The sequence below is a fragment of the Armigeres subalbatus genome, chromosome 1 (genome assembly GCF_024139115.2).
Source record: "Armigeres subalbatus isolate Guangzhou_Male chromosome 1, GZ_Asu_2, whole genome shotgun sequence".
NCBI classification, from domain to species: Eukaryota; Metazoa; Arthropoda; class Insecta; order Diptera; family Culicidae; genus Armigeres; species Armigeres subalbatus.
In genome coordinates, this window is record NC_085139.1 from 136,277,154 (window position 1) to 136,349,242 (window position 72,089).

At 40.7% G+C, this 72,089-nt stretch overlaps 2 protein-coding genes across 2 annotated transcripts; both read right to left on the minus strand.

Annotated features, from left to right (window-relative positions):
* Positions 1–16,171: 16,171 nt before the first annotated feature.
* LOC134206581 (uncharacterized) lies at positions 16,172–17,284 on the minus strand. The gene has a single exon (XM_062682306.1). It carries the CDS (start codon positions 17,282–17,284, stop codon positions 16,172–16,174), a length of 1,113 nt encoding a protein of 370 aa, XP_062538290.1.
* Positions 17,285–17,779: 495 nt separating this feature from the next.
* LOC134206582 (uncharacterized) lies at positions 17,780–21,448 on the minus strand. The gene has a single exon (XM_062682307.1). The coding sequence runs from the start codon at positions 21,446–21,448 to the stop codon at positions 17,780–17,782; it is 3,669 nt and encodes a 1,222-aa protein (XP_062538291.1).
* Positions 21,449–72,089: the final 50,641 nt, after the last annotated feature.

A 72,089-nucleotide genomic window follows, 5' to 3' on the forward strand; every position in this document is an offset into this window, starting at 1 on the left:
CCTGATGGAGCTTTTTAATAAATATCGAAAGGATTTAAAAATACCCGAAATCATATTTAGTAAAATGGACAATCGTATTCACTAGACCAAACACTTTTACTATTAAGATTTTGGTACAATTCCATCGAATTCCGCCTTTTGTTTAAAGTAGGTAGAGTATGAATTCTCAACTAAAGTTCCTAGCACCTCAAGCAATACCAAGCCCTTAAAGAGAACCACTTAACAAAAAGGTTGAGAACAGAATAGTTGCAACGATTAGCACCTTGTTCCCTTATTTTTAATTAGGTTAAGTTTAGTTTATATTACAAAAAATATAATTCCTGCATGGTTCAATTCAACCACAGATAAAAGCTGAACTGCCAGAGGCAACTGAAATGTCTAAATTAATAATTAAAAATGTATCATGGCAAATAAGGACGATAGTGTTCATCAAACACGGAACTCATTATCTGAGAGATAAATGAGTATATTAGATAGGTAATTAGCAAATCCAGAAAAAAAACTTGTTGTAAGCTACCAGAAAGCTTCGACTTTTCCATAAATGCTTTTTACATACATATCTCTTAGTTGGTGACAAACTATAGCAATGTTCAAACAGAGTCTTCCTCAACACATTGTTTTCCGCCCATCAATATCGGATTACCGGGATATCCGATCAGACGAGAACAAAGGTAACTACTACGAACGTAGGTCATCCATCAGAGACTGCTATTCACACCTTTGACACTGAACGCTTTATACTTGTAAGGTGCTTTCTTCTGCAGGATAACGAACGAGCAAGCGTATTTGCCCTGGGTTGTCGAGCAGTAGGACCTACCTCTACCTCACGAGCCATCCTTAAAACTAATGCAATAAACATTACGTGTGAATAGGCTTGTGGGTGGAGTTGAAGGTATTAATATAGACGCCAGCTGGATTACATTAGTTGGCAATGCATAATATCGTCTTTACTTGAGTATGACAGCATCTAGCATAGAAGATGAAGCACGATGATTCATTTAAAGCAATTGAACCGATTTTCCCACACCGAGAGAAAAGGAGTTGACACCTTATGTATGTGAGATTATTTCCCTTGCAGCCAACCATTGTACGTCTTCATATATTTATGTGTCAATTCCATAAATCCAATCTTTGTTATTCATACCGGTTTATATAGGTTTTAGGGTGTCTTAAAACTATCTCAGCCGTTATAATATTTTTTGTTGAACTGAAATTCGACTGTCGTGCATAAAGCGTTAATATTAAATTGGTACTGGAGTGAAGTTTACAATTAGAATTTTATTATGTGGGAGAGAATCCTAATTGTCAATTATAAAAGGCTAAATACTATATCATGCACTTGAGCTTGGCTCGTAGTCCTACGGCTTTACTTTCTTCCAGCCTGACCAGATATTTTTCGTCTTAGAAAATGCAAACGGCGCCGACTGAGATCAAGCCAAGACTCACTGGGGCGAGAGGCAGGCACTGGCGCCGTCAAACATTTCTACTGTTACACAAGCACATTTTCACCTTGGCTTTGATTGAAATCTATTTAAAAAAATCTTTTAATTCTAGGACACACTTTTAATGTTATTTAAAAAAGTATTCCTTGGGCTGAAAGTCTCGTTAATAAAGACAAAAAAACTAAGTATCAAAATGGTGCCAAGTCCGTTTTGATAAAGAATTATCAATCATGCGAAATTTAAAAATGCCTCTAAAAAAGATTTACTATGAAAACAAATCGAATGGTAAAAATGCATGATATATACCACTTTGCTCAGCATTCGGTAGAAAACACTTTCATTGCATCTGATGCTGTCTGTCTCTACTGTGTCCCTTCCGTACTTCAGTGTACCAGGTGTCTTCCAATCAAACTGATAATTCCCATGTCCTAAGGTCAAGTAAACAGCCCATGGGTTGCGATGTTGCATGCAAGCCAGCTCTATGTAGGGTTGTATACAATTGACTTCAAGTAAAACAGTGGCTTTATTAATTGAACGTCACCAAATAAAAACAGATTTTTGATAAGATTTGTACATCACTAGCTTTGTTAAGTTTATGTTTTGAACAGGTATATGTTAAAAAAAAATCATACAAGGTATGTTCATTTGGTAGCAAATTGTACATGAGCTTCCTGTTTTGAATTGGTCTCAACCAAATGCAAAAACAGTGACAACGTCAACGATGATGATGATGCTGATGGCGGGCTACTTGCGATCAGTCTTGCAAAATGTCGTGACCATCACCAGATGATCAGATATGAAAACAAAAACCACCACGCTTTTAAACGATGTTCTTTACTGACAATCACTGCAAGCGCATCGTGACATGTAGAAGCTGACACGTGAGTACCTTCGGTAAGCGTGACACCCAGATTGACAACCACAAGCTGAGAGCCATAAAGAGCATCAGGTCGGTCAGCTGTCAAAAGTGCAGGTGAGCACCAGGGATGCCAGATGATATTTTTAAATGTCTTCACAGTCGTTTAAAAATGTCTTCAAATGTCTTCAATATTAAAATTATGATTATCAGCGAGAATTTGTAAATTCAATCATCTCCTTGTTTTACTGGTGTGGAATAATGTTTATTTTTTACATTGAAATTGTTAAAATTCAAGAGAATATCCTGTAAAATTTTCACAAGACAGTGTATAACGAGTTTCCCCAGGATTTTCTACTGAGTCTTTGATCAAACTTCCACCGGATTTTTTGAACTGGATTTCCACGTGGAATTTTTCTAAATTTCTTTTTTGAAAAAAAAAGTTGGAGGGATTCAAAATTTATCGTGAAGTACTTGAAGAAAGATTCAGAAAAAAATCTGATGGAGCTTCCGGTTAAATTTCTGGAGCAGCTTCCGGATAAACTCCTGATGGAGCTTCTTATCACTCATACGAATTTCTTCTGGATGGAGCTTCTAATTACTTCTGGAAGACTGCTGAAGAAGTTTCGATCATCCAAAAGATTTATTGAAGGAACTTCCGGCGAAATTTCTGAAGGAACTTCAGAAGGAATTGCTGGAGGATTTTCAGGAGGAATTCTTGGAGGAACTTGAGAAGGAATTTCTGTAGGTACTACAGGATTAACTCCGGATAGATTTTCTGGAGGAATTCCTGAAGGATTTTCCTGATGAATTTTTTAAGGTTTAATTTCCGGTTGAACTCCTGAAAAAAAAAATCTGAAGAAACTTCAGGAGAAATCTTAAAGGAGCTTCTTAAGGTATTGCTGCAGGAATTTCCGAAAGAAATTCTGAAGGAAATACCAGAAAAAATTTCATAGTATGCTTCCGGAGGCATTCTTGGAGAATATTTTGACAACATTCTTGGAAAGTCTTCCAGAGGAATTCCTGAACAAACTTCCGAAGGATTTCACGGAGGAACTTCGGAAGGGATCCCTAGACGAGCTTCCGCAGGAATTCGAAGAATTTCTGTCAGAACTTGGGAGAACTGCTGGATGGATGCGTGAAGGAACTACCGGAAGAGTTCATGAGGACATCTGGAAGATCTTCCGAAGGAATTCATGGATGTACTATCGCAGGAATCTTTGGACGATTTTACGGAGGAGCTCCTAGAGGAAATTCCAAAGGATGTCCTGGAGATTTTTTGGGAGACATTCCTGAAACGTTCGGACAAATTCCTGGCGGAACTTCAGAAGGAATTTCAAAAAGAATCTCACCCATTTTTTTTTGTAGAAATTTATCATGGAAATTTTGAGAAATATCCATTTAACACAAGAACAATTTCAATTTCTTTCCGACATTCATAAGAATTTTCAATTAAGACAAGTTTTTGTGGAAATTAAAACGGGATTTATTGTGCGAGTTCAGTAGAACTTGTGGAAATTAAGATAAAATAGAGCCTGCTGACGTTTACTCATCCTTCTATTTCAAGGGCATGGATGGTATGGGATTTGTTTTCATCGAGAAACACTTCGGAAGCATTGCCCGATGAAAACAAAATTTATCCTTTCTGTGCGCGTGCCCACCAGCCCAATTAGCCCACCAGCGACGTGAGAAGCTCTTGTTTACAAAATCAGTTACGCCCTTTTGAAATGTTCGTGCCGAATTTCCCGTTTAAGTTTTGGAGGATTTCCTTTATTTCTTCTTTACGGAAATTATTATAAATTTCCACGATAATTTGTACTGAATTCTCTATTTCAATTATCTGATTTCCATCGGAAATTCTCCCTATTTTACACGAAAAAAATCATTTAATGTTCACTAAAAATTCTTTTAAAAATCCATGGGAAATTCAAAGAGTTTCCCGAATGATATTTAGAGGAATGTCACATAGAAATGCCGAAAAGATCAGATGAATTCAGAAGGAATTTGTTTCCAGTTCAAGGGTTGAATAGATTAAATCAAATCATAGAAGAATTCCGTCTGCCATAAATTAAATCGGTCATTCCATTCCGATATAATGATCGAAATACCTTTTACAGACACGTGAAAAACACCGCCACCGCCAAAGAAAGTTCAAACGAATGCTTCCATTTGGATTTTTTTTTTACCAGCGCACAACTCAAAGTTAAGTGCCTATGATGAATAAAATGCGTTGCAGTTAACAACCGGCTGGTGTGAATGTATTTTTATGTATGAGACTATCATAACTTTTGTTATATTTATATAATTTATATATAGAAGTCGTAGAACTTATAAGTAAGTAATAAAATTGTATTTTCTTGATTGTCTTCAAGTATCTTCAAATGGTTCTATACCAATCGCCCGAAAACCATTCGCCCGAAACCCATTCGCCCGAATGCCATTCACCCGAAAGCCATTCGCCCGAATGAGCCATTCGCCCGAATGAGCCAAACGCCCGAATGAGCCAATCGCCCGAATAAGCCAGTATGAACTGATTTTATTCTTAGTTTAAAACTATCAGAAAGAACAGCATGTGAAATTAAGAAGGGAAATATTGATTGAAAGCTATTAGCTTATGTAATTTGATTATTCTTTTTAAAGGTTCAATCGTTGACCAGCAAATCTGCCCAACGCCACATAATACATCGTCGGCGACGTCGTGATATGCCACCAGAGTCACTGGAATGTAATGATTTCGATCATATCGACGAACGCTATAAAGTAAATCTGGATGGAGAGCTCTTCTTGCAGTCTGTAGTTGATTGCGATGATGGTAAGATCCTCTTGTTTGTTTCGGCACAACACATAAAAGTGCTGTCGAAATCGGAAATTTGGATTATGGACGGAACTTTTATCACGGCTCCACAACACTTTTCTCAAATTTTCACGATACATGGAAGTGTAGGTGAAGAAAATCATAGACGCTTTGTTCCTTTGGTTTATATGTTGCTACCGAAGAAAAATGAAAGAACCTACGAATCAGCTTTCAGTGCGCTGGAAGAAATTGCGGAGAAATACCAATGCGAACTTGAGCCGGAGCATATTCTATTGGATTTCGAAATAGCAGAAATAGGGAGCGGGACCACTTGGGCAGCACCCCCTATTCCCGTCCGCAACGTTAATAACTCGACCGCGTTCCAACCAAATGGCTTGATTGTTTGTACATCTCAAGATATCGACAGAAACTAACCATGTACTAAACAACAAGTAATTCGGTTGTAATGCATTCGAGTAATGAACGTTGCTGACGGGAATAGGGGGTGCTGCCCAAATGGTTCTCTACCCTAAATGCTGTTAAAAGATTTTTCCCTGGAACCTATCTCCACGGTTGCTTTTTTTACCTAAACCAAAGTTTCTTCAGAAAACTAACACACCTTAAGCTGAAGTCGATTTATTCCAAAGATTTCACTATCCAACTTGCGTATAAGAAAGTTGTTGCTTTGGCATTCTTGCCGAGTCAAGAGATTCCAAATGCATTTCAAGAATTGCAAAAAACGATCCCAGAGCCTCTCTGTAATTTTTTAAACTATGTGAGTGAGTTTTACGTTAATGGTCGCCAAACAAAAAGCAAAAAAAAACAGTCGAGGTCCTCTATTTCCGCCTATGGTCAGTTCATGGAAGAATGACGCAAAATATTCCACGGACCTCCAACCACATTGAAGGATGGCATAACAAATGGGGTTCGCTGCTAGAACAGGGTAATCCTCCCTTCTACAGTGTTGTAAAGCAATTCCAGCTAGAAGAACGAATAGCTAGCACTGATATTTTACGATCGCTTCAGTCCCAGCCGATAGCAAAGCAGCATAAAAAAACATTGAGAAAAACATAAAGTTAGAAGGGCTCGTTGCGTCATACAAGCCAGGTGAGTGGTTGAGCTTTTTGACGGGGATCGCGCTTGTGTTAATTAGTTCCTAAGTTTCCTATCACCTAAGACTTATGTTGAAATGATTCTTTTAAATATGATAATATATACTATAAAAATATCAAACAGATTTTTTTTTCATTTCAAGGGCTCTCGGGCGTTTGGCTCATTCGGGCGTTTGGCCCATTCGGGCGAATGACCTATTCGTTAGAATGGCATTCGGGCGTTTGGCTCTTTCGGGCGTTTGGCATTCGGGCGAATGGGTTTCGGGCGAATGGTTTTCGGGCGATTGGTATAGAACCCTTCAAATAAGTAGAAAAGTCTTCAAATATTTTGAAAAGTCTTCAAAATGTCTTCACAAAATAAATGTCTTCACAGAGATTCAAAAGTCTTCAAATTGAAGACATGTCTTCAAATCTGGCATCTCTGGTGAGCACCGTTATTGATTGATTTTGTTGTCGTTTGATTGGACTGACGTCGTTTTTAATTGATAAATTGGATAAATCAATACAAGACAAAATTTTCAAAACGACTTATCTGCTTTTGTAAACAAAGATTCAAACGACAATTTGACGAATCTGATAGCTCTCCCACGCAAACCAACACCACCAATAGGTAGGTGAAGGTTTCCGCTACCTGTTGATGGTGTTGGTTTGCGTGGGAGAGTTATCAGATTCGTCAAATCGTCGTTTGAATCTTTGTTTACAAAAGCAGATAAGTCGTTTTGAAAATTTTGTCTTGAATAGTTAAATTAAGGGTTCATTCACAAATTACGTAACGCTAAAATGGACCTGGGGCTGAAAGCCCCCACCCACCCTCTCGTAGCGTATTTTGTATGGGAGGGTTCTGAAATTTGTATGGGCCGTATTTGTGAATGGCTCTAACTAAGTTTTTACCAATTTGATCCAGACTATCTTTTGAAAAAGGCCAAATTTTTTTATTGATTTTTTCAAATGGATACAATTAAAAAACGACGCATCCTACAAAAAAATGTTGTATGGGTGACTATCGCAAAATCAGTCAAAGTTTCTAATAAAGATATCGGAAACAATTCAAATTGAGCCCTACACTGAAAAAAATCAGTTTCAAAAATTAAAACTCGATTTGCGAAAAAACGCTTTTTTTGATTTGTATGAAATTGTGTCTCAAGATAGGTGATTATGTTCCCTACCAACCGTCCATACATCGCAAGCTGGGCACTTTGAAGGAAAAAAAGTTTTTCTAACAAAAACTTTTTCTTGTCGAAATTATTTTCAGTGTATTTTTATCCGTTGCGATTAGTTACGACCTAAATATTGTACTCTGCTTGACTGTACAGGAATATTTAAATATATGTATGTATATGTTAAATCCACTGGCACTCCTTGACACTGAGAAAAAAAATCAATTCCGACAAGAAAAATTTTTTGTTAGAAAAACTTTTTTCCCTTAGAAGTGTCAAGCTTGCGATGTATGAACGGTTGGTAGGAACATAATCACCTATCTTGAGACACAATTTCATACAAATCAAAAAAAGCGTTTTTCGCAAATCGAGTTTTAATTTTTCAAACTGATTTTTTTCACTGTAGGGCTCAATTTGAATTGTTTCCGATATCTTTATTAGAAACTTTGACTGATTTTGCGATAGTCACCCATACAACATTTTTTGAAGGATGCATCGTTTTTAATTGTATCCATTTGAAAAATCAATAAAAAAAATTTGGCCTTTTTCAAAAGATAGTCTGGATCAAATTTGGAAAAACTATGTATGTACTTTTCTTTTAATAGCACCTCTTAAAATATTGCACAAAAAGTCAATATAAACAATAAGAACACTTAAATGTTCCCAAAAATTCTATTTTGGCTTCATGCATTTTTATCACAGCAAAAATCCATTAATTCCGCTAAGTGGATTATTCCATTGCTGTCGAGCGTTGATTTCGAACCAAACACCGCATAGGTCAAGTGATCATCACGATAGTCAAGATGACATGGATATGACAACCACAACATCAGGAAAGTTTTCCTATCATTCATGCTGGTGATCACAGGCAGAAGAAGTGAAGACATGGTGAGTGACCAAGCGCTAGTTGCTAAAATGTCACTTTCATGGTGATCGTTACACCAAGCATGTGAGATCCACATTGAGCATCACAATTGAGTACTTGACACATGACCTGGATTTTGTTATTGTCACGCTTTGCGTGACTTGTACGGTGACACTTTGCAGCACTGCTTGCGATACACAAAATAGCTAGAACCCATAAATTCATCTTTATCGTTCATTTGTGTGCCACTGCCGGCTGCCGTTACCTGTGTAATCATATACATATTTAATGCAGATCTATAAATAATTTATTGCGACTGAGAGCAATTTCCATTTTTGCTGCTTCCTGCCGGAGCGCTTCGCTTCGTTTCGCATGTTTGTCTAGGATCATCGGGTGGCTCGGAGTGTGAACGAAATGGGTTTCATCCGGCTGGCTGGCTGGCGGGACAAACTTGGTGTTATTGTCGTCTACGGAGGTGAGTAGATAACCTGGCGATAACGACACACCATCATCAGCTCACCGACCCATGGTCGCAGAAACAATGGTGATAACTAATGATATTGGAGATAGTACTGTGATCATAGATTGGCGGATGTTCGGAATGATATTTACAACATTTACTACATACCGCATTGATTCCAATTCCAATCGAAGGTCCCTGCTATAGGATAAAAATGGTACAGCGATGTGAGTCAGAAGGATTTCGACTTTACCGAACGAAATGGACGAAAAAGCTAGAAGAATTGCAAATTATCAAATTGCTGTTGATATTATAGATTGTTCTGAATGTTCGTAGTATTCAAAGCGAAGCCATGTTTTTATCTGAATATGATCGATTTAGCACGTCACTGGATAATAATTCTGGACGAAACTGGAACACGAATGATTTTTGTCCCATATTTATTGTCCCTAGTATCTATCAGTATTGTGTAATTCAGTGTGTTGATCATGTAACGGATCTTGGAGTTTTTGGGTCGCTTTTCCTTTTGATAAAAAGTAATACAGTGGGTCCAAAAAGTATTCGTCTAGCTGCATATTTTTTAGTAAGATGTAAAACTTTTTTTTTTTCCTGTTCGGGTGTTCCACTGCGACCAGTTATTAGATCTATTGTAGCGTTACCCGTATCCTTAGTGTTTAAGTGCATGTCGAATTACTCCATTACTATTGATAAGCAATGCAGTATCGGTTCCGATACAGTTGTTGTTTTGTTTTCTCAAGTGCACCATGACAAGGTCCCGCTATTTAGACCCTTCACAGAGAGCAATCCCATTGAAGGCGCGCCCCTTATCAATAGGAAATCCATCCTGTCTTGAGAAAACAAAACAGTAATACTGTTTTTGGCCATGCATCGGAGCCCTAGCCACATCCTTGTCTTGCTTCTAGAATATCACCAGTAAAGCTACAAACCCGGGATTTAGCTCTGTCTACAAGACCATTTCAAGCAAGAAAATTTGTTCAGTAATAAGAACTTCCGTGTGTTCCTCTCACTACCATTGTTCACCAGTTCAAGAAGAGTTAGTACGTATTTAAACCCCTAACTCGATTTTTCCAGCAGTCAGTTCAGCCTAGGGATGGGTACCGAGGTTTTTAACTAATTGCTTGAAAAGTTGTTTCCGCTGCATACAGTTTAGCCTCAAACGAGAGGAATTCGAGTCTTTCCACTGTCTGCAAGGTAACATTAATTATGTTTTATTTCTGAGACTGCTGTTGGTAGCGGGGACTAAATACGATGAATCCTTAATTACCACAACTCATTGCCCTAGCTAGAAAATGGATTAAGCTAGGGCTCTGTTTGGTAGATCTTACACCGCAACACACTACGTCAAAGTGATCTACCGTGTTACGGGAAATGTAAAACTTAGGCGTGATAGAAGTGAAATCAAAAAACTTTCTTCTAAATTTGGTAGAAAACTTATCAACACATGATTATTATTCAAAAACAAATAGAAATTTCAATTACTTTTTCTTGTATGTAAAGAATATCTAAATTTCGTCAATTTCGCTTGCTCAAAAAGTATTCGTCTATTCAGAAAATAATCGAGCGAAACACGAATATAATAGTTTTATTCGCATGTAATTACAATAGCACACTCTAGTGCAGGGATGCCAGGGGATATTTTCAAATGTCTTCACAGTTGAGTAAAAATGTCTTCAAATGTCTTCAATATCAAAATTATGATTATCAGTGAAAAAATTTCAAAATTCCATAGATTTGTAATTTCAATCATCTCCTTGTTTTATGTATCGTTTATTTTTACACACTCAAATTGTTAGAATTCAAGAGAATATTCTTTTGAATCTTCATGAGTAAGGGAAATGACTTTCCCTTGGATTTTCTAATGAGTCTTTAAATATAATTCCAACGGATTTTTCTAACTGAATTTCCTTGTGGAATTCTTCTGAATTTATTTTTGAAGAATTGCCTGTAGGGATTCGGAAAAATTCACCGTGAAATGGCCAATACCGACTTCCATAATGACCTGAAAAAAACTTCCATAAGATTTTCTGAAGAAATTTCCGGAAGAATTTCTGGAGAAACTTCAGGATAAATTCCTGATGGATTTTTCGGAGACTTCCTAAAGGAATCCCTGAAGGAATTTCCGGAGGAATTGCTGTTGGAACATCCACAGGATTTTCTGAAGGGACTTTCAGATAAATTTCTGAAAGAACTTCCGGATGAAATGCTAATGGAACTTCCGGAGGAATTACAGGAGAAATTCCGGAGAGATTTTCTGGAAGAATTACTGAAGAATTCCAGGAGGATTTTCCTGAGGACTTCCTGAAGGATTTTCCTGAGCAATTACTGAAAGGGTTTCTGAAGAAATGTCTGAAGAAACTTCCGGAAGAACTTCTGGAGTTCTGGATAACTTTTTGGAGGAACTTCCTGAGGTATTGCTCAGGAATATTGCGCAGGAATTTCCGGAGGAAATATCAGAGAAATTCCAGAGTATAGTTCAAGAGGTATATTGGAGAATCTTTCGGCAACATTCTCGGAGCATCATCAAGAGGAATTCCTGGAGAAACCTCCGAAAGGATTCTTAGAAGAATTTCCGAACGAATGTCTGCAGGAGCTTCGAGAGCAATTCCTAAAAGTTCGTATGGAGGAAGTCGTGAAAGAAACAAACTGAGGAATTTCTGAAGGAGCGACTGGAGGAATTTCCGACGGAATTCTTGGAGGATCTAACGGAGAAATTTCTGGACGAACTTATGGAGGAGCTGCTAGAGGTACTTCCAAAGGAAACTCTGGAGAAATTGCTGGAGGAATTTCATGGGAAATTTCAGAAATAATTCCAGAGATGTATTTACTGGAGAAATTTTTAGAGGGATTCCCAGTTAAAATACTGGAAGAGTGCCCAAAAATATTTCTTGGAAAAATATCAAAGGAATTCAAGGAAGAATTCAACAAGGAACTGTAACGAGTTTACCCTGTACTTTCTACTGAGTCTTTAATAAAAACTCTGGCGTTTTTTTTAGGAAATTCCACTGATTTTTTTGTCAGAATTTTCTCCTGAACAAATATAAATAATTTACGGTAGCTATTCTGAGAAATATCCATTTAACTCCAGAACAATTTCAATTTCTTGTCGACATTCGTAAGAATTTTCTATGGAAACTAAAGAAAATTTTCTGAGAAAATGAAACGTTTAAATGTGGTACATTGAAAATCCTAAGAGACATCCCTTAACTTCCAAATACAAATGATACTCCGGATTTGTATTTGAAAGACAGAAAGACAGACAAATTTAGACAAATTTCTTCTGGAAATAAACATGAATTCTTTGTAGGAGTTCAGATGATTTTCCTGCAAGAACTTGAAAATAATTTTGTGGAAATAAAGATGAATTTCTCGTTTAAATTTTGGGGGAATTCCTTTACTGCCCATACTGAAATTATTATAAATTTCCAAGATAATTTGAAAAGAATTTCCAATTTCAATTCTCTTGAAATTTTATGAGAAATTCCTCGGACTATTAATGGGAAATTCTCTTTATTTTACACGATTTTTTGGGCCCCAAAATGAAGAATCGATATTCAATTTCTTTCAGAGAACGAGGAAGTTAATCATCCTGAACAGTTTTCCGTTTGACTCAAAAATCGAAAGGAACATTGTTTAATTAGAAATTTAAAAATAGATGAAAAATGCTTCCTCGACATTTTCGGTCTTGTTTGACGTACGGAATAATATGATTCAAACGCACTTGACTTGACAAACACACCGCAGGGCACTTGACTCAACCTTTGATAGTTAAAATATGGGCCTGACGTTTTGAGCTGATGGTTCAATCGTTCTGAAATGTTGCACAGCCCAAAATTTGCCTTAATATGTCTTAAATAAAAAATATTATTTTTACTGATTTAGACTTTCACCAGAATTTTTATAACTTCGGTTCAAGTATTCCTGACTATCGTTTGCAATCATAAACGAGGTAGAGCTTTGGGACCCAATTCTGCTTATTTTACACGAATTAATTTTTTAAAACGAATTTCATTTTTTTTTAAATCCACGGAAAAATCATCGAGTTCTTCAAAATTTATTCTTTTTCTCGACGGGTATTCTGGGAATATCGAAAAGATCAGATAAATTATAAATAAATTTAAAAAATGGTTCTAGCCCAACAACTCATAGTAAAATTCTGTCTTTTTTTGCCGTTTGAAATAAATTAGATTGGTCATTGCGTTCTGATACAATGATCGAAATACCTTTTTAGCAGACACGTCGAAAACGCCACCGCTACCAAGGAAAATTTAAACGAAGGTAAGTCTTCAAATATTTTAAAAAGTCTTCAAAATGTCTTCATGAAATAAATGTCTTCACAGAGATTCAAATGTCTTCAAATCGAAGACATGTCTTCAAATCTGGCATCCCTGCTCTAGTGATGTCTAGCAATATTTTGTCAATACCCAATGACAGATCAAATAATGTTTTTGTTTGTTTGTTTGAACTTGTAGCGGAAAACAGAAGCACCATGGGTGGGAAAAGTAAAAAGATGAGTCCAAATGAAAAAAAAACTTATTCTATGCCTGCATAATTAGTGCAAGTTGACTTATGACTTTGCATGAAATGTGGGTAGACCAAGGGTAGCAAGAATTCAACCATTTAATTGGGGATTGGTCGCATCAGCGCCACAAAAACCTATCAAAACAAATAACAGAGTGCTCATCAGCGATGGTAAACTGATATCGATGAGCGATTTATTGTGCGGAAAATAAAAAAACCTTAAAACGAGTTCACCCATATAGGCAAGTGAGTTGGAGAGAAGAAGTGCTCAGATATGAACCAATACGAACAGAAATACTTGTAAAAAGTATGGGTATAATGGGCGAGTATCACGGAAGAAAATTCAAGTGAGCCATCAAATTATCAAAAACAGCTCGATTTCAGCTAAAAATATCTTAGGAAGAAGGATGACTTTCGGAATCAAGTCATGTTATCTGACGAAAGCAAGTACAGCATATTTGGATCAAATGGCCGATGTATGGTATGGCGGAAAAGGAATATTGAGATACAGCCGCAGAATCTCTTTCGAGCAGTAAAGCATGGTGGGGGCTCCGTCATGGTCTCTGAGGTGCTTGAGCGCAACCGGTGTGGGAAAATTTCACATTATTGAAGGAATTATGTATCACAAAATGTTCATCCGCATTTTGAAAGAAAATTTGAACTCTATTGCTGAGAAATTAGGCTTAGGAAAATAAATCTTACGAGATGATAATTACCTTGAGTACACAGCCCAAAGTACTAAGCTGTAGCTACTCTATAATACCCCAATCAACTCAAAACGCCTCTTCAGAGCCAAGATATGAATCCAATTTAACTCCATTTGAAGGTTCTGGACGACAAACTTTTCGTGAAATTCGTGAAAGTCATATTTCCAAGAACAACGAATTGAAATTAGTGTTGAAAGAAGAATGGAAGAATATTTCGTCCCCCCTTACGGCTAATTTGGTCAGTTCCATGCCACAAGAACTACAGCCCGTCATAGATACACAGGGGAATCCAACGAAATATTGAATTCCATTCTACAACTCCTGTTTTCGTTTCAAAAGCGCGCTAAACCTGAATAGACGAATACTTTTTGAGCCCGTATTTAATGAATTGTTAGGTTTTGTTACCTTTGTTTTTGTTATTGTTTTATTTTTCTGTTTGATTTTTAACAATAAAGATGAATTGATTATTTTGTTACACAATGTAATCAATAGTTTTATTTTTTTGAGCTTACTAGATTCTATTTTTGACATTTTCTAGAAAATGCACAGCTAGACGAATACTTTTTGGACTCACTGTAGATTGCTCAAGCTTTTAGTTTGATTTTATTCGTAGCAAAACTTAATATCTTCATGATTGTCGGTGGAAAATTTTGACGTTGGTGACTGTTCTTATCTCAACAAGTTTACTTTGGAATAATCTCAAGATGTGAAGAAAAAAACATTTCATATAAAAATTCAACCGAGAAATCTTTACTGCCTAGCAAATAAAAGCTGGTATAGCAAAATTTTCAGGCAAAAGAAAATTTACACTTTTATTACTATAGGTTGTAGTGTAATACACTAATATTTTTGTCAATGTTTCACCAGCGGTATTCACTCTCGGGAATTCCCTCAATCATGAAACAATAGATTTATTTAATTCAAGAAATCGATTTCACTATTCATTGATCATGATTACAGATCCCGAAGCCATTATCCATTGAAAGTTGCAGTGCATTCTCATTCGTCGATTACACATATAATAACCCGTTAAACTTGCTTCATTCTGTTATTGAGAGGCAATGATGGTCATGAAGCAGCGTTTTAGGTTCGTATCCTTTGTTCAATACCCGTGTTGTCCTTGAATGAAATTTGGCTGTAATTCTGTAAAGCTGTAAAGACAAAGAAAACATGAATGGTGCAACGACAAGACGAGACTTGCGAAGATGCTGCCTCTTTTTCTTTGTTTTGACAATTCGGCACACGTTTCAAAAGGGCGAAACTGCTTTTGTAAACAAGAGCTTCTCACGTCGCTGATAAGCTAAGTTATTCCCATCTACGCAATCCAGCGCCATTGAACACGAAAGAAGAGGATTTACTGCTTTCATCAGTGGTGTTGGATTGTGTGGTTGGGTACTAATTAGTTCACCAGCGACCTGAGAAGCTCTTGTTTACAAAAGCAGTTTGGCCCTTTTGAAATGTGTGCCGAATTGTTCTTTTTAATTGGTCCTGACGAAAGCGTGAAATTAAAATGGGGCCGGATGATGCTTTTTTATTTCACTCGGCAAGGGATATATGACGTCATTTGCAAAATGATTGGTAATACGTTAAAACACATTTTAGCCGAAAATAGTTTGATTTTTCGGGTTAGAAGTTTAATTTACTTTTAGATTGGTCATACGAAAGTCTAATTATTTCTATTTAAAAAAACATGAGTTGATATGTAGCCTGTTGTGACCCTTCCGGTGTAGTGATCAGATCCCAAAATAAGACGCACAAGACACTTCCGTTTGTTCGAAACACTCCGTTTTATTCAATAACCACTTTATTGCTTATTCTGACTTTATTTAAAAACTACGGATACAGGTTAACAATTTAGTGGCTGACCGCGCTCGGAAAGGACCCAATTACGAATAACGAAATTATTTCAAAAATTGCGCGCGCTACATATTTCTGTTCGGGCTCTATTCAAACCGTTTCGGCTGATATTCGGACACCAATCGTGTGTCTCGGAAAAGCTTTTCATTCGAGCAATTTTGGGCATTGCAAACTACACTACCAAATGAATATTGTCTAAGCTACATGCTACATTCTCCCGTAGTAGCGTTTGTCGACTATAACATCTACATAGCCGGCCACCTAAATTTGACGTTCCAAATTTACAAGCAAAACAAGAAAACAGACATAGCTTCATCGTTGTACCACTAGGAATGACTTATTTTCTATAATTATACACTAATATTTGCTTATTTTTAGGACTTTAGCTGGCAGGTGTCGAGATCTCATCGGTGTTGTGTTGTTGGTCGCATGGTAATGGGTAGATACGCGAGATTGAACGTTTGTAGGTTCCACTCAAAGTTCGTAGTGTCGCAACGCGAACTACGCCATCATCTCCAGGGTGAATTTGCACAATTCGTGCCAGCGGCCATGATATAGACGGTTTTCCTTCATCTTGTACCAACACAATTTGCCCAACTTGAATGTTCGTCGCTGATCCAGCCTTCTTCCTTTGATGGTTCTGCTCGTAGAGGTACTCCTTACGCCATCGATCCCAGTGTTGTTGGACCAGCTTCTGCAGTTCGTGGTAATGTTGCAATCGGTTGCTAGGGATACTGGTGTAGTCTGGCTCCGGCAGACTTTGTAGCGACGTACCGACTAGGAAATGGCCAGGTGTGAGAACGTCTAGCTCCCCAGGATCACCTGACAATGATGTCAGCGGGCGACTATTCATGTTGGCTTCGATTTGGGTCAGGATGGTCGCAAAATCTTCATAGGACAGTTGAGTGCTTCCGAGTGTTTTCACCAAAGACGTTTTAGCTGTTTTGACGGCCGCCTCCCACAATCCGCCGAATGAAGGTGCTCGCGGTGGTATGAAATACCATTGAATTCGCTTCAGGCTGCATTCGTTGTTGATTGCTTCTCTCGTGCGCTTGTTCTCCAAAAGACGATGCAGTTCAACCAGGGTGTTATTTGCTCCTCTAAAATTTGTACCATTGTCGGAGTGTATTTCCGTTGGCATGCCGCGCCGGGCGATGAAGCGGCGTAGTGCGGCGATAAAGGCTTCTGTTGACAAATCGCATACCAGCTCCAGGTGTACGGCCTTTGATGCAAAGTATACACAACCCGCAATGAAGGCTTTTCGTGCCGCAGCTCGTCGGTGTACAGGCTTCAAGTAGACAGGGCCACAAAAATCCACTCCGGTCACAGCGAAAGCTCTATTTGGTGCGGTGCGTTGCTTCGGTAATTGGCCAACGGGTTGAACGATAGGGGTAGGGTTTTGACGAAAGCATTGCAAACACTTACGGAACACAGAGTTGGCGACTAGTTTGCCGTTTACAGGCCAAAATTCTTGGTGCATAGAGGCAAGTGTCATGCGAGGCCCAGAGTGCATACAGAGTTTGTGGTAGTATTCGGTGATTAGGTATGTGAGAGGGTGATGCTTTGGAAGGATGATAGGGTGCTTTGTTTGGTAATTTTCAGAAGAGTGATCCAGACGCCCACGCAGACGAATTAGGCTATTTTCGTCTAGGAATGGATGAAGCAGGCGCAGCGGTGAACGTTTAGAAACCGGTCGATTATTAGCCAAATCCTTGAACTCTTCCGTAAAAACCTCCTGTTGTGCAACCCTTGAAAGGACTTCCTTGGCCTGTTCCAATTCATGGACTGATACGAATGTATTAGGACTAGGAGCGAATTTTCGTTGACATTGGTTTTTGAAGCGAAGAAGTAGAGCTGTTATTCTAACCAGTCTTTGGAAGGAAGAGTATCGGTAGAACAGAAAATTATGGTCCGATCCTGTTTGTGCCACAAAAACCGATTTTCGTCGCTCCAGGAGATCTTCGGATGGAACTACGTTTGACTTCTTAGGCTAGTCGTTTTTTCCTCGTGATAGCCATGATGGTCCACTCCTCCAAATAGTGTTTCCGATCAATTCCTTGGGAAGCATTCCCCGCGAAACGTGGTCCGCTGGATTTTCGTTTCCGCTCACGTGGTTCCATGAATGGCCATGCGTTAGTTGCTGGATTTCTGCCGTACGGTTGCCGATGAAATTTTGCCATGAATTTGGTGTTGCTTGAATCCAGTGCAGAGTTACAGTCGAGTCTGTCCAAAACCAGCATCGAGTACCTTCCATGCGCAAAGCTTTCGATACTCGAGCGTACAACCTAGCCCCAAGTAAAGCAGCACAAAGTTCGAGTCGCGGTAAACTAATGCGTTTTAGTGGTGCAACTCTGGATTTGGCCGCAATTAGTTGAATCTTTGTGTTTCCTTCCTGGTCTTCCGAGCGTGCGTAGATACATGCACCATATCCTGCTTCTGATGCATCCGTGAACACGTGGAATTCAATCGATGATGATCCCAGCAAGAAAAGGTATCTCGGAACCTTGTATTCTTCCAGGCATTGTAATTGTGAAGAAAATTCCTCCCATTTCACCATAACGTCATTTGGTACTTGATCGTCCCATCCAGAATTCGCAATCCAAAGCTGCTGCATATGAATTTTTGCCCATGCCACGACTGGTGACACCAAACCAAGCGGGTCGTACAGCTTTGCAATCGTCGAGAAAATTTTGCGTTTCGTTAAATAGCCCTCGTGTGTAGGTGGTTGAACCTCGATGCAAAACTGGTCTGGTCCGGTCTCCCAACCTACTCCTAACGTTTTTATTTTTTGTAGATCGTCGAAGTGCAATGTTGCCTCTCCTCCCAACAGTTCCTTGGGAATCTTACGCAGAACTTCCACCTTGTTGGAGCACCATTTCCGCAACTCGAGACCTCCTTGCGACATCAGTGTTTGCACTTCTTCTTGAAGTTCGATAGCTTCGGGTACAGAATCAGCTCCGGATAAAAAGTCGTCCATGTAGAAATCTTCCTGCACCGCTGAAGTAGCAAGATCCCATTTGTTCTTCGAGTCCAAAGCCAGTTGCTTCAAAACTCGAGTGGCAAGGAATGAAGATGGAGTTAAACCATAGGTGATTGTTTGGAGCTCGTACACTTGAAGGGGTTCTACAGTGCTAAATCTCCATACAATTCTCTGAAGAGGTGTGTCGTCTTCATGAACCCTGATCTGTCGGTACATTTTAGTGACATCAGCGACTAATGCGACAGCATGTTTTCTGAAACGGAGCATCAAGTCGAGGAGATCGTCTTGTATATTTGGACCAGCAAGCAGAGCATCATTCAGCGAGTAATTAGTAGACGTTTTAGCAGACCCATCAAAGACTACGCGCACCTTGGTAGTCGAACTTGACTCCTTAAACACCGGGTGGTGCGGGAGATAACAGACCGTTTTTCCTTCATCCAATTGCGGATCGCTAGCCTCGCCTATACACTTCATGTGGCCCAAACTCAAATATTCTTGCATGAAATCTGAATACTGCTTACGCAAACCAAAATCTTTCTCCAAGCGTTTCTCGATTTGGGAAAACCGTCGTATCGCACCTTGTTTAGACTCTCCAATCATGTCGTAGAAATCCATGCGTTTAGGGTAACGAACCGTATATCTTCCCATACCGTCTCGTGTATGTGTACTAGTGAAGTGCGCCTCACAGTCTTCTTCCTCTTGCGAATATGGTGTTTTGTTCGAAAGTTCCTCCAAAGCCCAAAACTTTTCGATAGTTTTCTCGAACGGTTCTATTCTAGCTACGTGACAACTGACATTGCTTATTTCATCCATGCATTTGGATTCACCTGTCGCAACCCATCCGAATATTGTTTGCACGAACACAGGAAGAGCATTTCCAAACTTTCGAACCTGCAACCGGCCACCATCACGTACTAGAAAGTCGTAGAAGTATTGAGCACCCAGCACTAAATCGATCGGAGCCGAGACAAAAAATTCCGGATCCGCTAGAGCTATATCGGAAGGAGGATTCCAGTGCATCAACGGAATAGACCGTGAAGGTTGATCGTCAGTAACTTTATCCAAAACCAGAAATTCCATTGCAATTGAATACTTCTGGACGCGTGAAGATATTGTGGTGGAGACTTCAAATGCCGATTGGCTGCGCGATCCTCCGATTCCCGTTATTACCACCTTCCTATCCAGTCGAGAAAGCCGGAGAAGTTGAAATAGTCTCCTTGACATCAGATTAGCCTGCGAGCCAGAATCTAGGAGAGCTCGTGCGATGTGCGTCCTTCCCAATGCATCTTTCACCTTCAACAACACCGTCTGCAGGAACACGTGCGACCTAGTATTTCCTACCGCCAAATTCGATGATATTGTTGCCGTCGAAGGACCCACAGTAGTAGAAGGGTTTGAACCACCACCAGATGAAGATGGACCAGGTAACTGTACGTCAACATTCGCTGCTGGAGAGATATTGGAAGAGGGACCAGAACCAGAACCAGGGAAACCAGGGTGCAGCAACGAATGATGCTTCTTCGAGCAAGTTTTGCATCGGTACTTTGACGGGCAATCTCGAGCCAAATGATTTCGTCCCAGACAATTACTACATAACCGCTTGGAGTTGGTGAGTTGCAGCCTTTTATCAACAGGAAGTTTCGCAAAGGCTGGACACCGAGAGATCCAATGTTTGTCTTGGCAGGCAAAACAGTTCGAGGAGAAATTTTCAGTCGCCGAGTTGACCGAAACCTTGGCCATTCGAGGCTTGAAACTATTATGTGGCGACGACGTAGTCGGAACGAATATATGCTGATCAACAGAAACTGCATCCAAAACTCGAGTCTGCTTTTTGAGAAACTGCACCAGCGATGTAAATGTAGGCTCCTTTTCTGGTGCGACGTTTTCCTCCCACCGCTTTTGCGTAATTTCGTCGAGTTTCGAAACCATCAAATGCACTAACATCGCACCCCAACCGTTGGTCTTCTCTCCAAGTTGATCCAAAATTTTTGTGTTCCGCTCAAAGCAATCGATGAGATCATGCAACGCAACAGCAGATTCCTTTTTTATCCTCGGATATTCAAAAAGCGCGTTCATATGTCGTTTCTTGAGAAGGTAGTTGTTTGAGAAACGAGCCACCAAACCATCCCAAGCAACCCTATAGTTAGCATCGCTCATAGAATAAGAATCTACCAATTTCAACGCATCGCCTTTGAGAGAAGCACGCAAGTAGTGGAATTTTTGAATATTACTCAAATCGGCAGAAGAGTCAATCAAAGCCACAAACGTGTCATGGAACGGCAACCAATTTTCAAAATCACCGTTGAACTCCGGCAGATTGATTTGAGGAAGTCGAACCGCAGCTTGTACATTCGAGGTGTTGTGATTGGGTTGTGTGTTTTGTGTTGCATGCTGTCTCGCTAACTTATTCGCCAACCCTCCCCTTACCGTGTAATATTTTTCCTCGAATTCCACTCGCAATTGCTGTAGTTCTTTTAGGTTGTCTTCGTTGTCCTCTAAGCCTTCTATGTCGCCCATTACCTCCTCGAATTCCTTCCACTTCTGCTCGAGCTTTTCCATGCGTATGATGACCTGCTGATGATCGAACTGAACGGTGCTGTTCAGGTACTGCTCGATGCGCATGACAAATTCGACCACGTTGTCCCTGGTGCGCATAAGCAACTTCTGCTTCTTCGACATGATGATGATTTCCTTGAAACCTTGAACTGTGAGGAAAGCAACCAGCGAAGCACCTTCTAACGGAAATAATTGTTTTCTGGACAGAAACTCACCTGGTGAGCCTGTCTATCAGGCCTTGTATAATAATGATTCAGCGACGGCAACGGCAATCAGACCAGACAATGAATGGTACGTAGCACTGTAAAACATGAAGAAGCGAAGCACCTTCTAACCAGATTTATCGTTTGTTGGACAGAAACTCACCTGGTGAGCCTGTCAACTAGGCCTTGTATGCAAATGGATTTAGCGCCAAACACAACGATAATATCGACCCGGTACTCAAAGATGACGATTTCTGTGGAAATACAAGCAGCGAAGCACCTTCTAACGAGAATTACAGTTGATGGACAGAAACTCACCTGGTGAGCCTGTCAATTAGGCCTTGTATAAATGTAATTCTCCTACAGCAACGGCCTTTTTAGAATGGGTAAAATTCTAAGAACACGAACTGGAACTCCATTCGTTGGGATTCGTCCTCCGTAGGTTTCAGCGGTACGATATTTGGAGCCGATAGCGATGGCGTCTCAAGAAAGCACAGAAGTGAACGTATTGTTCTGAAATTCCAACAAGAGAAGCACCTTCCAACCAATAAAAAGATGTCTGGACAGAGACTCACCAATTGAGCCTTTTGTTAAGGCCTTGTATAATAAAATTACACCAGCTCTTGATGGCCAATTCCACACGCCGAAATACCGATCGTATCCGCTGTCCAAATGTCCAATTCCGAGGCGCAAGGTCCGACTAATGCCACTAATAAACCGTTGGTGAAACCGCGATGGCTACGTCCAAAGATCGTCACGATCTCGATGGCGGTTGGTTCCGTATAATAGAGTGTAGATCACTATTGTCCAAGGTTCCAATGGCGTCTCGGCGTCGATTCCTTCCTAGATCACTATCCTGGTCACGGCACCAATGTTGTGACCCTTCCGGTGTATCCCGTTTTATTCAATAACCACTTTATTGCTTATTCTAACTTTATTTAAAAACTACGGATACAGGTTAACAATTTAGTGGCTGACCGCGCTCGGAAAGGACCCAATTACGAATAACGAAATTATTTCAAAAATTGCGCGCGCTACATATTTCTGTTCGGGCTCTATTCAAACCGTTTCGGCTGATATTCGGACACCAATCGTGTGTCTCGGAAAAGCTTTTCATTCGAGCAATTTTGGGCATTGCAAACTACACTACCAAATGAATATTGTCTAAGCTACATGCTACATTCTCCCGTAGTAGCGTTTGTCGACTATAACATCTACATAGCCTAACATGTGTTTTTTTCAAAATTCTAACCCTATGTATTAAAAAGTTTTCAATATATCACTGTTAATATCATTTCAGAAGCATTTTAAAATATATTCTTCCTTCCTTCCTGGCGGACGGTACGTGGAGGAGGCGAATGAACCACGAGTTGCATCAGCTGTTGGGAGAACCATCCATCGTTCACACCGCGAAAATCGGAAGACTGCAGTGGGCTGGGCACGTTGCCAGAATTTCGGAGGGGGCGGGGCTAACGGGCTTAATTTATTAAATACAAGAAAGCTGCTGATCGGTGCGCGCGAGCCATTTTGATCGATATTCCAAAAAGAGCAGTTCGACATTCGATGCAGCGGAGCGGACACAGCAGCACGAAGGCTTGGGTGGCAGTGGCAATGTGGAAAATTTATTCCAAATTTTAGAGGCTTAGCGAAAAATCATCAAGTGGCGGTCGGACAAAATTTTCAACGCAAGGTGCCGACAAGCGTTTGGATGCAGCTAGTTATTGGAAAGGCGCATTGGGAAATGAAAAATGGTTCTTCTTAGGACCAACATTTTATGGAAAGAAATAGTTAATTGCGAAAATGGACTGTTTCGGTGGCATCGGGTTTGACGTGGTAGCTTGGTTGCTGTTAGTGATTCCATCCGTTCAAATTAATTGCATCATCTCCCTCCGCCGCGCTACCAAATTTGCTAGTTACGATTGAGTTTTTTACTTTGAAGAAAGATTATTTCGGATAGTCGGATCAACCTTCTTTTGTATAAAATGGTGGCTTTTGTATAATGAAGACGCCACCTCAGTGGAAACTATCTAACCACCCATCGGTGAACGTCGCTCGGACAGACATATGCCAAGAGATAATGTTTTTGTAATATGAAGAAACTTCGTCTTGAGTCAAATTATTGTTGTTATTCCTCGCAACAATACGCATCTTAGATAAATAACATCTCATACCCAATTCAGAATCTTGCGAGAAAATTTCATAGGATTCTTAGAACTTGTCGTTCTCCAAACAGTCCGTTGTCTGCGGAATCCCGATCAAAATGGCTCGCGCGCGCCGAGAAGCAGGTTTCTTATATCTAATGAAGTAATTCCATTAGCCCCGCCCCTAAATTAATCGTTATGAGTGCACATTTTATTTACACCCATATCAGATCACAAAGGGGCGGGGCTAACGGGCTTAATTTATTAAATACAAGAAAGCTGCTGTTCGGCACGCGCGAGCCATTTAGATCGGGATTTCGCGGAAAGAGCGGAATTAGCAGTTCGAGAAAATTTGATGCAGCGGAGCGGACACAGCAGCACGAACGCGTGGGTAGCAGTGGCAATGCTGGAAATTCATTCCAAATGGTGGAGGCTTAGCGAAAAATCATGATTCCATGCGTTCAAATTAATTGCATCATCTCCCTCCGCCACGCTATCAAATTTGCTAGTTACGATTGAGTTTTGCACTTTGAAGAAAGTTCATATCGGATTGTCGGTAAGTAAGTAAGGTAAAGTAAGGATTGTGATGTCCCCGACTGAAAGCCAATCGAGTGGCTTCAGCGGCCGATGAGTCATGTTAATTCCACGGTTAGAGACTCAAAGTTCATCCAACTGGGAACAACTTTTCGACTTCTTGATTCAGTTGGCCTCCGAGCAGTTTGCTCAATGTTAATAGAACGACACAAATTATTATGGCAAATAACATCAATTTCGAATAGCTACGTAGTCCTACGTCACCTTTGCGTACAACCCGATTGGGCTGCACTAAAGACATTATAAACAAAGACGGGAAATGTTCCAATTGGAATTCCAAATTTACTGTCAGTGCTATTCCAATCGAGCAGAAGACCTGTCATTCCAAAAAATCACGCAGAGCATTTGGTAAGGGCTAATTTAACTTCCGCAAATAAACTTGTTTAAATTATTGTTGTAATATGTTTGGATCAATGTAGCCTGATAAACCCCTACAAATGGTAGAAAATGACTCTCAACTTGTTTATATTGTATTTTCTATCTGATTTGCGTGGGTATAAGCGTTATTAATCATTTTTTGAAATTAAGAAAATCACTTACACCAATTTGAAAACTTTATGCAATATGAACAGTGTTGCGCATTCAGGGTTGCCTGTCGAATTATTTGCTCAGGGATCAGATTTCGCGTCTTTGTATATAGTGTCTTTAGGCTGCACCTTTGAGTTTTATATCCGCTACAGGAAAATCCACATAAAGGTCATTAGTCAAATAAAGGTTATGTGTGTTTCCACATATCTATGTGACAAGCATATTCATATAGTCATTATTTGGGAAACACTAGTTCAAATTTATGTGTATCACAAATAAAAATATTGATCGGATTTTTGTCAATGTACGTTCATCGCAGTTGCCAGCGGCTCAACGTAAAAAAGGAAGCCATCGCATTTAAAACCAATTATGCTCAAATTTGGCCTAAACATTATTTGCATATCAAAGAATATTGTGGCCAAATTTCATAAAATTTGGTCAACAAAAACCCCCCCTGACAATAATAGAACAGAACAAAGCCGTCATTTCCTTTATGTATTGCCCTCCTTAGCCATGTGGTAAGACGCGTGGGTACAAAGCAAGACCATACTGAGGGTGGCTGGGTTCGATTCCCGGTGCCAGTCTAGGCAATTTTCGGATTGAAAATTGTCTCGACTTCCCTGGGCATAAAAGTATCTTCGTTCAATCAAAGTTAATTGCCTATTCCCGAGGATTAAACCACCCGACTTGGACATTAATTTACAATGTTGTGAAAATTCATATGTGAATATGTACATTATGTGGAAGATAATGATTTGGAAAATGTATTGGAGGTAACCACTTTCCCTTCGATGGGACTCGAACCCATGACCCTAAAGTACGCTAGTCTGGTGCTTTAACCAACTAAGCTACGAAGGACCTCCATCGGGCTTCGCAACCTAGCGGCTACTAAACGAGCTCGAGATTCCCAAATTGGACGCATAGTCAAATCACTCGCAATCCATTTCTCAAGCCAACACTTCCACATGTGTGTAGTACACGTTCACATTAGAGAAGCGTGAGTATTTAGAAGTATAGTATTTGCTGATGAAGAAATAGTGAATTCAAAACCCGATTTGGGTTGGTAACGCGATAAAAAATTCAATATTGTTAAATCACGAATATTTTGTAGACCAATTTCAGCATCAGCATTGCTGCGCATTCGGGGTTGCCGGTTGATTTGTTTGTCCAGGGATCAGATTTCGCGTTTTTGCTTATAGTGTGTTAAAACATTTACAAGAGAGGATAATTTTGATGTCATTGGCAAATTGGTAGTTTTACATTCGCTGTTCTTGATCGATGCGCTATCGTTTGCAACCATCAACGAGATAGGGCCTTATAGCCCAATTAGCTGTTCTAATATCAACTTACGCCTGATTTTTGTAAACCTCGAATGGCCAAAAGAGAAGCTTTCTTTGTTGACTTTCTCTTTCGATTATTATAAAGTCATACGAACACATTGGATTTTTTAGCAGAGATTGATCGAGAAAATGACTTGGTCTTGCGTGCTGAGGTGAAAATATTACAACCGTAGCACAGATGGGGAGAACGGTCCAAAATGCACCCCTTAAGCTCTTCGATGTTTTCGCCCATTTAAACAAGAATCCAACCATTTTAACGTATGGGTGCAAAATGTACAAACCCAGCTACATTTTACATTCCCTATTCAAAACAATAAGGTTTTCATGACTTTCTAACGCATTTAAAAAAGTTTTTAAAAAAGGCCTGTGTTTTGCCACAGGTGGTGGTGGCCCGAATGGTGGTGTAAAACTACTCAATTGCATGTAAAATGATGGTGAACGCATGGTTGTTTGTTTTTTTCTTAATGGATTAAACTACAATCTTACGGGTGTGGTGGAAAAATAGCAAATCGTTAAATATGAGTGAATATGAAGGGATTCTGCTCATTTTTTTTCCAATGTAGCTCAATGATGGATAACTAATTATGAATTGTTATGATAATATTCGTTCATAAATGACCTACAACAGATTATATGAGTGAGGCCATTTCGCCCCAGGGGTGCATTATGCACTGTTCTCCCCTATTAGCGATAGAGAGCGTATTGAGAAAGAGAATCTCTCATTTTGGACAAACGACGTTTTCAAAAATCATGCTAGAGCTGTTTTCTGTCTCCGAACGAGTATGGACCTTTATTTCATTCGAATAAGTGCCTGGTAGGCCGGAAAGAAAGAAAGAAAATAAAAACCATTAGGTACTATCGACAAAACTTTGAAAATATATTTTCGAGCACCACCTCGGCACCCAACATGAGGTTACAATCTTAGAAAATTCTAATCCGACGTTGGCGCTCCAACTGTTGCAATCCGGTAAAATAACGAGAAGGGTTAACGTCGATGAAATATATTGACGCTCCCCGTCTACAGCAAACGATAGTTAAGTTAAACGAACCGAAGTAAGAATTCAACTTCCAATTATAGAAAACTCGATATCGTGTGACTAATTTGGCATGAAAAATTAAATCATTTCTCATAATGCGATTCAACGGCCGATACTGGGATTGCGAATTCAATCCCTAAGGAGGGGGAGTTTTTGCACAGCTTCAGGATAGGGAAACCGATATGAGTTCACTACATACCTACTACGAAGGACGGGTTTCAATTTTTCGGGGAAATAGAAAACAGATTGCGATACATTTACAAAGTAAACCGTTTATTTCAGTCCCGTGGAAGTGAGATTCCGGAGGGATAAATTTCTCCACCGTAAATGGGAAGCTTGGAGGAAAACTTGGATAATCACAATGGGTAGATTTTAAATGTGCTTTGATTTGATTCGAGCATATTACTTACTAACTGAGTTTTAGATTTTATACGTCGGGGTGAGCCAAATTTGTTTGAATATAATATAGCATCGCTCGTATTTTCTAAAAAAAAACAGCCTCGTCTAATGAGAGATGATGAGATGAGATGATGATGATGGTCCCGCCACATACCCCTACAAAGGTTTGAGCTAGACGATTTATCTTTAAGATAATTAATAATGATCAATTTTAATCAGATTTGGCAAACAATAAACGATCCGATTATTTCCACAGATATAAATAACATTAACATATAACATCGCTATACAGCAAAAAACATAAGTTAGTGAAAAGAAACAGTTGAATTCCACCACAGAGTTTTGCAAGCATCATCAGTGGTACAACGAGTCCGATTAAGATACAAACAAAACTTGTGATACCTCTCGCATGATGCCAAAAGTTTCGTCAAGAAGCGCTTTCTCAAACTATTCTCGCTAGTACCAATCAATTTAATTTACTCGAAAAAATTCAAAACTTGTGTTACCTCTCCGTAGATACCAAAAGTCTCGATAAAATCGTGTTCTATCTGAGAGCTCACTACTTTTCATAGTATCCTTCAAACAGTTCCAAATGTTTCAAGTATTGATTATAAAATCGTAAAAAGTCATTTATACCTGTCTGAAACTTGATTATGCATATGTACAACATGTGATAGATTTAGTTCGGAAAAGGTATTGGAGGGTAACCGCCCCTTCGGTGGGGTTTGATCCCACGACCCCAGTTCGCATGACAGGTGCTTTCCCTACTAAGCTACGAAGGACCTCCGTCGTCCACCGCAGCTTAGCGGGTACTGATGAAACCAAATTCCCAGCACCAGGTACCAGCCGATCTCTCGCAATACATTTTCAGAACTAACTCTCTCAAATGTATTTTTGTACACATGTCAACCAAGTAGGATGAGTATTTAGTATTGTCCGGCTCACACACACTTGCTTCATCAGCAACGGCGCTCAATGAAGTAGGGTTGTGTGAGGTTGTGCCAGTTTGGTCGTCAGATCCCGACCCGACCACACAAGCGAATAGAGATCGCCACTCGAGATCAGTACATTCAAAGTTAATTGCCTATATGCCGGGTATTAAGCCACCCGGAGTGTGGTCGGGTCGGGATCTGACGACCAACTGGCACAACCTCACACAACCCTACTTCATTGAGCGCCGTTACTGATGAAGCAAGTGTGTGTGAGCCGGACAATACTAAATACTCATCCTACTTGGTTGACATGTGTACAAAAATACATTTGAGAGAGTTAGTTCTGAAAATGTATTGCGAGAGATCGGCTGGTACCTGGTGCTGGGAATTTGGTTTCATCAGTACCCGCTAAGCTGCGGTGGACGACGGAGGTCCTTCGTAGCTTAGTAGGGAAAGCACCTGTCATGCGAACTGGGGTCGTGGGATCAAACCCCACCGAAGGGGCGGTTACCCTCCAATACCTTTTCCGACCTAAATCTATCACATGTTGTACATATGCATAATCAAGTTTCAGACATAGAAATTAATTTCCACTCCGGGTGGCTTAATACACCCGGCATATAGGCAATTAACTTTGAATGTACATTTATACTTGTATTTCGCGCGCGATTCTCAAACATTTTTAGACTACACAAAAGAATGTAAAAATACAACTCAATAAATAAAATACCATCATCATCATCGAGGCGAACAAAAATAGTCTATAAGCGCCCTAATGAAATAACAAATCCTTTACATTTTTCAAGAAAAGATATCCGTTATCACAAACTTCGTCAAGATACACAATTAGTCAATACCAAAAACTTAAATATATGACTGTTTAAAAAACAGCTCTTACGTGTGAAATACAAAGTCTCTTGAACTGTGATAGTGTGATGGGTGGTCACTAATTTCAATACTTCAATACTTTTCTATGAGAACATTAATGCTTTCTAAGAAATAGTTCCTTATGTGAATGAATCCTTAGAATATTCAGAAAATGTCTCCCAGACACTTTTACTCCAACATGTTTAGTTGTTCAAAACATGCTATCAAAACAGGAAGACACGCATTGCACAATTGTTCAAGCAATAAAATATCATGGTAAAACACTGTGGACAATTCTACACGTAAAAATGTTTCGAAAACTGTTATAGGATTTTTGGTCAACTGTGCTCCTTTGAATTCAAAGGTGATTGGAAGGCCAAAGACATGAAGCAACTCATAAATAGGATCAGAAGCATCATCCGAAAATGGCAGCCGTCCAGCGGTCACTTGCAATCCCCGGACCATTTGCTATTATTCATTAAACTAATGTTTAAAGACTAAGACGTAGGGGAAATGACGGCTTTGGCAGGTTTTGTTCTATTATTGTCAGGAGGTTTTTGTTAACCAAATTTTATGAAATTTGGCCACAATATTTTTTGATATTATTTTTATTATTTATTCAGACTAAGGCCGAAGTGGCCTGTGCGGTATATAAGAGTCTTCTCCATTCGGCTCGGTCCATGGCTACACGTCGCCAACCACGTAGTCTACGGAGGGTCCGCAAGTCATCTTTCACCTGATCGATCCACCTTGCCCGCTGCGCACCTCGCCTTCTCGTACCCGTCGGATCGTTGTCGAGAACCATTTTCACCGGGTTATTGTCCGACATTCTGGCTACGTGCCCGGCCCACCGCAGTCGTCCGATTTTCGTGGTGTGAACGATGGATGGTTGTCCCAGCAGCTGATGCAACTCGTGGTTCATTCGCCTCCTCCACGTACCGTCCGCCATCTGCACCCCACCATAGATGGTACGCAGCATTTTCCTTTCGAAAACTCCGAGTGCGCGTTGGTCTTCCGCGAGCATCGTCCAGGTCTCGTGTCCGTAGAGGACTACCGTTTTAATAAGTGTTTTGTATATTGTCAGTTTCGGTACGGCGGCGAACTTCATTCGATCGGAGCGTTTTGCGGAGTCCAAAATACGTACGATTTCCTGCCATGATGTGTCTCCGAATTTCTCTGCTGGTATCATTTCGGCAGTCACCAGTGAGCCCAAGTACACAAATTCTTCTACCACCTCGATTTCGTCACCACCGATGCCAACTCGCGGTGGGTGGCTCACATTGTCTTCTCTTGAACCTCTTCCTATCATGTACTTCGTCTTCGACGTGTTGATGTCTAGTCCGATCCACTTGGCTTCCCTCTTCAGCACATACTCTTCAGTCTGATGTAGGCTTCCTCCATCTTCTCAAAGTTACGGGCCATAATATCTATATCGTCGGCGAAGCCAAATAGCTGGACGGTCTTATTGAAAATTGTACCACTCGTGTTAATCCATGCTCTTCATATTACCCCTTCCAAAGCGATGTTGAATAGCAGACACGAAAGACCATCACCTTGCCGTAACCCTCTGCGGGTTTCGAAGGGACTCGCCTCGAAGGGAATGCCCCTGAAACTCGAACTACGCACATCACCCGATCCATCGTCGCTTTGATCAACCGTGTCAGTTTATCCGGAAATCCGTTTTCGTGCATTAGCTGCCATAGCTGGTCCATATTCTTTGATATGCAAAGAGCAAATTTGAGCATAATTGGTTATAGAAAACCCCCTGCCAATAATAGAACAAAACCTGTCAAAGCCGTCATTTCCCCTATATCAGATTGAACTGTAGTACTGCTTTGAAGTTTTCTTCTTGAACCATTCTTTCCATTCCCACTTTTTAGCCACCCGTTAAGGTTCATGAAACAATTGGACAATAGAAAGAGGTTTCCGATCGAACCACCATCGACAGTGTGTCGTTTGTCTCTTTTCGTCTACCGCAAAATTATAACTGTGGTAGTGCAATACCGTGCAGCAGCACAAACACTCACTTGAAACACGCGGTTGTTGGTTATGCCAATTTTATTTCCCCCTTAAACTATAGACTTGTGTTCAAATAGGCTTTTTCTTTTTCTTACTTCTTCTTATTGGCATACATACATATGCAATATACATGTAATACATACCCCATTACATACCCCAAGGGGCCCTCCTTAGCCGTGTGGTAAGACGCGCGGCTACAGAGCAAGACCATGCTGAGGGTGGCTGGGTTCGATTCCCGGTGCCGGTCTAGACAATTTTCGGATTGGAAATTATCTCGACTTCCCTGGGTATTAAAGTATCATCGTGTTAGCCTCATGATATACGAATGCAAAAATGGTAACCTGGTTTAGAAACCTCGCAGAGTTAATAACTGTGGAAGTGCTTAATGAACACTAAGCTGCGAGGCGGATCTGTCCCAGTGTGGGGATGTAATGTCAATAAGAAGACATACCCCATTTGGAAATTGCTATTTCGAAGCTTAGTGTTCATGTAGCACTTCCACAGTTCGGTTTCTAAACCAAATAACCATTTTTGCATTCGTATATGATGAGGCTAACAAGATGATGCTTTTATGACTAGGGAAGTCGAGAAAATTTCTAATCCGAAAATTTCTTAGGCCGGACCTGGAATCGAACCCAGCCATCTTCAGCATGGTCTGGCTTTGTAACCGTACATCTTACCTGGCATACTATATTCATACATATTTCCAATTATGAACCATAATTTGAATAAGATGACTGTATCCGTTGTGGGTATTCTTGGAATACGCTTCTTACCTACAGGAAATTGGGTTTGAAAGCTTTTTACATAAGACGTCATAAGACGTCCTGAACATGGCAATGCAAGTACTGATTATAAAAAAATGGTTATAAACTACTGCGGATGATTGTTGCTTAGGTTCCTTTTGTTCTGCTATCATGGGCATAGTCAGGATTTCCAACATGGATGGCCTTGTTTGGGCCATCTTGGATGGTTGAGAGGAAAAAACTTCCTTGGTGATTATGCCAACTGATTGATGGACAGCCTTTATTGTTTAGGCAAAAATGCCTAAGGGCCAAACCAAGTACTGTTCTAAAAGAAGCGATCCTGATGACGGATCGTTGTTAATATAAGGGTTTGGTACACTACGGGTTGAATTATCCGAGCAGGTTTCTCAATATTCGATCTAGTTCCTGCTAAGAAAAAAATTGAGAGGGAGGTGCTTACACTTTCCACTGCATTTGACACTCGCTTTTTCAGCACACGGACGTTCGCTATTCAATAAGTTCGCTATTCAATAAAGCTTCAAATGAAATTTCCATCTTGATAACCCCCCGTTCTGCATTTTATTCACATCTGTTTTCGTCGGACATGACATCTTGTTGGACATTTGGTAACATTATACACTTGCAGCACACTGCAATGGTGCTTCTGTGGTAACAATCTACAGTTATTGTACAATAAATGTAAAAGTTCCGAAGTAGCAATATTTTAACAAGATGAAAAATAAAAATTCACAAAAAAATGGAAACAATTAATGAATTAAATTGATTTTTGTCAAACTGTGAAGCATTAGTCGATTTTTAATTTTTTATTTGAATTTTTTTTAAAGAAATCGGAAATGGAGTTTGAATACCAACGGTTTGAATATCAATTCATATCTCAGAAATAGGTGTTCTGTTGAACAAATTTCTCCTGACACAACATGAATCCACTAACTAAGATTTTGCAAAAATATCTTAAACTGGACCCACGAAAAAACTAGTCATCTCAGGACTTGCAAAAGAATTATAAATTTCATTGCTGTTTATATGAAGAATTCCAAACAGAATACAAAATTCTGATAAGCAACCTGAGACCCCAAGGAAAGCCTTGAATGCTTCAAGTTCTTTTGGACTTTCATATATTTCGGATCTTGGATTTCCTAGGTTTTTGATAATGATCTTTCGAAATTCAACCATCTTTTTCTAGACATGATTGGATCCCAATTTAGCTATCGTGCATATGGCAATGGAAATTTATTTTAGTACGCTCGAACCTCGAAAGGTTCTTCCAGGGTTAAGCTTAGTTTATTCTTTCTTCGAAGTCCAGTGTGCAAATCTATTGGACTTTTCGTGCTTTCTCCAATCTTTGCTACATAAATTTCAAACGTTGCCATGGCACCCCCTGCCCTTCTCTGGCTACGCCATCCATCGGCTGCTATCCGAAAAACGTTGGGTACAGAAATGTCAAATCGTATGGATTATATATTATTATTACTCATTCAAGAAAATATATTCCTGACTGCGACAATCTTTCTCTGTAGTTTATAACCTATTAAATCGGTTACATTCTCCTACTTTGTATCTTTCTTTATACTAAGTGTACTAAGCTGCGAGGCGGTAATGTCCCAGTGGGGGATATAACACTAAGCTGCGAAGTGCCAATTTGCCTCCAAGGATGTGATGCCTAAGAAGAAGAAAAATGTTTGCATTGACATTATACAATTTGAATGTATGATTTTTCTATTGATTAACTGAACTCAATAAATAAACGGCTCATTAAACGAATTCTTACCATTGCATCGATAACTTGCATGCATGCTTTTAATTTTTATTCGTACCATTTCAAGGCGGTTACCATCGTATCGAACAGCAGACCTCCTAAAATCTATTATCCTCTCCCACTGACTGCAATATATCTGAAATCAACGAGAAATAGCAGAAAAAAGAAACGTTCAACTGCACCACCAAAGTTCTACGGATTATTGCAAATAACTTTTATCTGTGTCGATACATTCTGGACGGAGGAGATTTATCGCCCGACTCGCTTTCCATATTTCGAAATGAACTTCTCCGGTTTCGGCAACCACTTTTTTCCATTTCGACTGGCACCTGTTCGAACGTCTTGTTCAACCTCAAGCAAACCGTACAGGTTGAACCGACGACGGCGGACACTACAAGACAGAAGACAGGGGCGTTCGAGAGGATCACCGCACAGTAGAGGGAGCACTTGTAACGACCGAAAACTAATTCTGGGTGAATCTTTATCGGTTATATTCGGGTTCGCATTTGATGCTGCAATGAAAGTCGGAATAGTCTACCTCAGGTTCAGTTTCTTTTCTGCTGGTTCTTGCTTATATTACCAATCTGTACGATACCGGCTAAGGATAAGAGCCCCACAGAATGTGGTGCCTTATTCGTTAAAGATGGGATGGAGATTTGCATTTCGAATGCACGCCGTACCACATCTGCCAGCTTCTCCTGTCCAATCGATTTGTAAGGTGCAGAATGGTGGTGGTTTTATTTGACCCTTCAGGGAGTAGTTCTGTGGCTGTTTCGGGGAGAATTGTTTCAAAGATGGATTAACAAATGGTTACTGCCTTACATTTGTTATATAAATAAGCTTGAGAGTGCCTTTGTTTGAGTTGAGAAATTCCAACATCCTACTCGTTCGACACATTCGTTTACAAGGTAGTATTGTAAATAGCCTTTCCAGGGACAATGGAAGTGATACGTAAATCTGTAACATAGGAAACCGATGGGTAGTACCGGCAGGTGATAGGGCTTCATTGCACCCCTCTAAATAGGAAATTTCACCATCAAGTTTAGTTTAGTAATTGGTTTTGAGTATATGTCGGGAATTCCCGTTGTTACCTGTCGGAACCTATTGTTACTTTTATGAATTATAAGCAATTGTCGGATCTCAACTACAGGATAGACTTATTAGATTTGTTCAATTAATTCTGTTTTACGATAATAATTGAAGCACATTTGAGGACAAAAATTGCACTTTGGTGGACATCTCCCATTAGTTCACATTTTAAGCGTGGACATTAGGCAAAATAGTAGCGATTTCAATTGATATTATTCTCTGGCGACCATCAGCACACCTTCACCTTGCAATAAAAAAAATGTCTCATCGCTCGCTTGCGATACCTTTCGGTTCTATTCTTTCAATGTTTGCCTTTGCTAGGCTACATTGAAAGGCTACCTTTTTTTTATTTTTCAACCGGTAGTTTGGTAAAACTCGCCGGTATCTGTCCGCTAGGTGCATATTTGCTTGAAAGATCTTGAAAATAACCGCTACAGTATAATTTTATCAAAAAACTTACGTTGTCTGTGCTCTTACGTTGATCTACGCACGTAATCAAAGGTAAGGTTGTGTAAGTTAGGATGTATATAAGCGCACACATAACCATTCTTCTCGCAAAACACTTATAAATAAACTTTTATATGTGGTCATGAAAAAGTAATAATTTGATTTATGTGTGGATCCATATCGATTATATTAGAGTGGCGCTATTGCAAAAATGTATAATCCCCGAGTAGCACACTTGTCACATATCAGTCACTGTGACTCATATGTGACCAAACACAGTCACATTGGAGTTGCTACCTGCTCTTATTGATACGCCGCCTTGAAATCAATAAACAGATGATGTGTCTGCAAGTTGTACTCCCGGAATTTATCAAGGATTTGTCTCAGGGTAAACATTTGATCTGTCGTTGATCGGCCCTCACTAAAACCTACTTGGTATTTGCCGACGAAGGACTCTTCAAGCGGTCTCAATCTATTGAACAGAATATGGGACATAATTTTGTACGCCGAATTAAGGAGGGTTATTCTTCGGTAATTGGCGCACTCCAGTCTGTGCCCTTTCTTAACTTCCATGTTTGGGAAGTTCAGCTGGAGCTGGTCCTTCCCCGCAGCCTTATTGTTTTTCAGCTCTTTAACAGCTTTTTTAACCTCATCTAGTGTTGGTGACTCCACGGCTTGTCCTGAGACGAGACCTGCAAAGACGCTGCTTCTTTTCTCTTGTTTTGACACTTGTTCTTCTTTTCATCACAGTTGACCATCGAGTTTCAACTGTTTACTTGACTGTTTCACCTAAGCCCCAGGTGGACCCTTCTGAGCACAATAAAAGTGTATCCAATTCAAGAAATAGTTAATTCATTTTCATAAGGATTTTTATACCGTGTTACCGTATGTGGTAACAACGTAGGAATCGACACACTTGCATATAGTTCATAGAAAACAATATATATCATTTTGCCGACTTTTTTTATAAGAGTGTACCCAGCGTCCTATCCCCTTCCCTGATTTTCGCTCATGGAGCGAAACGAGCGAAAAGGCAACGTAATATCCGAAGCCGAATGAACGAAGATGGTGAGACGAAAAGGAGATTGTCGATTGAGAGGGGAGTCGTTGTTAGACAGCCGTGCACGAAACACCGAAGAAGAAATGGGCTGTGAAAGTGACCATGCGGAACGGCGTTAAGTGTTCGGTGACCGTTCTTCGTCATTTAGGATTCTCGTTAAAGTGTCCAACGCGGGAGCCTCGCCGGCTACCCATTCAGGAAATCCGGGAAGAAGCCACGTCGGCTACGTTACCAGTCTAATAAGCTATTCTTCACCGGTGCCGGGATCAAACCTGACGAATTCGGAATCAAGCTCCTACGGAACCGGGATCAAGTCTCTCCGGTTTTCCTAGAAAGACCGTCTCCGTGATCAACCCCCCCCCCCCTCGGTCATGTTCCCCGAATATCGAAAGCTGCGCCGATTCAGACCAACGCACATGTGTCGAGTAATGCGGTCAGCCTACCCGGCTATCCACCAGCAGTGCTGGGATCAAGCCTCGACGGAGTCGGGATCAAACAGCAACGGTTCCCGAACGAGCATCTCCGTGGCCAACACTCACTTCGGCTATACCCCGATCGACACTGGATCCGGATATCGATGGATATACCAACAACGAGCCCAGCCCATCAACCGATCAGCAGGCTGTTCATCGACAGAGCCGGGGATGAGTCTCTTCGAACCCCGTTGCCGGTACCGTAGGGTACCACAGGTATGTCCCCCTACATGCGCATGCCTACGATAGGCCCCAACTTCAACAATGGCAGCACTAATTCCCTATCTCCCTACTAACTGAACTCTCTAAAATGAAAACAAATATAAAATATAAGTAAAATGTGTTTATGTTACATTACTCTATCCCTACATGCATGCAATTGCGTCGATTATAGTGTTGTAAAGTCCACCTTTCTCCAGCTTTCTTGTCGTAATGTCCCACAAGCAGGTAGATGGCGAACCCTGAGCATCTCAAGCTTGGAGAGCTAGTTTGGGACGTGCAGACGTCCACTGCAAAGACGTATGGACGTCGGCAGCAGTTACAATTGGCGATCTAACGAAATTAAACAAAATATTCTCAAATAATATCGAATATTTTCTACCTGCTTGGGGAGACTCACGATGTTTTCTTGTTGGTTCATCGTGAAATCTTCTTTGTGACGTCAATGCAGATTACTATGGGACATGGTCAAAGCTCGTTAGAATCGTTGCTTTGCTCTTGCCGGTCCGAGTCACCGCTACCCCGAGATAACGAATTCTTATGATTTAGTTTGTTTTTCTATTATTGAGATTTATTTTGAGTTTTCTAGGATTATTTTTCGCCAAGTTGAAATCGATAGTAATTAGTTACAGGATAAAAAGTTATTTGACACTGGAGACTAGTAGAAATCATAGCCTTGTTCATTACGGACAAGATTTTGTACATTATAGGTCTGAAGTATATAAATTAGAAGTAAACAATTGGATTTGATATGTAGTGTGATAACCATGTTTTTAGTGGTATTATCCTTACTTGCTGAATTTGGCCAAATAATCCAACTTTAAATAAAAGAAGGAAGCCGAGATATTTAGAACGGAATATGCACTAGCAAAATGTCGTAGTTAAACAACATGTTTATCTACCAAAAACTGAATTTATAGGCGTTGAAAATACAAACCACTTCGTATAAAAGAGAAACCTCAAGAACCAGAAATAACCAATATTCTTTTAGACACATTCGGTTTATTTAGCCGGGATGTCGTGAACAAAACAATAATTTAAGAACTTAGTACGACCCAACATCATTACGCACCCAAACCCTACAAAAACGGCTCGGAATGACATAATCGAGATAAACTTTTCGCAATAGTCAATGTCAACTATTGGCAACAACCAGTGAATATGTATTCTTGTATTTATTTGCAACGATAGATTCTTAACTGACTCTTCACCAGCCCAAGTTACAACCTGTACGTCACTTTGGAGCCTAATTTTAACACAGGATTACCAGCAGTTTTCATATCAGATATTAGCACTACCCGTAAGAAAATGTTGGACTTGATATATTCCAATATGATCATATTACAACCAAGATACCTTATTTTCAAGAAAGCCCTTTTAAATAGCTGCGGGAAAGTTTTAGGGAATACAGAGCAGATTGAACGCTCTAGTCGATTTGTCATTGGCACCAGCCACAAGACGAATCATAAATTTTGATTGCTTACAGTCGATCCAAAATCTACCAAAATTGTTTCTCCTGTGACGTAACTTAGTCAATGAGATTGCTTTATATTTACATTTGGGTTTTAGCATCCCAAAGACCTGAAGTTGTCTGCGATGCAGGAAGCGAAAATCAACTGTGCAGGTTCACAGTAAACTAATGTTCGAATTTTGAACGAACATAAGTGCACCGAAAAATAAATTCTTCGGCGGCACAACATTTGAGTGTAACTCAAATAACCGTGCAGTATAATTAACTTAACTGCCTTATAAGCCAACTCTCACGTAAACCATGCAGCTGAGAAGCTTGAAATCCGTAAATAATTTCTCAGATGTCAGGATTAAGGAGCTCTAAGTACACTCGAGTCAGTCTGACTCGGTGGCAATCCCGAAGCCGGAAGGCGTCTTCAGGAAACTACACACTTAATATTTACCGAATACGGTGAATTGAGTTAAGTGTGTAGATGGATAATAAGATTTAGGTAAAATAAGTTAGGTAAAATAGATTAGAAGGAGTGAAAGGAGAATGAATGTGTTAGGGCCCAATGAATGATGATGGTTAGGACGATGAATAAAAGGGAAATAGTTGAGTAATATAGAAAAAATAATATAGGAGAGTGAAGTATTGTTTCTCCTCAAAAACAACAGTGGCGAAAAATAGTTTAAAATTGGATCGCGGATCGTATAAAAAATGTCTTAACAAAATCAAATGAGTTCTTGTCTTATATGAGGTGAATGCAAATTGGCACGAGCGTTTAATTTGTTTTGGATCCGAGCTAGGACCTGACATGAATAGAAACCTAGTTGCCGTTATTTCGAATGCTTTTCCATGAATCAATAGTTTGATAAAAAAAATTAAGCCTTAGTAAGACTTAATTTTTCCTCCTGAGGGGGGATAATTGTTACCGTATGTGGTAACAACGTAGGAATCGACACACTTGCATATAGTTCATAGAAAACAATATTGATCATTTTGCCGACTTTTTTTATAAGAGTGTACCCAGCGTCCTATCCCCTTCCCTGATTTTCGCTCATGGAGCGAAACGAGCGAAAAGGCAACGTAATATCCGAAGCCGAATGAACGAAGATGGTGAGACGAAAAGGAGATTGTCGATTGAGAGGGGGTCGTTGTTAGACAGCCGTGCACGAAACACCGAAGAAGAAATGGGCTGTGAAAGTGACCATGCGGAACGGCGTTAAGTGTTCGGTGACCGTTCTTCGTCATTTAGGATTCTCGTTAAAGTGTCCAACGCGGGAGCCTCGCCGGCTACCCATTCAGGAAATCCGGGAAGAAGCCACGTCGGCTACGTTACCAGTCTAATAAGCTATTCTTCACCGGTGCCGGGATCAAACCTGACGAATTCGGAATCAAGCTCCTACGGAACCGGGATCAAGTCTCTCCGGTTTTCCTAGAAAGACCGTCTCCGTGATCAACCACCCCCCCCCCCATGTTCCCCGAATATCGAAAGCTGCGCCGATTCAGACCAACGCACATGTGTCGAGTAATGCGGTCAGCCTACCCGGCTATCGACCAGCAGTGCTGGGATAAAGCCTCGACGGAGTCGGGATCAAACAGCAACGGTTCCCGAACGAGCATCTCCGTGGCCAACACTCACTTCGGCTATACCCCGATCGACACTGGATCCGGATATCGATGGATATACCAACAACGAGCCCAGCCCATCAACCGATCAGCAGGCTGTTCATCGACAGAGCCGGGGAGGAGTCTCTTCGAACCCCGTTGCCGGTACCGTAGGGTACCACAGGTATGTCCCCCTACATGCGCATGCCTACGATAGGCCCCAACTTCAACAATGGCAGCACTAATTCCCTATCTCCCTACTAACTGAACTCTCTAAAATGAAAACAAATATAAAATATAAGTAAAATGTGTTTATGTTACATTACTCTATCCCTACATGCATGCAATTGCGTCGATTATAGTGTTGTAAAGTCCACCTTTCTCCAGCTTTCTTGTCGTAATGTCCCACAAGCAGGTAGATGGCGAACCCTGAGCATCTCAAGCTTGGAGAGCTAGTTTGGGACGTGCAGACGTCCACTGCAAAGACGTATGGACGTCGGCAGCAGTTACAACCGGGAACAAAACACAGGTTTATTACTGATTATTAACAAGCTAAACGGATGGTTTGGAATACTCGTTAAAGTAAAAAAGTTTTCGTAAACCAAAAATGATGTGGAATATTTTATTTGGGATACCAATACTTCCACTCAAAAAAGCTGCTGGCTGCACCTGACAGTTCGTGACAGCAGTTGACTGGCAGCAGCTGAAGTTACATTTTTTCCTCTTTGCAAGTCCCGTCCCAGGGCTTGTCCATAGTCGCTAATTTTTATTCTGCTCACCGATGCACCGTCACTTCCACTATTCAACAAAGTCTCGAAGTATTGCTTCCACCTGGCAGCCACTTCGGTTTTATCTGTCAGCAAATTCCCTTGTTTGTCGTTACACATGACGTGAGATGGCACTGTTTTTCTCCGCACGCCATTGACAGACTCACAGAACCTCCGCATATCGTTTTGCTCCATTTTTTCCTGCGCCTCGTTAATCACTTGTTCTTCATATTCTTTTTTCTTCCTGCGGTGGGTTCGTTTTTCGGCTGCTCTTGCTTCCTTGTACCGATCTCTATTCGATCGGGTACCTGACAACAACATCCGTCTTCTGGCAATATTCTTCCCGTCTGCCACTCTCTGCCACTCCACATCGAACCAACCCGTCTTAAGCTGAAGAAGACAAATTTTGGTTGCTCCTATTCTAACAGTGTTCAATAAATACCAAAACCCACATGCTTCAGAGAAAGAAAAAGAGGCTTTAAAATTATCATAGTTACGCGTTATATGGTGGAGCCCAAGTAACATTTTAAGTTTTATAACGCTCCTGAAGACCATAATTTACTCTACAAGAGTATTATAAAACCAGCATAAAACCAAAATGTTACTAGGGAGGGAAGGGTGGCAAAAAATGTTATTTTTTGTTACAAGGGGGAGGGAGGGGGTCAAAAACTCAGATTTTTGTGTTACGTAATTTGTGAACAGACCCTTAGTATTTGAAAATGTCATTAGAAAATAGGAATCGAATGTATACTTAAAAAAATCGATTGTCATTGACACAGGAGCATGAGGGCTTCTACTTTTGAAGTGTTTCACATTTACTCATAAAAAACAACTAAAAACATGATAAAATAATGAATAAAATCTACTACTCCTGACTCGTAATCCGTCCACCGTGGACGGATTTCGAATCAAAGGTTCAAAATCCGTACACCTATTTTTTAGCTAAATATTTGAATGGAAGTAGTCTGATTAACTAAACTACCACTGTAAATAGTTCGATACCGTGGGGCATCGAAATCCGTACAGCTAAGCACCTCGGGAAACAGAAATAGAATAGAAAATACAAATCAAAAGCAAATAAAACGTTCGTTGATGATTCAGGTGCATGAGGGCTTCTATTCGAGTATCCCACTTGTTGAATTAAAAACTACGAAAAATACAATGAAACAATGAATAAAATCAACACCTCCTGAATCGAGACCCGTCCACCGTGAACGGTTTTCGATTCAATGAATCAAAATCCGTACAGTCAATTTAGGACCAAATATTTAAATAAATGCAGACATATAGATTATACAAATTACTGAGAATAATTCAATATGCACCTTGAGAAGTGATCCCTTTGATTTATATGCCGCGGATATGACTTCAGTATTTGCAATTTGCTTACTAAAACATAGTCACTACTGGTACCACCATGGTCAACATGTGAGAAAATGGCACCTGAAAATCTGCTTTTGCTGGGTGGTGATTTGTTTTTGATGTTTGTTGTTTAAATTTCACAGCCCACTTTCCATTGCAGATGCCATAAAGCTCACTGTCAAGTATATGGACAGGATAAGATAAGGTATATAAGGTAATTCCCTTCAATTTACTGATATCTAACGAGATGGATGGATTTTGGTGCTGTACGGATTTCGGTCCCCCACGGTACGCACCTTGAGAAACGATCCCTTTGATATATCTTTCTTTATTTTTCTTTATTGGGAGCAGGGAAAAGCCCGTTCGAGTAGTGCATCAATAAGCATTTTCTCGAATGGGCGTAAAACCTCCTCATCTTTTGTATCAACAGAATTTACATATACTCCAAATGATACAATATTGACTTATATCTAGAATTACTATCTACTTACAGATAACACAGGTACAATTCGGTAAAACGATTACTGTTACAATACACAAAATAAATGCCTAACGAGTAGTGGTTGATGTAGTAGCGACTAGTTGCGTGAATCTCTTTTTCAACGTCGAGCGTGAAAGATGGAAATCGAATTCAGAAGAACAACGATTGAATATCCTACACATGGCAATAAGGGGTTCGTTATGCCCGTAATTTGTGCGGGCACCGGAGCTGTCTTTGGGGAATATTTACATCCAAACTAGATAAAAGACCAGGGCAATCAATTTGAGAAATAAGAAGATCGGAAACATAAAGTGCCCTGGAGACCTCGCGACGCACACTTAAGAGCTCTAATCCTGTAAGTTTACAGCGATCTTCATAACTTGGAAGATTGAAAGGAACATTCTACGGTAGGTGGCGGAGAGCAAAACGCACGAATTTGCGTTGAATAGATTCAATGCGTTGAATACTGTTGAGATAGTATGGTGCCCAAACAATGCACGAGTACTCTAAGACTGATCTCACCAGAGAACAATACAAGGATTTCAGACATTGAATGTCTTTGAAGTTCTTTGCTATCCTGAAGATAAATCCCAGTGCTTTTGAGGCTTTTGAGGTGATGTAAGCAATGTGCTCCTTAAAAGTAAGCTTGGAATCCAGCAGAACACCAAGATCTTTGATTACCGATTCCTTTCCACCGCTATCAGCACCAAATTTGTAATCAGAATCAAGCAAAGTTCGTCGACGGGAGAACGAAATAATCGAGCATTTGGCAGCGTTGAGGTCCATTCGGTTGATTTTACACCATTCAGTGAACCGCTCTAGCTGAAATTGTAGAAAAAGAGCATCATCAGCGCCATTAACAATCCAATACAGCTTGAAATCGTCAGCGAAAGAAAGTTTGAAGCATTCTAAGTGTAGATGAACATCGTTAAGGTACACCAAGAAAATCAGCGGCCCCAAGTGGCTACCTTGTGGCACTCCTGAAGTAACGAGGAAATATGTTGAAATGATGTCACCGATCTTAATGGCCATTTCCCGACAACTCAAGTAGGACTGTAACCAGTGAAGAAAAGATCCATAGAATCCCAATCGGCCAAATTTTGCGACAGTAATCTGATGATTGACTTTATCAAATGCCGCTGAAAAATCAGTGTAGATGGAATCAACTTGTTGGCCTTCCCGGGCAGAAGCCATGAACAGAATAACAAAACATGATATGGACTTGATTGATATAAGAGATAAAAGAACAAGCAACAATATCAAAAATTTGCACCGAAATATCATTTAAATATCAAGATAGGCTATGGATAAGAACAAACAAATGGCACATGATATTGATCACTTTTTACAAATAGCATAACTTGATCTCCTGATGATATTTTAGTGTATAATTTTGAAATTATCGTCTGATTTTCTATCTCTTATATCAATCATGTCCATATCTCATTTGATATTATTGAGCTATTTTCGTCTACTCGGGTTTCTGGAGAGCTTTGGCGATGAAAGATGAGTACAGAAGTAGATTACTATTCGTTGACCGTTTCGGCATAAATCCATGTTGATGCTCCGAGATGAAGTGACGACAGTTGTGGAACAAAAAATTGTAAACAATTTTTTCGAACAGCATTGAAACCGTACACATAGCCGCAATACCGCGACAATTGCTGACTTCGCGATTGTTTCCTTTTTTGAACACCGGAAAAACAAATGATTTCTTCCAGTGGTTTGGAAAATTTCCAGATTGAAGCGAAAGATTAAAAATTTGTGATAGGGGCAGAGACAAACTGGGGGCGCAACACCGTGGCAGGTACACCATCAGGACCAGAATTATGTGAAGCCTTCAAGGTGGAGCAAGCATTAACAATTGTTTCTTCGTCGATGATTGGGTGTTCTCCAACAGGAGGATGGACTGGAACATTACAGGTTGCTTCGGAGAGTTGCTGATCGTTCAATGATTCCTGCGTGAACACGCTAGAGAATTGACTACGAATACGATTTGTATTCCACTTATCTTATATAATAATTCGCATTTAGCAATTAAAACACAGTTACTTTTGAAGCAATTATGCTCCACGTTTGGTGGGTGGCGATTTGTTTTTGATTTTTGTTGTTTTAATTTCAAAGCCTTCTTTCAATTTGTATGCCCTAAAAGCTTACTTACTTACTGAACAGGATAAGATAAAATTTCCACGTTAATTACCTTTAACCCCCTTTAATTTATTGATATCTCATGAGGTGGACGGAATTCGGTGCTGTACGGATTCGGTCTCGCACGGTATGGGCCACTCACATTCAAGGCTCCCCCGACCTAAGCGATTTCATCGCCGCGACGACGACAACTAGTCGCCGCGATTCTATCGTTGAGTCGCTGCAAGCAATGTTCTATTTACGCTTCCATACCAACGGCGACAGAATCGCTTCGCGTCGCGACTGTCGCGTCGCGTGTGTTTGGGGGAACCTTCATGTAGTAACGCACGAACTGAGCAGCCTGTCAGAGCGACTTGTGTTGGGTTGAATGGTAAATTGAATGGTTGGTGCTGGAATGATTTGTTGGCTGTTGCACAGTCGCACTCACGACGGCGGCGATGAGATTGACCATAGAATATGCTGAGATCCGTGTATTTCACTGCATTGACTTTGACATATATCAACCCTGGGACCAGAGCTGCTGGGCGCTCCTTCTTTGATGTCAACCCACCATTTTGCAGCAGTTATGTGATATAAAATTGATATTCATCATGCATCAGTTCGACGGTGAAACTTACTCACATTGTTCTTTTATGGTTTATTTATTAGGCTCAGTTGTTTATTAAAAACTCTACACTTCTGTTCTCAGGTAGGTTGGACATGCGGGACTTGATCCGGAGCCCGAATCTGAAGGTAGAGCTCTTCGCTGCATCTATCGATGGAGGAATTGTTCGATCATTCAAGAATAAAGGCAGATCCACCAAATTTTAATTAGTACTTGAATGAAAACTCAATATCGACCCTATTGATTTCTTAAATATGTTTGCATCGTTTCGAAATGAGATAGTCGCTGTGATTTTCATTACAATTAATCTGCGTTTATCAAACTCGCAACTGTAAATAAAACATTACGAAAGCAGACTTATGCGCTACCATCTACCGATTGATTAAATCCCAAATAATTCATCCATCAATAATTTAATCTGCAGGTACCTAATCAAGTTTTATCGTTGGCTTTGAGAGGAGAAGCCTATATAACTGTAGCATGGATTGATTGAAGGTGAAATATAAATTCGAACTAATATTGCAAAAATGAATCAGTTCGCGAAACAAGTGGTTTTGATTGAATGTGTATATCAATGATAGCAATGATATGTTATTTCCGGCATTTAAGCTTAATGTATCATGAAAGCTTTAATGATGGAATGATCCATTCTAGTACTGCACAGTTAGAAACTTGTGTAGAGAATAACGTATACGAAAGCTTTGAAAAATGGTTTTGGTTGATTTAAAACAAACGAGTCAGTTTCGAGTCAGACGTGAAAAAGAGCAGTTCGATATTGCTAGTGGTGTTTTGCCGTTGGTGAAAAAAATGGAGAAAGCCGACAATGGTTCGGTCGGGGATACCAGAAACGCTCCCATCGGAAAGTAAGTAATAACTTATTATTATCTCGGCCACGAAACGTTCAATCTAAAATACTTCTTAAATTATGAAACTTGTAACTAATAAAACAAGATGGCGTTTTCTACTGAAATTGATGGAAACAAAATGGCTTCTTTGATAATGGCGACTCTCATGATTCCATGAAATTGATTTTTCTCGTAGATGCAATCTTCTACGAAATGAAGGGTCAGTCCTATTAATCTGACAATAGTCATTAAAATATTTTAAAATGATGCTAAAAAAACTAATAGAACAAGATGGCGTTTTATAATTAAATTGCGAAAAGAAAAATTAATGGAAACAAAATGGCTTCTCCGGTAATGAAACCCTTCATGAATTTATATTTTTTTCTTTTAAATTCAATATCGTAAAATGAAATGAAATACAGATCAAAATGGCATTGTCTTGTATAAGCATGTCAAATATATCGCAGCATGTAAAACGAAAAAGAATTAAAAGAAAATACACAGGAACAAAACATAACAGATATGTAATGACAGCATAGTGGCTCGATAAAACATTCAGATTTCAGTGAAAAAAATCCAACCCTTGATCGGGTTGGTGCATTCCGCAGTGAATGTTGGACCCGGTTGGGTCAGAAAAAATCCAATCCCCGATCGGATTGGTGCATTCCGCAGTGAATGTTTGACCCGGTTGGGTCAGAAAAAAATCCAATCCCCGATCGGGTTGGTGCATTCCGCAGTGAATGTTTGACCCGGTTGGGTCAGAAAAAATCCAATCCCCGATCGGATTGGTGCATTCCGCAGTGAATGTTTGACCCGGTTGGGTCAGAAAAAAATCCAATCCCCGATCGGATTGGTGCATTCCGTAGTGAATGTTTGACCCGGTTGGGTCAGAAAAAATCCAATCCCCGATCGGGTTGGTGCATTCCGCAGTGAATGTTGGACCCGGTTGGGTCAGAAAAATCCAATTCCCGATCGGATTGGTGCATTCCGCAGTGAATGTTGGTTGGATCAGAAAAAAATCCAATCCCCGATCGGGTTAATGCATTCCAATCCCAGAAGGTTCGATCCAATTGAATCCTATTAAATCCAATCAAAAGTGTAGAAAAGTTGTACATTTACTGAAGCTTTGTTGTTAACTTGTTGTTAACTTCAGATCCGAATCTAAAAAAAAAAGACAACTAGCATAAATGCTAATGTTATTAAATTTCGTATAAAAATGTTAATTTTGATTATGTTCTATAAACTGTTCTGACAGGAAGTCGACCAGGACGTCAAAGAAAGATACAAATTCCATAGCGAAAGAACTTGAAGAAGAGAAGAGGCTTAACATTACTTTGCGATCCAAACTAAAGAAATTGCGGTCTAAAAAAGAGCAAGTGGAGAATTCTTCTGCAGAAGGTAGCTTTGTTCGATTGCATTCTACCATGCGTGAAGATTTCCGACCCGATCAAAATTCGGTTTTGATGACGTCAATGAGCAATTTATCATTCGCATCGATGCAAGTTCCGGAATGCCGACCAAGCGACGGTGAAGACGACATCGATCGCAGATCGTACGAGCAATGGAAAGAACTACTGGAGGCGTCAATGCAGCTTGCAGGGGTTTCAGATGAGATTACAAAAATGAACATTTTTAAGATAAAGGCTGGCCCGAAATTGCTGGATGTTCTCGAAGGAACTACATCAAATCTCGAATCTCCAGATATGCGTACAGAACCGTACTCGAATGCGGTTCACAGGCTCAGTATGTTTTTTGGGTCACGTGAATACTTATTTATGCAACGACAAAAGCTCAGATCGTTGACCCAGAATACAGGGGAGACGGATTCCAAATACGTCAAGCGGGTGATAGCAGTCGCAAAGCTATGCGACTTCAACGAAGCTATTCTGGTAGAGCAGGTAGCGGATTCGATCCAAACTCATGCAGCAAACCGAAAAATTCGTGAGCTGGCTAGGAAATTTCTACGCAAAGGTGGTCAGCTGGGAGAATTACTTGATAGAGTTCGAGCGTTGGAAATGGATCAGAGAAATGAAGAGATGTATGCAAAGAGTCATCAGCAAGTCTCACAGCCAAAGCAAATAGCGGCTGTCGCTGTTGAGAAACCAAAAATTGGGAATTTCAACAACAATCGGTTCGGCAACCGGAAGTATCCACATAAGGAGCAGCAACGATTTGGTGGAAATTACAGAGGTGTTGCAAGAAGAGGATCGGGTCGTGATGAATACAGTAGAAGTACGACCATACAGCAATACAAATGTTGGCGCTGTCTGAGCAATCAACACAGCCCAGCGGTTTGTTGGACCATACAGCAGACCTGTCATAATTGTCAACGAATGGGACATGTGGCGCGTGCTTGTCGCCGAATGCCGACATCCGGTGCGTTAAAACGACGCATTAGCAACGACGATGCAGAAGTCGCGTCCACATCGAAGAAGGTTGCTGCAGTTAAACGCGATGAGGATGAAGCAGTTAATGATGCCACATCTGTGCCTAACATAGCTGATTCACAGCAACTTTCATCTGTCAAAAGTAAGGTGAAACCTGATGTGGAAATTGAAAAGAACGTTGAAACAAACGAAAATAAGAGCACGCTGATGGTTAGTTAATACATTTTGAATTAGAAAACGTAGTTACTATATGAATAAATTTCAGGAATCCATTGTTACCACCATATCAGGTGTAAATCAAAGGTCAAACCAAGTTCAAATGGGGGAAGTCGTTGGAAAAATTGCGGGAACGACAGTCCGATTTTTGATTGACTCAGGCGCAGACGTCAACACAGTCGGAAACAATACATTTGACGAGTTATTGAAAGGAAATTCTTCTGGCTTGATTTGCATTAATCATGGCACCGATAAGCCATTAAAGGCATATGCATCTGCTGGTCAAATTGATGTAATTGCTACGTTCGAGGCAGAGCTGACAATTAGCGACGATAGGCCCTGCTATAAAGAAAAATTTTATGTTATCAATCAAGCACGAGCTTTGTTGGGTAGAAACACGGCTATTAGATACAGCGTTCTTCAACTGGGCCTGGATGTTCCTATTCGAACTGAACACAAAGGAAATTTTCCTGGTGAAATTTATGCACTGGGTGCACCCGAAGAGTTTCCAAAGTTCAATGTTCCACCGGTAATCTTACGGTATGACGAGTCTCTGCCACCATCGAGAAGAATCTTCACGAATATCCCGCCAGCTTTCAAAGCTGAAACCGAGCGACGTCTTTGCGATTTATTAGACTCTGGAATCATTGAGCGTGTTACTGATTCCATGGATAAATCCTATTGTTCATCACTTTTGGTTGTACCGAAGGGTAAGCATGATATAAGATTGGTGGTGGATCTTAGAGGTCCGAATAAGGCAATCGTACGAACGCCATTCAAGATGCCGACCTTGGACTCGATTCTTTCCGACCTGCCTGAATGCAAGTGGTTCTCAACGATAGACTTGACGAGTGCCTTCTTTCACATCGTTTTGGATGACCGTTCACGACACTTGACAAATTTTTTCGCGGGAGATGCAATGTATAGATTTCAGAGACTTCCATTTGGTTTAACGAACGCTCCTGATATATTTCAGGAAGTCATGCAGACAATTGTACTAGAAGGATGTAAAGGAGTTCGTAATTATCTCGATGATATTTTGGTATCGGGCAGAACGAAAAATGAACACGACGAGAACTTAAAAGAAGTATTGCAGAAATTGAAGGAACACAATGTCCGTATCAACCAGGATAAATGCGTCTTTGGCAAACAAACAGTTAAATTCATCGGGTTTCAACTAGGACATGATGGACTTAGAGTCGAGGATGAAAAACTGAAAGCCATTCGAGAGTTTCGAAAACCGGAAACTCAGCAGGAAGTGAAAAGCTTTCTAGGGCTAATGAACTTCACGGAACGCTTCATTCCTAATAGAGCGGACAAAACTTTGAGACTGAGGGAACTGGCGAAATCCGATTATTTCTACTGGGACGTCGAGGAAGAAAAGGAATTTGAATTCCTGAAGGCAGAAGCATTGAAAACAATATCTAAACTAGGATATTTTAACGCTGATGACTATACAGAGCTTTACGTAGATGCGTCTCCGGTGGGCTTAGGAGCCGTTCTAACTCAATTCAGCAGCGAAGGTATTCCAAGGGTAATTTCATGCGCATCTAAAGCCCTCACACCAGCAGAAATCAGGTATCCGCAAACACAAAAAGAAGCGCTTGCCATGGTGTGGGGTATTGAAAGATTTGCATTTTACCTTACTGGAAAAAGATTCGTAGTACGCACTGACTCTGAGGCCAATGAATTTATTTTCGGGAAAGGACATAAATCGAGCAAACGAGCAGTGTCACGAGCAGAATCATGGGCCTTAAGACTCCAGGCTTATGATTATGAGGTAAAGCGAATACCCGGAGATTTAAATGTTGCTGATGCTCTCTCCCGGCTGATTTCAAATACACAGATTGACGAGCCTTTCGAGGAAGAAGACGAGCAGAATTTGTTGTACGCTCTAGAGGTTGGGTCTATGAACATCACTTGGCAAGACATTGAATCGGAATCAGAAAAGGACTGTGATCTGAGTGATGTGCGCGCCGCCATGCTGTCAGGAATATGGCCAAAACATCTTATCAACTACGAGGCACAGCTGAAAGACCTCAGAGCAGTAAATCCAATACTGTTCAAGGAAGATAAAATCGTATTACCTTTAAGTCTGCGTTTGAAAGCGATTGAAGAAACGCATAAGGGGCATATCGGATGTCCTGCAATGAAAAGGATTCTCAGAGAATACTTCTGGTGGCCTCGAATGAGTTATGACGTTGAGCAATTTGTGAGAAACTGCAACGCTTGTGTTGTTATTTCTAAACGAAATCCACCAATTCCACTCTCGAGTCGCCAGTTACCGGACGGGCCTTGGGAAATTTTGCAGGTTGATTTTTTGACTGTTAATGGGTGTGGATTCGGTGAGTTCATGGTGTTGGTTGACACTTACTCTAGATTCCTCACCGTAGTTGAAATGAGATCCACGGACGCAACTAGCACAAACGAGGCACTGCAAAAAGTTTTCTTTACCTGGGGTTTGCCGCTTATCTTGCAAAGCGACAATGGACCACCATTCCAAAGCAACGAATTTATCAGCTTTTGGGAGAAAAAAGGAGTAAGGGTAAGAAAATCTATCCCACTGTGTCCGCAGACTAACGGTGCAATAGAACGACAAAATCAAGGAGTCATAAAATCCTTAATTGCGGCGAAGCTTGAGGGTAAAAACTGGAAAAACGCGCTACAGGAATACGTTCATGTCCATAACACCGCTAAACCACATGCCAGACTTGGAATCACCCCGTTCGAGTTGCTGGTCGGGTGGAAGCATAGGGGAATATTTCCATCACTATGGGACTCAATGCAAGAAGGCACTGTTGATCGAGAAGACGTACGAGACTTGGATGCGAAAACGAAACTACAGGACAAGAAGTATGCCGACTGTCGAAGAGGTGCAAAATCTTCTAACATTGGTGTCGGGGATATTGTGCTCCTAGCAATGTCGAGGAAAGGAAAACTGGATCCAATTTTCTCTGATGAACGATTCACGGTTTTAGCTAGGGATAGAGCAAAAGCGGTTGTAAGAAGCGACCGCGGTGTTCAGTACACACGAAACGTCAATGACCTAAAGCTAGCACCGTTGCATAATCGCACCTCCGAAGATCTAACCCCTGAGTACGAAGATGAGAGCATCGTAGATTGTACATCAAATGTTGCAAATCTTCCATGCGACGAAACAGAGAGGCGACCGAAAAGAAGTGTCCGTAAACCCGAAAGATTCAAGGACATGTATATGTTTAACATTTATCAGTAGAAACAGAGCTCCCTTGTAATGTTTGGAAGGTGTTTCTTAGTAACGTATAAGAAATCAGTTATTCAAATGCAAGTGTAGTTGTGTTGAATACGTATCGATTTAATATTCAGAACTAATAAAAAAAACAATTAAAAAATACTCACGTTTTCATGGCTAAGAATTTTAAAAAATATATGTATAAATACTCAAGCCATTTAATTTCCAACCGCTCCTTTGAAGCAAAACTTGAAGCTGCAATCTGGGTAAGTTTCCTGTACACATGCCCCGGTTTCAATTCGACAGTGCTGAGTAATTTGAGGTGCCAGACTGTGCTGGTGATATTTTACGGACGGTGAGCGAAAGGGAGTAACGATCATCTTGGTGAATGTTGACGTTGTGTTGAAAGCAAGCAAAATATGACGGTGTCGAAGCGCTGATTTAGGTCCTGGCGAGGGTTGATTGAATACTCGTGAACTTAGGAATATTTTGGTCCAACGTACAAGATCCTGTTGTCTTTGGTCGAGTATTTCGAGGTTACTTGAATGTTCCGCAAAACGACGGATCTGCTGACGATTGAGGTTATGTTCACTTATAACGCCAGACGCAGGAGTGTGATTCTGGCAAACACCCATATTGTGCATTCAAACCTAATAGGGCAAGAGTTTTTTATATTATGTGTGAAAAAGGTTGGTGGTGTACATACCTAATAGAACTATTTTATCAAATTAATTTATTTATGCATGGGATTGATGAATTATTGCCCTATACAGTTTTTCACAGTTCCTTTTCGTTTCGCGACTCGAACTTCGCATTTTCGCACGCGCAAATGCAAAAAATGGTACAAGAATTAGAAAAGACATACGGAATTTTGACTTATAAGTGTCTTTGAAATATTTCATAGGCCTATTCATGTGAACTAGAGATCATATATTAAGAGATGGGCGAATACTTTTCCAGACGATTAAGCAATGTTATTATTTAATGTTGTATAAATATATATAAATGTGGATTCTGAGAGTAGAAGAGGAGAAGGATGTAGCATGGATTGATTGAAGGTGAAATATAAATTCGAACTAATATTGCAAAAATGAATCAGTTCGCGAAACAAGTGGTTTTGATTGAATGTGTATATCAATGATAGCAATGATATGTTATTTCCGGCATTTAAGCTTAAGGGAGCGTCCACAAATTACGTAACGCTTTGAGGGGGGAGAGGGGGTTGGTCAAAGTGTGACGATCCATACAAAATTTTCAGACGTTTCATAAAAAAAGTGTGACATAGGGGGGTGGGGGGGTTGAAAATGCCCAATTTTTGCGTTACGTAATTTATGGATCTTCCCTAATGTATCATGAAAGCTTTAATGATGGAATGATCCATTCTAGTACTGCACAGTTAGAAACTTGTGTAGAGAATAACGTATACGAAAGCTTTGAAAAATGGTTTTGGTTGATTTAAAACAAACGAGTCAGTTTCGAGTCAGACGTGAAAAAGAGCAGTTCGATATTGCTAGTGGTGTTTTGCCGTTGGTGAAAAAAATGGAGAAAGCCGACAATAACAAACCTTCTATTTGAAAGGAAAACAATAAGATCAACGCATAAAGCAATCTAGTAGGACTAGAAACAGTGATTTCTGACAATCATGGGTATAGTTGAAATGCACATAGTTGAAAGATTAGTTACTACCTAATTACAAATTATTGAAAATGCTAATTGGCCTCGTTTTGTGGTCGTTTTGAGAATAAGGTACCACCCGAAGCTTTGCATGCAAGATATGGCGTTGATTCATTGTAAGTAAGATCGATAATGTGTCACTATTACACCACATTTTTTACTTTCTCATCACTACTGAAACTTCTGAAAATAAATAAATAGGGGGAGATCCCCCAGCGCCGGACACCTCCCAATACCGGACACTTCTTCAAATGACACTTGCAGAGGTCCTCCCACCATATAATGTAGTGTAAAGGAAAGCCATTTCAAGGTCCTTTACCTCCAGGGATAATTAGATCTTAAGGCTTTAGCTTTGTTCAAGATATTAAATTGAAAAAAATGTTCAAAATTTTATTGTTTTACCTTGCTTTAGAAGGTTTGAATCAACAAGATCAAATTCGATCGGAAGCATTCTGATCATGCTGATATGGTCAATATAAGCCATATTTTGAATAATGATCATGATTTGTTGGATATGTCATGTAATTGTGGTGCAAAATCAATTTCGTCTATCCAGCAGTAAACAAATAGTAATTTTCACAACTGTTTTGTTAAACTTACTTCAATTCAATTGCTTCGTCTTTCTAAGGTATTTGGAAGCCACAGAAATAAATAGAACAAAAATTTGAAGATGGCATTGAAAAAGGTGAGAATTTGGAGTAGGATGTAGGAAATTTAGCTGTAGAGCTCTACTAACACATTTTAATACCCACAACTCAAAGCAAGTGAAAAATATTACTATTCTAAACGATGTCTCCACTCATGTAATAGCAACTTGGTTATATTTGAACATGATGCAATTGTGTCCGGTACTAGGGTACGCTTTTCCGAACGGCGAAATTTTCCACCAAAAATCATCATTAAAATACATCGTCGCAAAACGTGTGCAAAACGATGCTCATATATAGTTTGCATGAATCATCAATGTTTATGTTAAATATCTTGGCTGTGCATATGCACAGCATATGTTTCGAAATGGACAAATTGATATGAAATTTGCGAAAAAGAATCCACGTGTCTTGGAGGGACTCGAACCCTCAACCTCCTACTCTCTAGATAGGCGTGATAACCCCTACACAACAAGACCACTTAAAGGTCACGTTTGCGGAAAAGCCATCAGAATCCGAGTACCAACCTCCACCGCGGTTAGCTCTCTTTTTTGCAAATTGAATATCTTTCGGATGCTTGATTTGCCCAATCTCCACATTTGCTTTACTGTTGTATATCCACAGCCAAGCGAGTGCACATTGTTTATTAAACGAGAGGATCGCACTCCATGCCCCCCAGCAACGGACTGGGCGGGACGGTATAGAATGCGAATTCAATCGCACTCTGCTGTGCCAAAGGCTTGCTTGGCTAAAGCATTTGATGAGTTTGATTGCCTTTACGTAAACGGTCGCGTGTACTCAGACGACTAATGACGGTGAAAGACCGACACTTGATTACAATTAATTGCATATTATTCGGCAACTCGGCCGTACGAAAACCACTTTTTTGTTAAATATCTTGGCTGTGCATATGCACAGCATATGTTTCGAAATGGACAAATTGATATGAAATTTGCGAAAAAGAATCCACGTGTCTTGGAGGGACTCGAACCCTCAACCTCCTATTCTCTAGATGGGCGTGATGACCCCTGCACAACAAGACCACTTAAAGTTCACGTTTGCGGAAAAGCTATCAGAATCCGAGTACCAACCTCCACCGCGGTTAGCTCTCTTTTTTGCAAATTGAATATCTTTCGGATGCTTGATTTGCCCAATCTCCACATTTGCTTTACTGTTGTATATCCACAGCCAAGCGAGTGCACATTGTTTATTAAACGAGAGGATCGCACTCCATGCCCCCCAGCAACGGACTGGGCGGGACGGTATAGAATGCGAATTCAATCGCACTCTGCTGTGCCAAAGGCTTGCTTGGCTAAAGCATTTGATGAGTTTGATTGCCTTTACGTACACGGTCGCGTGTACTCAGACGACTAATGACGGTGAAAGACCGACACTTGATTACAATTAATTGCATATTATTCGGCAACTCGGCCGTACGAAACCATTTTTTTTTTTTTTTTTTTTTTTTTTCTTTTCGCAAATTTTATATCAATTTGTCCATTTCGAAACATATGCTGTGCATATGCACTGCGAAGATATTTATTAAAAAAAGGGTTTTCGTACGGCCGAGTTGCCGAATAATATGCAATTAATTGTAATCAAGTGTCGGTCTTTCACCGTCATTAGTCGTCTGAGTACACGCGACCGTTTACGTAAAGGCAATCAAACTCATCAAATGCTTTAGCCAAGCAAGCCTTTTGGCACAGCAGAGTGCGATTGAATTCGCATTCTATACCGTCCTGCCCAGTCCGTTGCTGGGGGCATGGAGTGCGATCCTCTCGTTTAATAAACAATGTGCACTCGCTTGGCTGTGGATATACAACAGTAAAGCAAATGTGGAGATTGGGCAAATCAAGCATCCGAAAGATATTCAATTTGCAAAAAAGAGAGCTAACCGCGGTGGAGGTTGGTACTCGGATTCTGATGGCTTTTCCGCAAACGTGACCTTTAAGTGGTCTTGTTGTGTAGGGGTTATCACGCCTATCTAGAGAGTAGGAGGTTGAGGGTTCGAGTCCCTCCAAGACACGTGGATTCTTTTTCGCAAATTTCATATCAATTTGTCCATTTCGAAACATATGCTGTGCATATGCACAGCCAAGATATTTAACAAAAAAAAAAAAAAAAAAAAAAAAAATGGTTTTCGTACGGCCGAGTTGCCGAATAATATGCAATTAATTGTAATCAAGTGTCGGTCTTTCACCGTCATTAGTCGTCTGAGTACACGCGACCGTTTACGTAAAGGCAATCAAACTCATCAAATGCTTTAGCCAAGCAAGCCTTTGGCACAGCAGAGTGCGATTGAATTCGCATTCTATACCGTCCCGCCCAGTCCGTTGCTGGGGGGCATGGAGTGCGATCCTCTCGTTTAATAAACAATGTGCACTCGCTTGGCTGTGGATATACAACAGTAAAGCAAATGTGGAGATTGGGCAAATCAAGCATCCGAAAGATATTCAATTTGCAAAAAGAGAGCTAACCGCGGTGGAGGTTGGTACTCGGATTCTGATGGCTTTTCCGCAAACGTGACCTTTAAGTGGTCTTGTTGTGTAGGGGTTATCACGCCTATCTAGAGAGTAGGAGGTTGAGGTTCGAGTCCCTCCAAGACACGTGGATTCTTTTTCGCAAATTTCATATCAATTTGTCCATTTCGAAACATATGCTGTGCATATGCACAGCCAAGATATTTAACAAAAAATGGTTTTCGTACGGCCGAGTTGCCGAATAATATGCAATTAATTGTAATCAAGTGTCGGTCTTTCACCGTCATTAGTCGTCTGAGTACACGCGACCGTTTACGTAAAGGCAATCAAACTCATCAAATGCTTTAGCCAAGCAAGCCTTTGGCACAGCAGAGTGCGATTGAATTCGCATTCTATACCGTCCCGCCCAGTCCGTTGCTGGGGGCATGGAGTGCGATCCTCTCGTTTAATAAACAATGTGCACTCGCTTGGCTGTGGATATACAACAGTAAAGCAAATGTGGAGATTGGGCAAATCAAGCATCCGAAAGATATTCAATTTGCAAAAAAGAGAGCTAACCGCGGTGGAGGTTGGTACTCGGATTCTGATGGCTTTTCCGCAAACGTGACCTTTAAGTGGTCTTGTTGTGTAGGGGTTATCACGCCTATCTAGAGAGTAGGAGGTTGAGGTTCGAGTCCCTCCAAGACACGTGGATTCTTTTTCGCAAATTTCATATCAATTTGTCCATTTCGAAACATATGCTGTGCATATGCACAGCCAAGATATTTAACAAAAAAATGGTTTTCGTACGGCCGAGTTGCCGAATAATATGCAATTAATTGTAATCAAGTGTCGGTCTTTCACCGTCATTAGTCGTCTGAGTACACGCGACCGTTTACGTAAAGGCAATCAAACTCATCAAATGCTTTAGCCAAGCAAGCCTTTGGCACAGCAGAGTGCGATTGAATTCGCATTCTATACCGTCCCGCCCAGTCCGTTGATGGGGGGCATGGAGTGCGATCCTCTCGTTTAATAAACAATGTGCACTCGCTTGGCTGTGGATATACAACAGTAAAGCAAATGTGGAGATTGGGCAAATCAAGCATCCGAAAGATATTCAATTTGCAAAAAGAGAGCTAACCGCGGTGGAGGTTGGTACTCGGATTCTGATGGCTTTTCCGCAAACGTGACCTTTAAGTGGTCTTGTTGTGTAGGGGTTATCACGCCTATCTAGAGAGTAGGAGGTTGAGGGTTCGAGTCCTCCAAGACACGTGGATTCTTTTTCGCAAATTTCATATCAATTTGTCCATTTCGAAACATATGCTGTGCATATGCACAGCCAAGATATTTAACAAAAAATGGTTTTCGTACGGCCGAGTTGCCGAATAATATGCAATTAATTATCAATGTTTATGTTTTGTGTATGTGGTGTACCAGTTAACATAATCCATATAGTTAGTGAGATTTTCCTTAAATGGCTTAAGGTCACTCCTGACAGAATCCAAGTTTCAAAGTGCTCGCGTTTTCGGGGGCACACCACTCGATACGGAGGCGGCGCACAACTGTCATTTTTGTTGGTTCAGCTTTGCTGCGTCGCAGCATGCGTGAAAAAATAAAAATGACAGTTGTGCGTTGCTTCCGTATCGAGTGGTGTGCCCCCGAAAACGCGAGCACTTTGAAACTTGGATTCTGTCAGGAGTGATCTTAAGTGTCCGTCACTGGGGGATCTCCGCCCACGGCATTTTTTTTATTTTTTTAATATAATTTTATATTTTTATTTCATTTGCTTTCTTCTTCGCCTTTATCCTTTTTTCGGTTTTCTTTCTTTCTTTTTTCTTCTATCTTCCTCCTTTCTCCTTCTTTTTCCGTTTTTTTCTTCTTATTTCCTCCCCACTTTCTCTTTTTTCCTCCTTATTTCGTTTCCCTCCTTCATTTATACTTATTTCTACTTTTTTTTAGTTATTTTCTTTCCCTTTCTTTCACGTTTCTTATGCCTTCAACCTATTTCCCACCGTAGATGGGTGACGGGGTACCCGGGTACCCAACCGCCTTACAATGGACATTTATGTGTCTACACGGAAACAAATGCATACCCACAGGCATGAATAAAAAATCTTTAAATCATGAATCAGGTCAGTTCATGAAACCATGATTATAACTCATGATTTCAGGAACATTATTCATGGTATTAGGCAATCCTCATCAGTCGACAGTATGCATAATCGGTTATACTTCGAACACTCCATTCCCAAGAAGTAAGAACGGCTGAGAGGTAGCACGCTGGACTCTCGCTCAGTATACCCCAGTTCAAATCCCCTGTCGAACTTTTTTTTTATTCTGTCGATCTTAACAATCAAATTGTAACGCATTGGTTGCGTTACGCGAAAATAAATCATGAAATCATGATTTGTATTCATTGTGTAATATTTTCATAGCATGAAAACACGACGGATTCATGGAATCATGAATTATTTTCTCATTTCTGGGAACGGATTTTTGCCCGTGTATGGGTGTTTGTATGTATGTATGTTCGTGTGTATCGCTGTATCTATGTATGCGCATCGTAAGCGACGGGATTTTTTTAGAACCATTTTCTGCAAAACCCTGAGTTTGGAATTTATATTTTGACCCACATGCGGACCATTGTTTCCACTGGGTCGTCCCCTGGAAGATCCGGAACATCTTTAAAAATGGTCAATTCGAATAATCCATCGTGAAGCGACTGATTTTTTTTAAACCATTCTCTGCCAAAACCTGAGCATGGAATCGATGCTTTGACCCACATACGGACCATTGTGTCCACTGTGTGGTCCTCTGGAAGATCCGGAACATCCGTAAAAGTTTTTTTTTTTTTTTTTTTTAATTTCTTTATTATAGTGATTTTTCAAGGAAATATAGAGTTCATCACTTATCCGTAAAAGTGGTCAATTTGAATATTCTATCTTGAAGCGACTGGATGATTTAAGAACAATTTTTTGCCGAATCCTGAGTATGGAATTGATGTTTTGGCCTACATTGTGTTCACTGGGGCGTCCCCTGGAAGATCCGGAACGTCCGTAAAAATGATCAATTCGTAAATTCCATCGTAAAGCGACGTGAGTTTCTGGAACCATTTTTTGCCGAAAAGTTTCAAAATGACGTCCACTGTTTTTTGATACATATTTTTTAATCCTCCGTCCGTCACTCTATTTGTATATGTACTGTCACAAAATCTTAGACCCCTCACCCCCTAAAACCTCGGACGTCATTTTCGAACGACCCCTACTCGACTACTCGTTTCCTGAAAAACATTTCTTTCCCTTTAATCAATAACACTCCTACTCCTTATGATCGTTTCCTTGGAAAGGAACACAGAGAACATGTGTTCAAAATTTGGTTGAAATCGATTGTGAGGTCTCAAATCCAAGTGGTTCCCATCAGACTTGTTTCCTTTTCTTAGCCTCTATAATTGTCTATTCAGGATAAAGAATATGTGTACCAAATTTAGTTGAAATCGGTCCATGGGTTCTGAAGCTTCACCACTTCACTGCGACACTCTAAACCTCTTTGTTATCTTCCCCTTAGGATAGAGAATGTGTGTAATAAATTTGGTCGGAATCGGTCAAGTGGTTCAATACATACATACTTACATACGTACATAGATTGATTTTTATATATAGATAGATAGATGTATGAAAGCAAAGAAGTGTCTTCCTTTCCTCCCGTCAAACTATTGTCGGCCATATTGACAAGATAACAAGAATGATTTGCTCAATACATCGACGATTTTAAGAATGGGAAGGAAACTAGAAGATGGAAGAAATTTGTCACTTTATTTCAGCTTACGATCAGCAAAAGTTTTCTCTTTCCGTGATGGAGCATTATTTAGCTACTTTAAAACTGTTGATTTTGCCATCTAAGTTTAGGATGCTCGTTCTTCTGCTCTATGCTGTAATAATCCAAACTGATATTCTCTTCTCTTCATTTACCCTTCTTCAAACTTTGTCAAATTGAGCTTTTGCCAAGAATAAGAAGGCTAACGAGTTGTATTTTTTATGAAACATAAGACTTTTTCCATGCAATTCTCTCAAAGGCTGTAATAAAAGGCAGTAGATTACTGTTACCATGATTCGATCGGAAAACCGGTGAACTTTTTTTTTTCTGCATCGTCTCAAGCGTATCTTTAGCTTCTTTTATCGAACTTTTATCGCCTGCTAATACGCTACATCAATCTGGAAAGGATAACAAAGTCTTGTTTCCCAGGGGAGAGATATTTTGATGGTGAGTGTTTTTGCTTTTTGTTGCTTCAGTGCAGAAAAGAAGCCGCGGTTATGTTTTTTTGTGGGTGAGAAAATCCCGGTAGAAATCAACGCATTAAGCACGATATAGGGTTGACTAATGCTACATTAGATTTAACATTAGAGACATCCTATCGACATGCAACAGGAGGAATCGAGAAAGGGTTAGCGATTCAAACAATCTGTCGTTGACATCGGGTAAGCAGAAAAAATGTCCGACCAAAGACTGGAGAGGCATCATCATTAATTGTGCTGGTACATGAACGCTTGAATGGATAAAAAAAATTAATATTTTTCGGAGACGAGCCAGCCTAAGGCTGAAAGTCTCCTTAATGAAGACTGAAAAAAAAATAAATATTTTTACATTTTCTGTTGAAATTAATTAGGTTGACCACTTGTATAGAACTTTGTATAAAAAAGTGGTGTCTCCAAAAAGATAGAATCTCCAAATATTGAATTGTCATAAATAGTTGGATAACAACTACGAGTGCTGAAAAATCAAGTTTTACAAAGAGTTGCACACGCTATTTTCGCAATGACGAAAAATGGGCCTTAATATGATCAATCTGTACCAAAATGTTCTAACTTACTTCACATGATTATTCATTATAAATCATGTTGCTGCAGGGAACAATAAGATTCCATTTTATCGTGCCACATTGCACAATTTGACAAACTGCATGGAGCATTTTTATGTCATGTCCTTCAAACTATTTCATATTTTACGCAACGCAAATAATACATTATTTGAACATTCACCCAAGCTAATTCAGCAAAACATAGTCATGGAACTACTGTTCTGATGTTGGTTTTTCACCCAAATGAGTGCTATAATGAATTTTATGCAACTTATTTGAGTTGCATAATGATCATTAAAGCGCCCATTTCATTGGTATGGAAAAGTAGGCTGTTTTATCACTCAAAGGTGGTACAGGTATTATGATAAGGAATAGCAAAATAGTAGTTTGTGCAACAAGTTGCAAAAAGATGATTTTTTCAGCACGAGTTGTACGTTTATCCAACGAGGCTTGCCGAGTTGGATAAATACTACGAGTGCTGAAAAAATCGAGTTTTGCAACGAGTTGCACACGCTATTTTTTGCAATGACGAAAAATGGGCTTTAATATGATAAATCTATACCAAAATTGTACAATCGAATTTACTCCACATGATCATTCATGCCAATAAATTATGTTGCGGCAGAGAACAATAAGATTCCATCTTATCGTGCCAAATTGCATAGCTTGAAAAGCTATGAAGCGATGGATGCAATTGCCTTTGAAAAATTGTGATGTTATGTCTAACAAACCATTTCATTTATTACGAGACGCTTAGAGTACACTATTAAAACACTCACCCAAACTAATTCAGCTAAATGTAGTCATGTAACTACTGTCCCAATGTAGGTTTTTCATTATAGCACCCAAATGAGTGCTATAATGAATATTATGCAACCCATTTGAGTTGCATAATGGTCATTAAAGCACCATTCTGTTGGTATGGAAAAGTAGGCCGTTTTATCACTCAAATGACAACTGTAAACCAATTATTATGATCAGGAATTGCAAAAAGTTTTTTTTTATTGATTCAGGCCAATCACGGAGAAGTAGTTACGACGGTTTTGGACACTAATCAAGTTGGGATTCAAGGGCATGATAACTCAAGCCATTCACGATGTACGATACTATTCCTTCGGATGTTGAGATCTCATCGTAGATGAATCGACTGATTTAGAATATACAACCAAACGGAGCGTTTCCAAATCGTCGTCTAGATTGACCAGATGAGATAAGCAAATAGAACTTTGAAAAACATTTTCATCCATGTACCACTTTCACCCATTCCCAGCATAAAGTGAACCGTATCGTCTTGATTCCGTCGAGAGTCCGGTGGGAAGTGAAAAACACCCAACCGTGCAGCAGAGGAAATTGAAGTAAACAACCGAAGAGCTGCCACACACTATCGGATGTTCCGTAGACCAAACAAAAAAGGATTAGAAGAGATTTTCCCTGTGCTCTTTTTTTTTGTGGGCTACCACACTTGTGTTCATTGGCCTGCCTTTCGCTCTGGGGTGAAATGTTGGATTGCTTTGAGGTTTTACTTCGAAAAGCAATAAAATAGTTTTTTGGCAACATCCATATAGGAAACGAATCTTCACCTCAATGGACAGGTTCATTTAGAAGCCGGTTACTTTGCGCCGGAGTAGATTGCTTCAGGAAGGATTGGCACAAATATCTACCCCGCTATCTTTGTAACCGAAGCATTAGGTGTTTTCGAATCGTACACACATTGAGTCAATAAAGCAATTCAGTTGGTATGATAGCCAGTTTTGTTATTGCTATCAGGAGGTTAACGATAATGATTTGGTTTTTATGTCTACGACGTCCTAGTATGCTTCTACCTTCGCTATGTTGCGTTTCTCAAAGATTATATGAGACCTAATATTATTTGCCACATTTCAGCACATCTTTAAAATTGTTGGGAACTTGTTGTTATAGTTTTTGGTTTAAGAAAACTACGGTTTTAATAGTATCACTACGCTATTTCAATTGCATTTGAATAGCTATACAGTCTGTCTCTCCTTAATAGATATACCCAACGAAAAAGCCACCCAGCCAGTCTGCGGAGGATCAACAAATTGTCTTCCAACTGAACGATCCATCTCATCTATGATACATTACTGATATCGATACTTTTATTCAATACTACTTTAAAGTAAAAGTATCGATACCTTTAGTGGTATCGTTTCATCCCTACTGCTAACAAAAAGGGCTGCCTCTGCGAGTTTAAGGACATAGGGACACGGCAGGTATTTTCGTCTGTTCGTCATAGTCTCGAAAACCAATAAAAGAGACGCTTTTTTGTAAAACTCATACGTACCACATCGTAAGCTCAGGGGAAACGTTCTGCTATAGTGGAGTTCTAGCAAGTATACGTTGCTTTCGTTGGTTTTAGCCCCTACGACGATGGACGGAAATACCTGCCGTGTCCCTATTTGGAACAGTGACACTATGGCAGCCAGTATGCCACCCGTCCACTAATGGGTCTCCTCCAATAAGTCCGGACATTCCAAAGCATGAAGCATGAAGTTGTCCCTAGCTACTCCAATCACGAACGAAGTTAAGGACAATCTTCTTGGAGCCGCGTTTTCAAGGGCACACCATTCAATACGGAAACAACGCACATTGTCTTTTTTTATTATTTCTGCTTAGCTGCGTGACAGCATGCGTGAAATAATAAAAATTACAGTTTATGCGGTGTGCCCTTGAAAACGCGAGTACTTTCGAGCTTGGATTCCGCGAGGATTGTCCTTAAATTGATCACAAAAAGCAAACAAGTCTTATTTATCGATGCGATCAATTTAAGCGGTTACCGGAATAATATAGCAAAGCGGCATAAACTATGCATAAAATGCTTGAACGAAATCCACTTTGCGAAAACCTGTAGAGTGGGAAAGAGTACGAACTTAGTTTAAATCGAATATGTATCCTTTATGAAACAAGCTTCTGCGTTTCAAATCAAAACTATTCGCATACTATTCCTTTATGTTACTCAGCGGTAAAAATAATGAGATTATTAAAACTAGTTTTAGTAGAAGCCTTATTGCAAGACACCTGGAAAACGCACTCTAACAAAACCGGACCAAAAATCAGCGACGATGGCATAAGGAGTGCAAGAAATTTCCTCCTCTATTTTTCCTATAAATTATTACAAAATAGGTGTGAAGCCCTTCTTTTGCAAATCTCTACTAAACGCAAGTGTTACGTGGTAAAGCGAGTGAAATAATGCCTGTGAACTCCTCCGTGAACGTTCATCACACCATCTTTCTTTTAAACATGTCTCCGATATTCAAAATACTTTAACTATGTGATCAAACCCGACATTTTTGAACCCGAACGTTTTGTATAGGGTAAGACGGTATAATGCACCCCACCTGTCCTTTGATTTCTACCTATAACTATAACTAACTAAGAGTAAAAAACAGTTGGTACCTCTAAACATTTGTAAAATCATCATACTATATGAATGTGGAAGTATTTTAGTATTACATGATGAAAATATTGGCAAAATGCAAAAAGTTACAGTTTTGATGTTACTAGCTTTCAATGTTTGTTTGCTCAACATTCTGGAGCGACGCTAGCATACTGTCCGCAAAACTTGAACTGGTACCCTCAGTTGGGCAACCAAATAACTTTTCTCAGTGGTTAATATGTATAAAATTGCTACTATCTTCAAAAATGTTACGTTTTTCGAAAATATGTCTCACTGGTCAAAACGCCTCGGTATAGGCAGGACGATATGCCCTTACCAACTGGACATAAGCGCGGCGAGCCTGCAGCAGTTGCTTCAAAATTATATGTAAACTATTGAAATGTAAGTCAAACCTGCTTAAATTGACTTATGTTGGTTTTTTAATGTCAAGCACATAAGGATTTGTAACCTTTTTATTATGGGATTGATAAAATACTAAAGAAGGGCTATGAAACGTCTTTGGTTAAGGTAGGGCATTGAATTGCACATTTGGCGATCCTGCCAGGAGTTCTTAAAAATATATCGCATGAAGTCACCCATCATGTTAATAGAAGTGTGTGAGAGAAAACAATTTCGGACATAGCCGAAAAAGTAAAAGCAGCGGAGCTTTTTGTATCGGTAAGAAGAGTGACGATTAATGTATCTTTGCCAATGGGATTCTGCTTTTTGGTTGTTGTCCACGGACCCAAATCCATTTTTTTTCGCAATGGTTTGGACAGTTTTGTTTGCTTGCCCTAATTTGGGAGATAAATTTATCCCTCGGTGTCAAATTACCTCAATACTGATTTCTTTTGCGAAAGTGTGTGTGCGAATTTTGAATGTTTACGTTTGTTACAGGAGAAAATGATGCAAAACGCCCCCACTACTGAATAATGCAACATGATACAATCATGAAAACAATAAGCAAACTACAGTTTTAAAACGATATTGCGCTCAAAACAAGTTCATTTGGAAATAAAATGTTAAAATGTTCAAATGTTTTCATTACAATAGTTTGAATTATCAAGAAAACGTATTCTTACTGTTCTTTGAATCTAAGTGCAATGGATTGGAATGTGTTAGAGAAATTTTCCACTTGAGGATGGCTAGTGTTGGCTACGAGGTTGGCTAAGTTTCGAAATATCGGGGTATTCTTTGAATGTTTTTCAACTATTCTTTGGAAAATTTAAAGTTCAATTTAGGATGGGACTTGCGAGAGGAAGTGTAACGTCATCTGCATTCAGCCAAACGCTACTACGAACTATCAGGTGCATCTAGCATCTTGAATAAAATATTTTGAATTACATTTGATTATCGAAGAGTTATGAATGTGTTTTATTCCGATATGAAAACCATTGTGAAACATAAATTACACTTTCACGAATTGGAAACACTTATAGTGCTATGAAAAGTCGGTCAACTGTGATAAGAAGAATAAAAGACAAAACTATGAAAAGAAGAATCGTTTTCGCATGCGGTGTCTCCCTCGCAACTCTCGACAGAGTTTAATAAGGAGAGCTTGATTGGTGTAGCTGTAGATGAATCACAGTTCTGCGTGGTGAATGTTCACATTCAAGTGAATGATCACAATAATGCATGGTGGGACGCCCGTATTCAAGTGTTTCTTCCTCTGCGTTGGTGGGACACCCGCAAGAAAAATAGTGTTATTGTGGAACGGAATGATCACAATTCTGCGTGGTGGCACGCCCGCATTCAAGTGTTTCTTCCTCTACGTTTGTGGGACGCCCGCAAGAAGAATAGTGTTATTGTGGATCGGAATGATCACAATTCTGCGTGGTGGGACGCCCGCATTCAAGTGTTTCTTCCTCTGCGTTGGTGGGACGCCCGCAAGAAGAACGGTGTTATTGTGGATCAGAATGATCACAATTCTACGTGGTGGGACGCCCGCATTCAAGTGTTTCTTCCTCTGCGTTGGTGGGACGCCCGCAAGAAGAACGGTGTTATTGTGGATCAGAATGATCACAATTCTACATGGTAGGACGCCCGCATTCAAGTGTTTCTTCCTCTGCGTTGGTGGGACGCCCGCAAGAAGAATGGTGTTATTGTGGATCGAAATGATCAAAATTCTGCGTGGTGTGACGCCCGCATTCAAGTGTTTCTTCCTCTGCGTTGGTGGGACGCCCGCAAGAAGAACGGTGTTATTGTGGATCGGAGTGGTCACAGTTCATCCAAGAATCTCTTGCTCAGCGATGGTCGATGGCCTACAAGTAGTTTGGTGTTGTAGATCCGAAAGGTCACAGGCACATAAGAGATTTGATTTAACTGAGATTAGATATTCGCCATGATTTGGAGCTGTTTATCGGGCTTTTTTTTAGTTACGATATTTGTTTTTTTTTTGCTGATTGTTTCACAACTGTGAATGCACAGTGGATTGGACGTGTATCCGAAAAAAGTAGAAGTAGTGGTAGTGATTTGAAGTACAAGCGAAATGTTATCTCACGAGTTGCGAGTACAATTGCGAGTCGAGACGCCCACTGCACGGGAGTTCCTTGAGAGTGGTTTCCAATATGCATGTGTGCCACCATTTAAGTGTGTTCTTCGATTATGAAATGAGATGCTCGCAATACAATGGTGTGCCTGGAATGATTGTTTGCTGCAAGATGCTTTTGTATCATGATAAGAGAGTAACCGAATGATACATAATATGTCGTAGGTGTTATTTTTATTTCATGCAGAAGAAAAGGGTGATAGCATTTTTTTGGAGAAGAGGGGATATGTGTGGCATTGGACAGGCCTATTATCGTGAACAGGTCTACAGAAGGGTCGTTTGGCCACGAATTATTCGGCGGATAACCATTTTGCCCAAAAATATGTTAAGACGAAAGTTTCATGTGGCCTAAGCAAAATACGGCCGATAATTTGGCCGAAAGCCGTTTGCTGTAACAGTTCGTTTGACCGAATCATCAGGACGGGGAAGGGTGATTTGACTGAAAGCCATTTGGCCGAATCTCACTAGGCCGAACAAACCATCTGGCCGAAAGTCATTGTAAAAGTCATGAAAAGACAAACATGACGAGTGAGAAGTGAGAGGTGACCAGAAAGATGTCTCACTTCTCACTTCGCGGTACTCACTTTTCACTGTGAGACTTCTGTCTGTAAAAAGTGAGTAGTGTGAAGTGACAAATGAGACGTGTCACTACTCACTTCTTGGGCTGCGAAATGGTGAGTTGACATCTGGGAAGGAGCGACCTACACGGCTCTGGTCCTCACAAGTTCCAATCTCACGCTTCCACGGGTCTTCCGATGACATTGACCGCCAGCTAAAGGTTTTGTACTTAGCTGGTAGTGCAGCCTAGCCACTGTTGTCCTTCTGACATCAGCTAGAGTGAGGGAGTGCGACCAAGGGGTCCATCGTATCTAACCCCTATCCCGTGACCCGTGCCGAGGGGATGCATGACCAGAGGGGTGAAATAATGTACTAGGCTTTTAATGGAGCCTTTTGGGTACCTGGGCACCCTCCACAGTAATTGTCCCTTGTCCCTCTTTTCCCGAGCAACTCGTGGGATCAAAATGGAAAGCCAAGTCAATTCTTCTTCAATTAGTGGTAGTAGTGTAGGCGACAACCCCTTCGCAAGAGGTGGGTTGTTGAGATCTCCGCCTAGGAGGCCAGAGATTATAGTCGACAGCTCGGTGCGTAGCGCCAGCGTGGGTCACTTAACCTTCTCCCCGGCTACGCCGGTAGAGGTTATGAAGGGCCCATAGCTTGTGAGGGCGATGAACCGCAAACGCGATGGGCTTTCGGCCTTCGAGGTGGCGACGAAACAGCTGGACGCCATCATCGACTTTGCGTCATCGAAGCATAATATCAATAAGGACCTCAAGGGGAGCTTGCTGAAACTTCGAAAGTCGATGTTGAACGCCAAGCTGGAGAGGGCGGTCGGGACGGCCAAGTGCAAACCCGTGAAATCCGTGAAGTCGTGGTCTACCCAGACTGAGGCCCAAGGATTCGCGGACTCGGGCAAGGTCGAATCGACCGAGGGCGTGCCAGCGAAGACGCTGGTGCCAAAGTCTACCCAGATTGAGGCTCAAGTATTCGCGGGTACGTCGGGGGTGCCTGCTCCAACGGAGCAGACACAAAAGCGGGGGAGACAGTCTCCAGGGGATGAGCTCCCTAGGGGGCTGCTCCAAAACGCGGAGGGTTACTACCCCGAACAAGGGTAGTGGGGCTGGGAAGCTGAACCCCGCCCAGATACCTCCAAAACAAGGAAAGACGGTTGTAAGGTGTTACGGCAGACTGAGAGCTCTCAGCCACCCCAGACCAGGTAAATGGAGAAGGATGACGACTCCTGGATCCTGGTTAAGAACAAGATGAAACCGAAGACGTCAAGGGCCGAAAAGAAGGCCCAGGCGAATGAGGGAAGCAAGAAGTCTAGGGTAGGCGCCAATCGCTCCAGGGGCGATGCTCTAGTTATCAAGACGGTCGAGACTAAGTACTCGGACGTCTTGAAGGCGATGAGGAGTGATGTCAAGCTCGGTAAACTCGGCGCCGACGTACGTTGAATAAGACGTACCCGGACGGGCGAGTTGATCCTCGAGCTGAAGCGGGGCGTCTCGCAAAAGGGCGCTGCCTAAAAAAAGTCCTAGGCGAGACGGTCAAGGTGAGGGCACTCACGATGGAGGTGAATCTAAGGGTTAAAGACCTGGACGAGATCACCGAAGTCGAAGAGCTCGTCACGGCACTGCGGCGACAGTGTGAAGTGGAGACACCCACCACAGCCGTTCGGCTACGGAAAGGTTCGGCAGGTAGCATTGGTTCGGCTGGCTGCAGCGAACGCCAAGTCAAGTTAGGGCGCGTCAAGATGGGATGGTCGATGTGCCCTGTGGGCATATACGAGCAACCCGAAGTTTGCTTCAAGTGCCTGGAACCGGGGCACAAGCAATGGGACTGCAAGGGCCCTGACAGAAGCAAGCTCTGCCGACGCTACGGATTGGAGGGACATAAGGCACAGTGCTGCACAATCCTTCCAATTGTTTGATTTGTTCCAGCAAAGCTGCGAACAGCAAGCACCCCATGGGGAGTTTGAAGTGCCCGGCGTTTAAGCGTGCAGCAAAATCACAGTGCAGGTAACGCAGATAAACCTGAACCACTGTGATGCAGCCTAGCAACTGCTGTGTCAGACAGTTGCTAAATGGGGGACGTATATCGCCATCATAGCAGATCTTTACCGGGTATCGGCCAGGAACGGTAATTGGGTCACCGATGGGTCTAAAAAGGCGGCGATATGGACAACGGGGAAATACCCAGTCCAAGAGTTGGTGTCTTCGACACACGAGGGCTTCGTCATTGCCAAAGTCAACAGGGTCTTCTTCTGCAGCTGCTATGCGCCTCCTCGATGGTCGATCGAGCAGTTCGGTCGTATGCTAGATTGTTTGTCGGCTAACTTGATGGGGCGTAGGCCGGTGGTGATAGCGGGGGACTTCAATGCTTGGGCCGTGGAATGGGGAAGCCGATCCACGAATTAACGGGGCAGATCATGCTAGAATCACTGGCCATGTTGGATGTGGACTTGGCTAATGTCGGTACCAAAAGTACCTACAGCTGGAACGGGACCGAGGCGATTATCGACGTTACGTTCTGGAGCCCTGGCCAAACGAGTAGTTCGAACTGGAAGGTAGATGATGGCTACACTCACAGCGACCTCCTATATGACCAGCATTCAGCGGACGGAAGAAGGGGCTAGGCCTAGCCCTCGTATGTGGAAGACATCGTACTTCGACGACGAGGTGTTTAAGCAAGCGCTCCGCCGCGAGCACAATATACTCTCGGTCTGAGCGGCGAGCAGCTGGTAACAGTACTCTCGCGTGCATACGATGCCATCATGCCTAGGAAAGTCCACCCTAGGAAAGGAAGGCCACCGGTTTACTGGTGGATAATGTATCTGATGAAACATTATCTGAATAGATTTATTTATGAGTGCACGACAGCAGTGAGCGCTGCGCGCAACACTGCTGTCAGTTTACCTAATAGCAATAAACAAGGCCAGAAGGCCTCTTCTAATCATCCACCCAACGGAGTCGGTTCGTTTATTTATTTCCCCTCACGAAAACCACAGTTAGCAGGATTCTGTACGGCTAAGTTTATGCTGTTTAAAATAGTGGCGACGAGGATAAATTCGGTTTCGGTGCGGCAGCTAATTTTTTCGGTTTTGTTTTTCGAACCACAGTCGGAGACACAATTCGCCCCAGTTGGCGCACCGGAAGATAAAGTGAAAAAAAGGTGCACATGAAGTGATAGTTGGCGTCGTTTCGGAGGTGGCGGAAGCAACTTTGCTTTGAGCTTTGTCAGTCGAACCGCCATTTGCTTTTCCGGCGTGGTTTTTTTTCCCGCAATAGAAAAAAATATTGAAGCCTAATAATACGTTTTTTCCTTTTAGGGAATGGTGTAAAGTGCTAAAAATCTATATAACAAGTTATTAAGATTGTTTCTTTTATATTCAACAGATATTTTTTTACGATCTGCATAGTGGGAGATTTGTGCGGCAAAACTTGGAATAAATTAACGGATCCGCTCTTCGGTTTCATTGGAAATTCGGTTGTTTCGTGGTGAGATTGACCAATTCATCGGGTGAGTAGCACAATTTTGGTCCTCATTGGCGTTTAATTTTTACTTTTCGCTATTGCCAAATATTGAGTGCGTAATTAATTGATAAATTGAAAAAAATGGCACAGAGTGTTGCATGCTAATTGTTAAATAGATTGTTTAATTATTTAATTGTGTTACC

Excerpts from the sequence above, each read along its gene's own strand:
- LOC134206581 (XM_062682306.1), bottom strand. The coding sequence starts at position 17,284 with ATGACACTTGCCTCTATGCACCAAGAATTTTGGCCTGTAAACGGCAAA.
- LOC134206582 (XM_062682307.1), bottom strand. The coding sequence starts at position 21,448 with ATGTCGAAGAAGCAGAAGTTGCTTATGCGCACCAGGGACAACGTGGTC.